The 71,485-nt window shown below is 41.8% G+C and overlaps 3 protein-coding genes across 9 annotated transcripts in view; 1 reads left to right on the top strand and 2 right to left on the bottom strand.

Annotated features, from left to right (window-relative positions):
- Positions 1-1,424, top strand: part of LETMD1 (LETM1 domain containing 1) — an 8,336-nt gene extending 6,912 nt beyond the window's left edge. The window contains exon 9 of the mRNA XM_029953575.1: positions 411-1,424. Coding sequence (XP_029809435.1) covers positions 411-481 — 71 coding nt within the window. The 3' untranslated portion in view covers positions 482-1,424. The remainder of the gene's footprint in view (positions 1-410) is intronic.
- Positions 1,425-1,771: 347 nt separating this feature from the next.
- CSRNP2 (cysteine and serine rich nuclear protein 2) lies at positions 1,772-18,362 on the bottom strand. 4 transcript variants are annotated; one of them, XM_029953573.1, is made up of 5 exons: positions 18,119-18,362; positions 13,004-13,240; positions 11,024-11,283; positions 7,340-7,636; positions 1,772-5,341 (listed from the first exon to the last, which is right to left on the bottom strand). In XM_029953573.1, exons 2-5 carry the CDS (start codon positions 13,152-13,154, stop codon positions 4,418-4,420), a joined length of 1,632 nt encoding a protein of 543 aa, XP_029809433.1. In that variant the 5' UTR covers positions 13,155-13,240; positions 18,119-18,362; the 3' UTR covers positions 1,772-4,417. The 4 variants fall into 4 exon arrangements, with proteins under 4 accessions (XP_029809433.1, XP_029809432.1, XP_029809431.1 ...); XM_029953572.1 differs by lacking the exon at positions 18,119-18,362 and adding an exon at positions 18,010-18,112; XM_029953571.1 differs by lacking the exon at positions 18,119-18,362 and adding an exon at positions 17,307-17,951.
- A 6,372-nt stretch (positions 18,363-24,734) lies between these two features.
- Positions 24,735-67,327, bottom strand: TFCP2 (transcription factor CP2). Of its 4 annotated transcripts, none has more exons than XM_029954697.1 (15): positions 66,516-67,327; positions 43,176-43,327; positions 42,531-42,607; positions 40,795-40,900; positions 37,217-37,323; positions 35,861-36,013; positions 34,645-34,755; positions 34,221-34,309; positions 32,079-32,145; positions 31,392-31,485; positions 30,442-30,532; positions 28,795-28,919; positions 28,219-28,361; positions 26,669-26,720; positions 24,735-26,233 (listed from the first exon to the last, which is right to left on the bottom strand). In XM_029954697.1, exons 1-15 carry the CDS (start codon positions 66,635-66,637, stop codon positions 26,196-26,198), a joined length of 1,527 nt encoding a protein of 508 aa, XP_029810557.1. In that variant the 5' UTR covers positions 66,638-67,327; the 3' UTR covers positions 24,735-26,195. The 4 variants fall into 4 exon arrangements, with proteins under 4 accessions (XP_029810557.1, XP_029810558.1, XP_029810559.1 ...); XM_029954698.1 differs by having other exon boundaries at positions 24,735-26,230; XM_029954699.1 differs by having other exon boundaries at positions 32,097-32,145.
- Positions 67,328-71,485: the final 4,158 nt, after the last annotated feature.

The following is a 71,485-nucleotide window of genomic DNA, read 5'->3' as shown; positions in this document are numbered from 1 at the left end:
TAGGCCTGGGGCTGGAACCTTTGGCTGGGCTTTGATGTTTTCTAAGCCTGTGAATATGAGGGTAGGCCTACTAATCTCCTTGGAGCCAAGAAGTGTTTCCAGACACCAGCTCTAGCAGAAGAATCCCAAGGGTGACAATAGTGTTCACTGCCATTACCATCTCAGAATTTTCTCCCACCGCCACATGAGAGCCAAGAAATGAGGATGAAGAGAAAGGAATAGCTGGTGGAAGGAAAGGAAAGCTTACCTGCAGGGACTGGGGTGAAGCAGGGGACCTTGGACAACAGTAGTCTCTCTTGATATCACACCTCCCCTCCTCCATCCCGACTCCAGGATCAAGCCCTGCCCCCAGAGCGGTTAGAAGGCTGACCGTTCCATGGCTAAGCCATTAACATTGATGATGTTTTCAGAAGCTGAGCTGTCCCTCTTGCTGCACAACGTGGTCCTGCTGTCCATCAACTATACCGGCTCAAGGCGCTGAGTGAACGTGGAGTGGATGGGCTCGGCCCGCAGTCACATGGCAGCGTGGTACCGAACAGCACTGGCCGGCAAAGCGTCTGCGTGCCCTGGCAGGGGCATGGGAGGCAGAGGAGCAGGTGCCACGGCTGGGGACCCGTGAGGGAGGGAGCTGGAACTGTAACAGACCCTCTTACTGGAAGTGTCCTCCCACCTTCCTCACAATCAGCCAGAACTCGAAGCAGCCTCTGTACTGGGCTCTAATTGCAATGTTTTAAGTTCAGATCATAGGAAGTGAGCTTTTGCCCCAGGTGGGGCGAGTCCTAGCAGCCTTGGACTTAACCACTGCCACATTCTTTACAGCTGTGTTTTTGTTACAGTTTCCGGCTGGGGAGAGAGGCAGGGCTTACATTTACATCTGTGCATGTACTGTGATGCTGCCCTCAATCTCTTTTGTTATGACCAAAAATAGGCTTTTTATTTTTATTTGTATTTTTGGTCCCCTCACTGGGCTAACCACTCCCTTTCCTTTTCCAATCCTTTAAATGCCTTTTTTTCCCTTTAAAACAAATAGTCATTCATATATGGGAACATTCTAATGGAAAAGGTAAAAGGAAATACAAGTGCTACTTGACCCTTTCCTTGTTTATAGCCTTCACCCCACCTTGTCTTAATTTCCGGGCTGTGGTTCAGCCTCTAAGGATCTTAAACTCTGCTACCTCCCCTGTGCTGCGGCCGGGCCAGCTGGTCGGCCAGCTGTAACCTGCAGCGGCCGCCTTGGGGCCCCGCTGAGCCGCCTGAGGCACTAACGACGGTCTCTTGGGAGACCAGGAGCGGCCCGCATCGAGAGTAAGTGGGGTTTCGCTTCTGCCCTTGTACAGTCCTGACCTGTAGTAACTTATTGTTAATGCATGAGGCGCTGTGTTAAAGCCAAGTAAAGACTGCCTGACACCAGTTGCTGGAAATGACTTCTGCTCACTCTATTTTGCTGCGACTCCTTCGACTGGACTGGCGTAACCTCACCAATGCAGAGGTAGGCGGTTGGGATAGGAACTTTTGATGGGATGGAAGCTTTGAAGGAACGGATCTGACGACCCTCTTAGTTCAATTTTAAGATGATAACAAGGAATAGAGAACTTTATAGATTACATACACACATAATACGTAAAAATTATATATATACGAGATAAAAAAATGGGATTAGCAAATGAGCCCCCAGGGTATGGACTGTAGACAGGGAAAAGCTTCAACAGGGCAGGATCAAGCTCCAGGATAAGGGGCACATAAGGGCGTACGATGCAAGGCAAGGTCTTGATGCTCCAAAGAGGAGGTTCTATTTTTCCATCATAAAACATTTCTCTCATTAACATCTAACTGACCTAATTAGTTTTATATACAACGCTGGAGAAGCACCCTTTCTCTAACAAGTAACTAAATTGTGGCCTGCCAAGATAAAAAATAACACACCATTCTTTTGATATTTCTTTAATATTACATTTAAATATTCTCTTTAAATACAGCATTATCACAATGTAAAGGACCTAGAAGGCAAAAAAAATTTTTTTTGTTGTTTTCAGAGAACCAGACAAGCTTTGGATTCACATTGAAAATACTACCTGTATACAGAATGCGAGAAAGGAAACTGGAAAATCACCAGAGTTGCAGTAATAGACTTTTTATCCAGGCCTAGACTGAGGGGGACCGAAGCTGTCTGGTCCTGTGATTGGAGGCCTAGGCTTAGCTTTTCTAGCAACCAAGAGCTAGAATCGTGTCCAGCTCAGGTAGCACCAGAAACGAGATGAACTGGGTTGTAGAAAAGGCCTTTTGCTTAACAAGACAGTTAATGCTCAGTGTTAATATTCAGCATTTAAAAACTTGGGATCACCAGGAGTCACAAGTGTCGTTACTGGAGGGATGGACTTGGATGAAGAAACTAGTTTTTCAGAAAAATCAAATCTTTTGGGGGCTGGCAAGGAGTTTAAAAGTGAGATTCCAATCCTTGGTTTGATCCCAAAGGCTAAAGTGTCTCTTACTAAGCAGGTAGAATCCACTTCCGAAGGTGGGGCTGGAGCCTCCCTAAGGAGGAAATGTATAGCGCCCACCCTCCCCTTCCAATACAAGCTTTCAGGAAGAAAGTCGAATTTGCAATTAAGCTCCAGCCTTGTATTCGAGGGGATGGCCGATTGTGGGGGAGTGTGGCTTGGCTTGGGATAGTGTCTACACCTCAGGTGCTTAAGACTCTCAACTCTTGTTTTGTGAGGCTAGAGAATGGGGCGAGACACGGTCTTGTACTGAAGAACTCCCCTCCAAATGTAAAACCAAGCAAAACCAGGAATCAACTGGAGAGGCAGACTGGGCTAAAAGATGTACCTGTTTAAGTACCAGGCCACATCGGCTCTGTGTAGACTTTCGGGGGCCATGCTGCTGTGACGTACATAAAGGGTGCTTTAACGTCCCACAAGGAGAGGCTCTGGGAGCAAGGTAAGTAGGAAGAGTTCTCTCCCCACCAAAAGCAAACAGTTTTCCGCTTGTTATTTCTCGGTCAGTAAACCATGCCAGAAGTGCAGCGTGATCTAAAGGATGCCAGAGGAGAGTTGTTTTGCTGCCTACTGACTCCATTTTAAAATGGAGGCAAAGAGAACTAATAAAAGGAATTCAGTAGTGTTCAGCGGAGCACATCCTAGACTATAAGCTGGACCTAAGAGGAACAGGAACTGTGTCCCGCCACGGAGGGAATTCTAACCGAATTAGAGTCCTATTCTATAGATTTCTAAGGTTACAGTCAGAACTTGAACTGTTTGGAACCTGGGAGCTGTATATAGCAATTAATTAGTTTGGCTTCCAATTTTTTATGTTATCAAGATGGAAGGATCCAATAAACATTTGCAGTTGTCGGGGCCGGGGGACTAGAATAGTAGGACTCTCGAACCCTGCAGGGAGCACAAGGGTAGTACAGGGAGAAAAGAACCAAAACTGGTTGGTGACTTTAGATTGCCACATCCTACATTCCTTTAAGCTCAAACCTCCCAGAGTCAGGGCAAAACCCGGGTGAAGTCCTCTTCTTTGCGGCCAGCAGCCTTTTCCTGCTGCCTCTTTCGGACATAGGCAACGCTCCACCATCTATGCCTCCCGTGGGACGTGTGAGCCCCAGCCTGAAGCGGCCTGACGGAGCTGGCATTACATAGACACGAGCCTCACGCTCTTTAGGCCACATCCCCAGCCAATCTAGCTGCTTCTTCAAGGGAAAAAGAAAGAGGGGAGAAAAGACAAATAGACAAGTTTAACTCTAGTACCTAAGAACATGTGAAAGAAAGAAATAATTCAAGTTACAGACCAGGAATCCCCAGTGTGGGGAACAGGTCAGAGAACACCAAAATGTCAAATATTAACTTATTTACCAAATAGGGGGCCAGGGAAGGCTGGTTAAGTTTTTATAAATCCTGGAGGTTTTCTACAGAAGCAGAGACCCTCCTACCCATCCCTCTAGACTTGACCAGATGACACTCCAACTGCGTTACGATACACCAAAGTGGGCTATCGGTGACCGATGAGAAAAATGAGCTTGTTCCCCACCTGGGGCTCAGGAAAGGAGGAGGAGCTTTGCCACGCTGTTTAAATTCTTGTGTTCTGGTCCCTACGTAAAGAATAGCTGCTCGAATTACCCAGCTTCTCCTGTGAGATCCTTGCTCTTTGTTCCAGTAGCCCAGAAAGCTCAGTGTTCAGCACTGGGCAGCCTCCTCTGCCCCAACACTCCCCTTATCAAGCCGGGACTGGTCTCCTTGGTTCTGTTTACCCTTTAAAAAATACTCGTACAAACAATTCTTTCCCACCCATCCCCCAAAGACCCCAATAAAATAACGTGGGAGTAGCAGCTGCTTCTACAGTTTTGTTTTGAAATGGTGTTAGATAAAATAAGGGAATAAATAGAGAACGGGTCAGAGGCAGAATCTCCATCCCCGAGTCACACTGCCAGAGGGAGTTCTAGGGAGGACTCTTCAGGGGGCCTGTCCTCACTCTGCTGTGAGGCTTTCTCCACCGCACAGCCCTCTTCATTGTCCGTGCGGAAGGGGAGGCTCGAGGGGGACCAAGAGGGGCGGAAGTCTTCATTCTCAGGCTCGTCGGGGTTACAATCTTCGGGCACTAGCGCTTCTAGCGTAGACGCTTTCCCCGCTTCTGATTTACACAGGGCAGCTGGGTCTGTGGGGCTACAAGCCACCAGTGAGGTAACTGGGAGAGAGAAGACATTCAGATCCTTCTCCTTGGGGAAAGAAGGCGGGACTTCTTCTGTACTAGGCTCTCCTTTCACCCCCAGGACTGGCCTCTGCTCCACCTGGTAGTAGACCAGGGGCCCACTGTTCAAGTAGGATGGGCTGTTCACTGCCGAGGCGGCTGGGTGGTCTGAGTTCTCGGCAAAACACAGGACCGAGGAGCCCGGGGGCAGCTGAGCCTGGATGAGAATGGGGGCAGCGAGGCCTGGGCACAGCTCTTCGGGGACGGCCAGAGGCTCCTCCAGGATGCACACGCCCAGGCTCTCTATGCTGGAGTCCAGGCTGGCGCTAGACCCGCGGGAGTCTTCCTCTGCCTTGAGCCGCTCCAGCTCCTCCGCGCTCTGCAGGTGCATTACTGCCGTCTCGTTCTCAGCAATGAACTCCTGGAAGTCCTGTGTCTCAGAGCCCTGGGCTCCTGTCAGGCTGCAGCTGGCCATGGGTGAGGGCTCCTCGTCCGGGGCTGGAGGGCGGCTCACCTGCCGCTTGCTCTCCAGCTCCAGCTTCATGATGGTGTGGAGGTAATGAGTCCGGACCCGGATTGGATTAAATTCAATGCGCCCAGCCATGTTCCCACAGCCATCCCGAGAACAACCACATGGAAAGGACATGCGATCCACCTAAGGAGGGGACAAGAGGTTGAGGGAAGATGAGACCAACAGATTTAAAAACAGAGACAGGAAACAATAGCTGGCAAACACAGGCAGCTGGGATTTGAGGTTTTCTTACAAGAGGAACCACGAATTCAAAGTGTAACATGCAACGTGGTGACCTAAGAGGATGACGGGGTCCTTATCAGACCACTTGCATTCTAATTCCAGCTCCGAAAGGTCCTCTATCTCTCCAAGGCTTTGTTTCCTCTTCCAAATAAAATGTAGCCAAAAATCATGTCAAAGGGCCTTTCCAGTTAGAAAGTCCAGAGACAACCTCCCTGAATGCTAACAGTTTTCAGAGTGGAAGAAATTCTTGTGCCTCAGACTTTTCCAGAACTTAACTGGCGTATTGAGCACAACAGACTGGGGCCCGAGCCTAGTGCCTTCTGCAGTGACGGGCACGGGAAAGTTCGTGGAAGATCTAGCTGGTCCAAAGCTATACGTTCTAGGGAAAACTAGCGAAAGTGCCTCAGTTTGCTAAGGTGCTATAATAGTTCAAACCAAATAATGGCCAGCTTTTCACTACCTGCTTCATTTTTCCCTGATGGTTGACCAGTTTAGTTCTGAAGCAGTTACAGACCAGGGCTATCTGGAAAGGGGATCCACTCTACCTCCTTATTTCCCTTTTGGATCCCAAAAAGGAAAAAAGCACCCCCCACACCAAACATAAAATAAAAAACATAAGCAAATATGTATGTATAAATACACAATGTCTTCCTAAGATACCAACTTCTAGAACTCTCCATTCCAGTTCTTAGGAACAGTCCAATTCTTATGACTATTCTCAGGACTATAAAACAGAATATTATGGGACTTCAGTCTGAAAAGCAGTATTTGGCCAGATTGGCTACAACTATACCTACCTAAAAATAAGAAAGAAAAGGTTGGCATTCAACAAGGACTCAGCACCCACAGACTACAAGTTCCAGATAGACTTCATCCTTTGGGATGGTACTGCTCTTTTTTTTTTTTTAATGTTTTTTATTTATTTTTGAGACACAGAGAGAGACAGCGTGAGCAGGGGAGAGTCAGAGAGAGAGGGAGACACAGAATCCGAAGCAGGCTCCAGGCTCTGAGCTAGCTCTCAGCACAGAGCCCGACGCGGGGCTCGAACCCACGAACCATGAGATCATGACCTGAGCCAAAGCCGGACGCTTAACCGGCTGAGCCACCCAGGTGCCCCGGTACTGCTCTTTTCATTTGAGCTATGCCTTCTAAACTGTCCCTTGTTGGAAGGCCAGCTACGGGATGAGGTCTTCCATCTTTTAAGATCCTGGACTTAAGGGGCACCTGGGTTGGCTAAGCATCTGACTTCATGATCTCACAGTTCTTGAGTTCAAGCCCCATGTTGGGCTCTTAGCTGTCAGCAGAGCCTGCTTTGGATCTTGTCCTCCTATCTCTCTGCCCCTATCTCATATGTTCTCTCTCTCACACTCTCTCTCTCAAAATAAATTCTTAAAATTTAAAAACTAAAAAAAAAAAAAAAAAAATCTGAACTTAAGATCCTGGACTTAAGCTCTGCCAGGCCAAGTTTGATCCTAAATGATAGGATTCGAGAATTCCTTTGAGTTTTACAAAATTGGAGCAGAGGTCCTGTGAGCCTTTGAGGATAAAATCTAAAGGCCCAACTCCTCTCTCTGCTTCCTTTTATCTCACAAAATCAACATTTACAGAAAGGCTAGTAATGTTAAACTTACTAATCCCCGTCCCCCCACTTACTGACAACTGCTCCTTATCACGTCTGAGGCAAGACACACAGAAAAGATACTTGCTATCTCCACAGCCTAGGAATCCTGCCATGCCTGATTTTCTCCTTGGTGGAGGAGGGTCATGGAACTACAGACAGCTGACAGTCATGCAGAGTCCACCCATGGACAACAGGCAGCCTCCCAGGCTCACCGGGACCCACATCACGTCCCTCAGACTCTAGAGTAGATACACTGTCTCAGGCCAACTTGGACTCACCTGGCATTTTATCCCAGCCTGACTACAGGCACATGCTTCTGGGTCACAGTACAGGCGACAGTCACAGCCACATTCTTCCCGTGACAGGCGGATAGCTCTAAGCTCTTGCTTCTCTTCAGCGTCAATGCGGTGGACCCCCGAAGCCCTCAGCAGAGCCCGGCGTCGCTTGGTGGGCAGGGGCTGCAGGAAGAAGTAATCATCCACTTCCACGTTTTCCACATCAATATCTTCATCTGAGACGTCATCCAGGGTCAGGCCATCGGCCTCCACTGACTCCACCGTCCCATTCTTGGTCAGCTGCCAGGAGACGGGAAGGAAAGGTTAGCCTCGAGTGCTACCCGCAGCCACCTCTTCCCAGGGGGTGTGCAGAGCAGCAGCACCGTCCAATGGAACCTTGTGCCATGACAGAAATATCCTTGCTGCCTGCAGCACGGGTGGCTGCTGAGCACTGGAAACGTGGCCAGTGCAAATGAGAAGCGGAACGTTTTCATTTTATTTAAGTTTCATTAAGGATACAGCCACATGGTGCGCCTGGGTGGTGCAGTCTGTTAAGCGGCCAACTCTTGGTTTCGGCTTAGGTCATGATCTCACAGTTCATGAGTTCAAGCCCTGCACTGGGCTCTGCACTGATGGTGGGGAGATTGCTTGGGATTTTGCCCCACCCTGACTTGTGCTCCTTATCTCTCTCTCAAAAATAAACTTAAAAACAAAATAGCCACATGTGTCTAGTGGCTACCATATTGGATAATTTAAGAGAATAAATCTAGAGCAGGAAGGCAGGAAACCTTGGGCAGCTCTGTAGTTCTAATACCTTCCTGTTGACACAGGCGATATCACTTTGTAGATCAAAGTTCCTCAAAACCTGTGTCTCAGCCTCCCTCCTAGAAGATAATATGCACTCTCCATTCCCAGATGTGTGTCCCATTACTTCAGCTAACTTGCCTTCCACCACAGGGAGGAGAAGATCTATCAATGGCTGGATGTTCCTTGGATGGAGAGATAATGTTGTAAACGCCCTTCAGTGTGCGCCCCCAAAGCCACATTCTGGGGAGTACACCAACGTGTAGTACGAGGCCACCGGTCCTTGTCAATGGGCCTAAGTCTTCACAGCGTCAACAACAGTCTGCGTACACAGAGGAGCTTCACTTCATTGGGAGGAGGGAGAACATGAGCAAGTTGTTGACGGCTACCAAAGAAAGCTCTCACTTCCAACCCACGGCCTAGAACATATTCTTTCTCCTAATCCTCTTTTGAGTTCAGAGAAAAGCTGTCTGTGAGGTCGGGTGGCTTATATAGCACTAAGGTACTATCTACAGGCAGAAATCTGGGTTTTCTGGGCTAAGAAGGAGAGAGAACCAGGAAAGGGAGTCTCCATGGAAGGAGTTTGAAGACAATCTGGCTGAATGAGGTTTGAAAACTCACTGGAGAATTCAAGTGAAGAAAATGAGACCTCCTAATTCCCAGAGCTCTGGAAGCTACTAGCAGGATGAGAGCCAAGCTACTGGGGGGTTGGCTTATTTCATCAGACAGCTACAGACCGGGGCTGTTACTAGCACAACTGGAACAACTCCTGGGAGATGTGACGCAACAGGCCTGGCTAATAAGCTCCACACCTGTTGTGTGTTTGTGGGAAGGTGGGAGAGGAGACAAATACAGTGGTGCTTCTGGGGGTTTCCTGGCCTGTTGTTTCTGTACCAGGCAGACCAACGACGAGGGGCCTTTCTGCAGACCTTGGGACTGCTCCCATTTCCCTGGGGATGCCTTCCCTCTAATCACTCTCCCTGCCGCTGCCCTCTCAAGGGAAAGAGGCCAGAGATGCAACAGAAAGAAACCCGCACAAATATCAGAATATAACACGATACAGATGGCATTTCAAATCCAGTGAGAAGAGTCCTCTGGCATTAGATGATATTGGGACTGGATATTCTTTTGGGAAAAAAACAAAAATTCCCAATTCATACTACCCATAGTAAGGATTCTGTATGAATAAAAGGCCAAAATTAAAAAGAAAAATAATTGGGGCACCTGGGTGGCTCAGTCGGTTGAGCATCCAACTTTGGCTCAAGTCATGATCTGATGGTTTGGTGGTTCCAGCCCAACGTCAGGCTCTGTGCACCGACTGCACGGAAGCCTGCTTGGGCCCCTCCACCCCTCCCCTGCTCGTACACATGCTCTCTTTCAAAATAAATAAATCATAAAAAAATGGTTTTTAAATGAAAGTATTAGAAAAATAATAGGTAATTAAAGCTATAAGATGCCAGCCATTTTTTGCTTTGTTTTGGTTTGGTTTGGTTTGTTTGGTTCGGTCGGCAGCCTAAAAGGACAATAAATATTAGATGGCACATGGACCATGCAAAAGATGTACTGAGACCAGCGGTCTCCCCGGTAGAGTGCTAAAGACAGGAAAACTTTCTACGAAAGAGTAAACTGGACCCGGGGAGGGCAGAGGAAGGGTTTCTCTCCACACAGAAAGACGTATCGGCTGCCACTAGTGCCGCTGTGCACGAAGTCTGCTACTCAGCAGGAGTCCTGTGCCTGCAGTCTGCCCAGCTTTGTCCCTAGACCTCCCACGAAGGGAGGCCACAGAACAGGACCGAATCCCACTGTGACAGGTTATTCCTCTACCAGATGTAGGAGACAGGTTTTTTCTACGGAAAGGGAAGAAAGCCCTCACTGCAAATGATGAGAACAGTGTTTATTTCCCCCACTGTTGGCATAGCAGCAGGAAGGTGACAGGGTCAGGGGCAGAATTCCTCAGACCAAGAAGGGGACGCCGCCATGTCATTCCAGTTAGAAAAACAGGTGTAAGGCTGTGGGAGGCTGACGGAAGAAGACACAGCTGTCACAGGGAGAAAGGGACGAGATATTGCTACCCGCACCCTGGGCCGTCAGTCTTGCAACCACATCACATCCTGCTGTGGCTCCTTAGGGGGGTCAGCCACCACCCTGGAAATAACACAGCCACCTGTTTCAATATGGGTCAACAGGCTTTGGGCCCACCAGAAACTCGGCCAGGACTAAAGCGGTGTTCTCCAAATCTGGAACCAGGAACTCTGGGGGCAACTGTGGCTGCGGAGCCAGGCAGTGCTGAGAGCAAATGGGTAGCTGTGAAGAGCCAGCCTGTGAGAGAGGGGCATCGCATGGCAGGCCCAGGACCCTACACAGTGAAATAACTATTTGCTAACACTGTCAGTTACACATACAAGACTAGCACCTAGAGGTGATGGGGTTATGGAAACAGCAGGGTCCTATCAGAGAACATAAAGGATCCAAAACCTGTTCTGTGCATTGGGACAACAGACGATCAGTTGACAAGAAATTGAAACACTGTGCTCCCTCAGATTCCAAGGGTGGCAGCCTTGCATGTTTGTAGATATTCACATCTTAAACTTTTTAAAAAAATCTGCTGAGGGTAAGGAACTCTAGGGAAGCCATTTTGCTATTCTGTGTAGACTCCCTGCCAGAGACCAAAACAGTGGTGTCTCAGACTGAGATCTGATTCAAAATCTGAGACTTCTTGTTAGAAATATCTGCAATCTCTATATGCCAAAGGCAACACATTCAAAATAAATAAATAAATAAATAAATAAATAAAAAATAAATAAATAAAATCTGGAGACCTAGATGGTTTTCCATTTTATCTTGGTATGTGGTTAAATACCAGACCCCAGGCCCCTTAGGCACCTTCATCTTCTTGGCATGGAGCTTCTCCTCCTTCAGGTGTTCGCGAAGAATCTCCCGATGGTTCACCTCCTGCTCCTGGGCAAACTCACAAAGCGTGTAGCTGCGCACGGAGTTATGGCGCTGGGCCATGCCCAGAGAGCTCCCGCCCTGGCTGGGCACACTGGTGAAGCCTTGGCGCCGTGCAAAGTAGTAAACGGTCACCTGGTCAAAGCGCACATTCTTCCTCCGCAGCTGCTTCTGCCGCTTGAGGATGGATGTGGCTGCGAAGGGAGCACAGAGCAGTGTCACTAACCAGCAACGGCCTGCCTGGGGACCTCGTTCTTTCTCACTCATCTGGACGCTCAACTGTTGTCCAAAGTGCTCTCTGTACCTTGGGAAACTTCTAATTGTCACATGATAAATGCACAGCTGGGAAGGACCTTGAACATCAGCTGGTCCGAACCACTGCCTCCAGACGGGCTTCACCCAAACAGATGACCACAACATCTAATTTTGGACATCAGCTGGGGAGAGGATCTCTAGGCAATCTTTTCAGGATGTAACAATCTATACAGCTTCACTGTCTGATACAGCAACTACCAACCACATGTGGTGGTTAAATTTAAGTTAACTCAGAATAAAATTTAAAATTCAGCTCTTTGGTTACACTAATCACATTTCAAGTGCTCAGAGCTACATATGATTAATGACTATTATATTGGACAGTGCAGATACATAATCTTTTTTTTTTTTTTTTTAAGAAAGAGAGAGTATAAGTGGGGGAGAGGGGCAGAGGGAGAGAGACAGAATCCCATGCAGGCTCCATGCTCAACATGGAGCCCAACATGGGGCTCAATCCCACAATGCTGAGATCATGACCTGAGCCGAAATCAAGAGTCAGACACTCAACTGATTGAGATACCTAGGAGCCCCTAGACCATTTGTATCATAACAGAAATTTCTACTGGACAGTGTGTATAATCTATAGCAGGGGATGCTGTAACAATTTAGGCTTTGCAACTATGTTGCAACTACTCAACTCTGCCACTGTAGCATGAAATCAATTACAATGTGTGTAGCTGTGTTCCAATAAAACTTTATTTACAAAAACAGGCAGTGGGCCAGATTTGGTAAATAGGCAACCTCTTATCTATAGAATCAGAAGTTCTGGGGCACCTGAGTGGCCCAGTCAGTTAAGTGTTGGACTCTTGATTTCTGCTCAGGTTGTGAGACAGAGGCCAGCGTGGGGCTCTACACTAAGCATGGGGCCTGCTTAAGATTCTCTCTCTCTCTTCCTCTGTCTCTCCCATGCTCTCATGTGTGCTTGGGGGCCATCTCTCAAAAAAAAAAAAAAAAGAAAGAAAAAAATCAGAAGTTCTTTCCAAGAAATTAATTGAGCTATAAGAATTAAGAAATGTGGGGACACCTGGGTGGCTCAGTTGGTTAAGCAGCTGACTTCGGCTCAGGTCACATCACAGTTTGTTGGGTTCAAGTCCCACGTTGGGCTCTGTGCTGAGAGCTCAGAGCGTGGAGCCTGCTTTGGATTCTGTGTCTCCCTCTCTCTCTGCCCATCCCCTGCTCACACTCTGTCTTTCTGTCTCTCTGTCTCTCTCTCAAAAATAAATAAGCATTAAAAAAAAAAATTAAGAAATCTGAAGTTGCCTCAGTTGTCCAGGCAGTAAGCATTTGTGTCCTACTAGCGCTACAACTGTGTGGGACTCCGGTGGGTAAGGGATAGAATCCTGACCTCCTTCAATTTAAGTCAGCCCGTTCTGGGAACCTATAAAACATGGCATAAGAACAATCAGCGAGAGTAAGTCAGACCTAAGTCTGTGATATCAGAGCGATGAAATCCTCCAAAGAGCAAGGCTGGGCCAAGAGTAGGAAAGATTATGATTAGGGAAAATCCCCACGTGGGATAGAAGTTGTCGCAAGGACTGCAGTGGGGCTCTGATGCTTGGGGGCTGTGGGTGCAGGTGGGGGGTGGAGGCGCTCACTCACGTGTGAAGCTGGCAGTTGTAGGAGCATTGAGACTGTCACAGCTGTCAGCACTGTCACTGCTGGAGATCTCATCATCTGAGTTGGAAACTGACGAGCCCACATCCACATCATCAAACTTCCTCTTGAGACTCGAGCCCGTGAATGCATCCATTGGTTTCCAAGGGGTTTCCTCGGGGAGCCCACCACGTTGGCCCCAAAGCCCCTGCTCACCACCAGTTAGCCAGGCGCATTAGGATTCTGCCCAGGGGAAAAGAGCAATCAGCATTCCTTGCTGAGACAGACCCCTCCCAAGTTCATACACACAGCTCTCCAAATGAAAACAGGAAAGTCCCTGAGCTCACATTGACGTCTGGTCTCTCGCCACTAGGTCATTTCTCTACTGATACTGGCCAACATACTCCTACTTCTGTTCCCCTTCAGTCCCAGTCACTCTTAGAATAATGAGAGGAGTTAACAGCCACACCTATCCCAGCACAGCGAAGGCCTCTGGTTCCAAGCCAGTGGGGCTCTGGGTTTCACCAGCCTGGGGATAACGGCAGCCGCCCTTGTGCTCACACAGGAGAGCTCTCCAAGGGGCCAGGAGGAGGGAATGGGGATCAAAGGCAGAATTAGGCTGTGCCTAAACCTAGACTAGATCCAATTATTTTTCCTGGTGAAAATTTAGCCTGATGTTTCCCAAAGTGTATTATTAAATAAACTAGTTCCGTGGATATTAATAGCCTTATGTGGAAATCGGACTGCTGTGTCCAAATAGTTTAGAAATGTCCTGTGAGAGGATAGCTTGAAGGCCGTGAAGATGCTAACGAGCGCGATGAAGGGTGAGAGCACACGGCGAGCGCAGGGCTCCACACACACACCTGATTATGGAAGACTCTCAGGGGGCAAATGAGCCTTGGAACGCACGCTGGGAAACGCTGCTCTAGGCCCTAAATTTCAGGGTGTATCAGAAGCCGGGGAAACACTTTACCCAGATCTTCACAAGGGTGAAGATCCTCATGAGGCTCTTACAAAGATCAAATTTGGTTCTAAAGAACGAACTGCAGATTAGAATCTGCACTGCCTTTGAAACCCAGAAGCTTTTCCGATCTCCTCTCGCTCCATAAAATAGGGCTCAGCGAGTTTATCATCATCCCCTGTGTGAGGAAAACTTAGCTTCACAATCTTAGCCCTCTGTAAAGAAACCAGCAAGGGGAAAACACACAGCAAAAGAAGGGACAATGGACTCTGGTTAAGTCAACATGGCAGACAGTGTTTTCAATGTGTACACAAGGGATAGGCCACTGCCCAGGTACAGATCTGTCTCCTCCACCATCTTGGACTTAAGTGCCCAAGAATATGAATCTGCTCGAAACAGAAACGCTGTCAGAGCCGGAGCCACATGTGATATGAAGCCTCCCTGCTTTGCCTCAGTAATGCCAGAATCTCCCCAGACTATGATCTCACTAGTTGCTAATTATGCAGCAGGAATAACAACACTGCCCAGAAAGACAGGGCTGCATTACTGCAGAGCAGCTCCCCAGAATATACTGTGGTGTCAAGAGCCCCCTGCTACAGAGCTGTTTTTCTGGACTGAGTCTCTCGGAAGCAATCTGCCTGCTCCTGGATCAGCTCTACTTAGTCAACCAGACCTAATGAGTACTTTAGTGACGAGATTTCCTAATCTATCTATCCAGAGCTCATCAAAATTCTGCATTCAAGTCACAAGAAGTATCTAGGAAACCTCATAGGTCTAGACAAGCACATTCCTGAAATAAACTTGGCCAGGGGGAGAAGGAAAAAAAAAAACCAACCCAAGTACTTGATAAGAATTGTAATGAAATTTAAAAAGGAAACCAAAGTGTCAATTCTGTTCTTCGGGTTACTGATCTTACCATCAGAGGTCATGTTCCTCAGACACATTAAGAATGGAGAGAGCCAAGGATGTTTTAATGGGGTAAGATTTCAGCTAGGCTTAAAGATACCTATTAACTAACAAATTTCTTCCTTCACTTCTATTATGGGGGGAGGTCATCTTTCCAATTGAGAACTTATATGGGTGGGATTAAGGGGGGGAAAAAAGAGAATACTGTTGACCGCTGAACCGAATTTTTCTTCCCCACTTAAAATTCTAAGCAACCAGAGAAAAACTCAGACTGAGCTGAAAATTTGCTTTCTTAGAAAGGGTCTCAGTCCAGCTTCAGTTTTAACTGAGATCTTTAGTGTTGCTGCTGGGAAGGCGGCCCTTTCCGCAGCCTGGAAGCACGCAGGGTCTCCAACTGAAAGCACACCATGCGCTCCTGGTCTCTCCTGCAGCGTCCCTTTGCTTCCAGGTTGTGGGCTCCCTCTGAATACCTCTCTCTGTGCCCTGCATGAGGTTGGGCTTGGTCCCAAATCATCTTTATTATTAAATTCTCGCTGTCTTAACCCAGCTGCCCTTAGGGGTATCACTTCCTCTGGTGCAGCAAGGACTGCTGGCTGCTCGCTCCATTCTCCTTCGCCCCTTTTTCTAGGTCTTCCTCACTTCCCCTTCTGGAATAGTGGCTTCTGGGCAGTGATAAGAGGTAGGTAAGAAAGAGGGGAATAAAAGAAAGAAAAGATACGAAACCTAGGAGAAAGATATTTTCCTTATGCTGGAGAATAATCTGAACCTGAGGCTCTATGTGCAAATACTGTGCATACTGATTTAGCTCTCCTAACCCTATCCGGAAACTGTTTGCATCACTTTTTCACTCCATTTTATACATGTTTATATACACGCACACACATATGTTATATACACACACATATATGTATGTATATGTAATATATATGCACATATATACACATATATTATATATATAGTATGTATATGTGTACATATAATATGTATACGTGTGTGTGTGTGTGTGTGTGTGTGTGTGTGTAAAATCCACCAATTCTGTCCTGACAATCAATATAAGTTTAAATTTCAACCCAGCCTTCCTTATCCAATTCTGGTGTGGACTTGACTTGTCAGACAGATACTCACTGGGCATCAAGAACACACCTCCCATCCACTTCCCACAGTGGCCTGAAGAGACCTTTCTTTGCAACAGAAACAACTAGAATAGGTTCCACACTTTCCAGTTCATCAAATCAACCTCTCTTCAAACCACAATTAGAAATCAGTCATTCCCACCTTCCCACCTCTCTCAACCCTTCATTGGCAAAGGGTCAATGCCTGTGTTCAAGAGAAACACTTGTAAGTTATACTCCAAGCACTTAAACCCAGACAGAAATAATGAAGGTGAGACTGGAAATGCAGGTCATAACTGACAGTTAACTGTCAAAATGACCAACTCAAATAACAAATGCTTCTGGAGAAAACAATGCAAACCTCTATAAAAGCTTTTTAATGACAGTTAAATGAAAGGTCTGCTGATACTTTCTTGGCTACATGCCTTAAGGACTTTTATCAAGTGTTTCTAGCTGAATATTTCCCAAAGGTATAGAAAATAATTCATATTCACAGTATATAGAAGATATTAGGCTAGCACCAAATAAAAATCTATGGCATATGTGCATTTTTGTACTAGATCTAAACCTTTCCAGGTCTGTAGGATTCCTATAACAATTCCCCAAAAAACAAAACAGCTTATGTGAGACTAGCAAAAGAGGGACTGTCCAGAAATAATTTTGTGGGTTCAGAATGTATTTGTAAATTTCAGGTAACAAAGGCCTCTCTCTTACATGAGTATAAAATGACAAGACAAGGTGTAGCTCATGGGAAAAAGCCTCTCCACTCCACTGGAATCCAACCTTCTGCTAAAGGTCAAGAGACCAAAATCTCTGGTGAGATCATCAGGGTCATCTTCCATAGCTGGGTTAGAGGAAGGAAGGCTTGCTGCTAATTGTTAGGAGAAACCTGAATAAGACGACCGGCCCTGTTTCTCCTTTTAGAAGATATTGCAGCTGATTCCCAAATACTATCAATTGCTTGGATCCATGTGTCCTTGTGATTACCAGGATTACGAACATATAAAGTGCTTAAGTGCAAATATACTGTTTAAACTAGGTATTTTAAGGAAGCCCCCCTCCAACGCTACCCCCCCTTTTTTTTGTTTTTTTTTTCCCCATTCACTGACCCAAGGTTAGAATTTGGCTTTCCATGTCTAAACTACCATCATATGGAGGACACAAGATCTTTGTGGGAGATGAGGAACATGATGCTGCAGGAACCATTAACTCTCAAGGATACCCAGTCATTTATAACTCTGGCACATACCAACATCCTCCTGGCTCTGGAAATTAGCAAGATGTGAAGTCAGTAAAGAAAAATGAAAATGTGAATCAACTATGGATTTACCTTAAACTGAAAACTGCAGGACAAGAGGACACTGTGTCTCATGGGGATAACTTCTAACATTTCATATTGAAGAACGGTTTGTGTGTCACACTGCCACTCTAACCCTTTTAAAAAAATAAATTAAGACCATGGCACTAAAAGGGATGGATGGCAGTCAGCTGCGTGTTTGGGCCTGTGAAAAGCGATCAAGCTAGCAACCAGGGCAAGCGATGCTTTCGTTTTTCCCCACAACGCCAGAAAAATGGGAGACATGAGGAACCTGAGCTGAAAGGACATGTCAAGGCATCAGTTCCCTTTAATGGACACCCCCTGCTGAACCCTTCAGCTCCCAACCCATTTCTCTGATTCTTAACCTTCCCGCCCATTCCGATCGTCTGCAGCCCCTGCCCAGCCTTCCTCATCCCTTCCAGCCTGCTACTCACAAATTCCCAACCACTCCTCCCACATTTTCCTCTATTCGCCCTCCCCTTCCTTCACTTCCCTCCATCCTACATCACCTCCACTCCATTCCGAACTCAACCCTCATCCGCAATCCTGTCAGCTTCCAAGCAGCCTATCGGTCTCCCCTGAGCTACCCCCGCAGTCCGGGCCAGCGTCCTCCGTGCCCCTAGCTCCCACGCCTCTCCCGACTCTTTGCCTTCCCAGCGGCGCCCTGGCTCCCCGCCCCCCGACCGCTCCCGTCCGAGCCTCCCTCGTTTCTGACCCCTCCATCCGCGCAGCTCTGGGTTGACCACTCCTCCACAGCCGCCCGAAGGCCGATCCCGAGAAAGGACGAGGCGGCACCCTCCGCCCCGCACCCCCAGGCCCATTACCGGCCCCGCCGCAGCTGCCTCCTCCCGTGATGGTCTCTGCCGCCCCCGCTGCCGCCGCCGCCGCCCTAGCCCGGGTGGGAAGGAGGGAGGAGAGAGCGAGTCCCGGGCCCGCGGCGACGGTCGGGGAGTTCCCAGGGCGGCAGGGCCGGGAGAGAGGGCGGGTGGGCAGGTCGGCCGGCAGGCGGCGGAGGGCGGGCGGCTCCAGCAAACTCGAGCGCCCCCGGTAGCAGACGCCCAGAACCGCCCCGGCTCCGGCTAACAATAGGCTCCGGCCGCAGCGCTCTGGCTCTTATAGGCGCCGGCACGTCCAGACCGAGCCCCGGGGCATGCTGGGAAATGGAGTCTACGTGTCGGCCCCACGCCCGCGGCATGCTGGGAGTTGAAGGTGGTGACAGGCACCGAGCCGAAAGTCGCCGGCAAACAGGCTTTGGAGGCGGTGTCTCTACTGCAGTGGACCCTGGGAAAGCGAGTTGGACGCCGCTGCAGCCTTTAGAACAGGAAGAGGGACTGCCTCAGTTACAGATCTTCAATGACTAAACGAATTTGCATCGAAAGCTCCCCTTTATCTTTCGCCAGGAACACACTCCTCTGCCTAAAGAACATAATCCCCCTTATGCTCGCTCACGGAAGCTTAAACAGCATGGCATGCTGCAGCCTGCCTAAGGTATAGAGAAGAAAATACAATGTACTGAGTTCCGGCAATACACGTTGACTGGCTGATTTAAGTGTTTTCTGTCAAAAATATTCTTACATGATCTCTGATCTTCACAACTTCGCAACTCTTTTTTAAGATGGGGAAAACGAAAACCCAGAAGTCGAATTATATGTCATTTGCCAAGGACACCCCTGCGTTGGTTTCCCTCTCACTCAGAATAGACGTGTGTGTCTCTTTCCCTGACTTATAAGGCCGTACAAGATACAGATACATCCTCTCTCCCTAGCAGCCTCCGCTCACCCGCCGCCTCCTGTCTGTCATCTTGTTTTCTACTTTTCCCCTCCTGTACTCTGCTCTTAACTACACTGGACCACTGGCCTCCTAGCAGTTCCTTCAACAATCATGTTCTCACTTAAGGACTTTTTTCTTAAAACACATTTGTTCCCTAGCAAGCCACATACAGATTCCTCCACTTAATATTTGTGCAAATGTCTCCATATTAGACTCTCTTTCACTATTAAAAATAAATGGTGCTTAGTCTCTTTCCCCTTGGCTTATATTTCTTCTTAGCACCTGATGTATATTTTTCAGTCTTCTCTCACTTGACTAAACTCCATGAGAGCAAGGAATTGCTTTGTTTACTGTATCGTGAGCACTCAGTACAAAGCCTGGTATTTGACATTTAGGAACTCAGTAAATATTTAGTGCATATTTATTGGATGGCAGGATTTAAACTCATGTTAGACTGGTTCCATAGCCTAGTGCACCCTTCACTGCAACCAAGAACTATGGAGCCTGATGGTGACCAAGCCATCTCAGTTTTAGATCTGAGAAGTTGGCTGGTTTGGACAAAATGCCAAAAATTCCAGTCCTCTCACTCTAGTGACATCAGAGGCTCCATGAAGTAAAGAAACAGTGCAAGATGAAAGGGCAGATCACAAAAAAGCAGTCCTTAGTGTACCATGCACCAATCATTTCCCTATCTGAAATTTAGGTATAACATGTGACCTAGAGCCAGGCTGTCTAGATACAAACCCAACTTCTCCACTCAGCAGTGGTATGACCCTTGGCAAAGTATGGTAGCTTCTCTTGCCTTAGCTTCCTATTTGCAAGATGGGGAGAACAGTATGTATCTTAATAGTTAATATAGTATAAATGTTTACAATGTAGTCAGTGATATGTAAATGTTCATGGTTCTCCCCCCCCCTGCCCCCCCCACCCCAACACACAGGTAACAAAATGAGAAAGCTCTAGACCACTCTGTAGTTAGAGTTACAAAATAACAGCCAAAAGGTCATGTTGGATAGGCTAAAAGAGTGTCTCATATGCCTACACATTTACTGTTTGAGTCATGGAAATTCATCAGGAGACCATCAGCTTCAATGCCCATGGTTTGTGGCTTTATGATACCAAATTAGAAGATAGCCAAACCAAAGTTAGCATAGCCTTTGAAAAGATAGCAGAATTCGATTTGGCAATAAGCTCTACATCACTCAGAAGATTATCTGGACCTGTAACAAACATTGCAACTCTATGGTAAGTTATCATAGAGTCACTTATTTACCATATTTCATTGTCTTGATAGAATCACTAGAGAAGTTGCTACAGCGGTGGCAGTTCGCCCAGAATTGGCAATTCTAGCAAATGATGACCAGAAGCTCAAATGCAGAATAGAAACTACCAAGAAAAGTGAAAAGAAATGCTAATAGCATTTCATGTCTAATTCTAAATGTTACTCCTTTGTTTCACCACACTGCAACATAGTATGAAGCAGCTCAGAAGGGACAAATCAGGAGTGGGTGGTTTGTTTTGGGGGCAAAAATATCAAAGAAACACAGGAAGACATACAATCAGGAACAGCAGCTGAAGATGAAAACCAAAGGTCAGATTTCACAGTCTGGGCAGTGTTTAATATCTGTCTTGCAGTTATGTCTACATGTAGAGGTGATCTTGTAATCAGTAGTATCCTAAGTTTACTGAACACTTAAATAAGTGTACTAAATACAAAATAAAACTGTTGTATACTCATTATCCTTTTTAATCTCTCCAACAATCCTATGAATTAAGTATTATATCCTTCTTAAGATGAGAAAGTAGAAGTTTAAGATAATATTTTGTCACACCCAGGAAAAGCAAGATCTGAGATTTAACACAGGCTTATCTGACACCAAAGTATATATTGTATCAACTATTCTTTACCACTAAAACAAGAATAAACTCTCCAGGGGGGTTGAAAATTAATAGGTCTAAGGACACTAAGTGCTAAGCTTCTGAGAAAAAAAGAGTTGACCTGCAGATTTAGCCCTGATGTTGACATTACTTTACTAATTTACATTTAATTATAATCCAGATCGAAACAGGCAGGAACCTATTTGTGACTAACTGCACAGAGATCAGTATATTAAATAAATCAGTAAATACTAAATAATCAGTATAATAACAAAAAAGAGATCAGTATGCACTAATCTAGGGGAAAGTGCCACAGCAATTTAAAACAGCAAAACAACAAAAAAGCTGTATGATTAAGGAAGATTTCAAAATGGACACAGAAAATCATCTATATATGTGCACAACACACATCCTCTTTAAAAAAGCAAACGATTAGGCAGTAGAGTGCAGTAGTGAGTTTAGAGAGGGCAAGCTTAACAAACCTAAAGGAAGTGAATAAAAGTCTGAAGCAAAGTTGTAAAGACGTGCAGGGAAAGATAAATGAAAAATCAGGCATTTGAATTCACGAAGAAAACAGGAATCTGTAATGATTAAGATGAGGAAGGTTTACCTCATCTTATGCAAATATATGAAATACAGGTTCCATGATATATAACTAGTTATTACCCAGGCCCTTAAAGATCCCATACAGTACAACATAGTGCAATTATATGAATAGTATTTTTTTAAATAGCAAGCTTCCTTCTAATTCACATTAATCCAATTGAAAAAATTTATTTCTGTAGAATTTTAAAACCTCTGAATTTGAGAATGCAAATGATAGACTTAGGTGCAAATTGTTCAGTAGACCCCTGTTCATAAGGAACAAGACAGAGGAGATCTAGAAGAGAAAAGGAAAGATGAAGAAAAAGAGGAGGAAGTGGAAATAGATGGACATTTAAAGTCAAAGTAAAATACAAGCTCAAAAGTGAAGCAATAAGTAGAAATAAAATGTTAATGGCACAGAAAAAAACCAATGCTGATGGCATTAACCTTATGTCATACGGCATCTTTTCTCCAGTTGACTCCATTTTGCAGTGGTAGTAAATTCTTCCTCATTTAATTTGGGCTTGTATAATGAAACAAATTTAATCACAAACTAAAAATAAATATTCTAGCTTTAGGAAAAGTGCAATTGAGAAAGATCATTCTTAGGAGAAGTGGAAGAATGATGGAGGATACTGTGTGAATTAGTACATAAAGGACGCAGCTAGGTGGGGCATTTGTGCCATTCCTGTTGAGACTGGACTTCTCCTAACAGACCAGTAGGGGCCACAACAGATCAGATTGCTGTAGAGAAACCATCCATGACCAAGGAAGTCGAAGAGCAATTCAATAAAATGATAAAACAGCTCAACTTCAGCTCTCTGATCATGCTACCTGAAACTGTTAGGTGCTGGCCAGAGGAAAAAAGCTACAGGGAAGAAGGGATAAGCTCAGTCTTGGTTTCAAATATTTGCATTCCAAATTTGTATTACTTTCAAAACTCAATGCTGATCCTTCATTCACTTATAGTAGTTTACGAGACAGCCCAAATCTCTGCAGCAACCCTACACAAAAGACTTGCGGAGAATAAATACTTGGGGATACAAAGGATTTTCAGAACACACCTCCATTTGGCATGAATTCAAAACGACGAGGTGGCTCAGTACGGTTAAGTGTCTGACTCTTGATTTCAACCCAGGTCAAGATCTCACAGTTCATGAGATCAAGGCCCACACCCAATTCTCAGCTGACAGCACAGTGCCTGCCTGGGATTCTCACTCCCTCTCTCTGCCCCTCCCCCGCTCATGTGCAAACTCTCTCAAAATAAACATTTAAAAAGTATATTAAAGCAGGAAAATAAATGACTAGTTCTATTTTGCCGAGCCTTCTTTACTCACCAAGCTTCCGCTCAACCCAGTGAAGAGATCATGCCCTACCCTTCACAACCTACCCAGTGCCTCCCTGTGCCTGATGTCCAGGAATCAGAATGTCTGCCCCCTTGTATGGACCTCACTTTCTCACATCTCTCAGACTCTGGTTGTCTTGTATTGGTTGCAGTGTAATCTCTTGCTAGTACTATGACCATTTCCATTTCCCCTCCCCATTTAGATAGCTTCCTGAATAAGTAATTTACGTAAACATTCCTATTAGACCATAATATTGGGCAATCTTATTTAGTAGATGTATTTATGTAATGACTAGTACTTAATCCCTGGTGAAGCACAATGGCTCCCCCCCCACCCCCGCCTTTTATTTCCCCACAACTCCCTTTTAACTATGGAGCCTTTATACAGCTGATCCTTGTAGACAGAACCTAATATACTTCAAGGGAACAGTTCCCACAATGCTAAATCAAATTGGATGCTACTCCACTTCTCAGGAGGGCCTAAAATCTAAGTGTTCTCCTCAAATACCCTCACTTTAATAAAAGACATTAAACCATCTACTGCAGCTCACATATTAACTGTCACATTGTTCAAAAGATAAAACCCAGTAAATTTTACTTCTGGGAATATTCAGAGGTACATGCAGAAAACTTATGCATGTTCAAATGGACTTACCCTAAACAACATTGATAGGGAATGGCCATTTAAAAAAAAGAATGATGTAGAATCATAAATTCTAATGATAGAAAGATATTCAAGATGTTAAATACAAAAAGCAAATTGCATATCATTAGTGTAACTTGAGCCCATCTGTGTATTTGTGTGGGGAGTGGGGGAGAGAGAATGAGAGGGAGAAAGGGAGGAAGGGATGGGGGGCACTTGTGTAAGGATTACCTCCTTAGAGTGTGACTTAGAAGATAAGTAGAAAAAGTTATATCCTTCTTTATTGTCTGGATTTATCATTTGGTGTATTATTTTCATAATAAAAGCTAATTTAAAATTTTCATTTAATTAAAAGTATCAATAGTAAACAGACGTGAATTCTTAAAAGCGAGTTGAATAATCACAACCTTGTAACACTATACCATGTCTTACCAATTGTATAGCATTGGCACTATAAATACTTTTTGGAGCTAAAGAAAGCCTAAGCAATTTTCTGGTCAATTTAAGGATCTCTGATTGTAAATCTGTATAAATTCATTTCTAAAAAAATATTCATTTCTATAATAAATATGAAGACTACTCTAAAAAACTCTAACCCTAAGTAAATCAATAACTGTAATTTGTAGTAAATACATTAAAAGAATCCTATCTATCTTTTGCAGTAAAGAAGATTCACAGATTCAGAAGGAACCTTAAAAGTCATCTAGTTCAACTCTCCCAGCCTATTCAGACAGAATAAAATAAACAAAACTGGGGCGCCTGGCTGGCTCAGACAGTTGAGCGTCTGAGTCTTCATTTCTTTCAGCCCAGGTCATGATCTCTGGGTTCATGGGTTCAAGCCCTGTGTTGGGCTGTGCTGACAGTGTGGCTCCTGCTTGGGATTCTCTCTCCCTCTCGCTGCCCCTCCACCCACGTGCGAGCAAGTGCATGCACGCATGCGCACGTGCTCGCTCGCTCGCTCTCTCTCTCTCGGAAAAACAATGAAAAAACAAAACAAAATACTAGCAGCCTGCTGAGGAGAGAACAGACTCGTCTGAAACAGAGAACAGTCCCAGGAACATAACACAACCAGAAATGTACCCCCCCAAACAGGGACATCTGGTAATTCCGCTAAAAAAATATTTTGGTCCAATGTCAAGTTGCACAGGCCAGTTTTAAAAAGTCATTTGACTTCATTTTCCAGTTTCAAAGCTTTCAATTTGTTACAAACCAAAAGAAATCAGACCATATTGTGGGTTGATTTTAATGAACAAAATTCTCTGTATAAAAACATTTAAACTTTATCAAATGCTTTAAAAACACACACACGCACAGATCCAAATCTATTACAGAATCTTTGAACATTATCTTTTTCACCTCAACATAATGTGTAAAGGGATAAAACTCTACATGTGAAAAAATTAAGACCCACAGTCTTACACATGTAACCACATACACGCACAGCACACACACGCACACACTTTAAGAACAAAAATATATAGGATGGGATCGGAATGAATTTCTTAAAAAGCTTATATAAAAGAACACTACAGGAGTGAAAGAACTTCCTATACCAAGAAAAGATGCAGAGAGGGGAAAACAGAAAGCAGGAGTTAGCTAAGCTCATTAATAAATAGTTTGAGGCGCTCATTCAAGAACAGTGAATTTGGGGAGTTACAGATGACCCCTACTTTTCACCAGTTCACAGTCTGTGAATCTGATAAGTGATGATGCTTTAAAAGCATCTATGTTGCTGATTTTTGTAGGTCTTGATTTGTTCAGCATTATTTAGGTGTGGTTTGTCCCCTTCAGTGGCTGATTCCTCAATCTCAATTGTTGTTACGTCCTATCCAGCAGAAGAGCCACTGTCAGAAACGGTGGCAAACGCAGGGGACAGCAAAGGGCGGCAGGAATGGCTGGCAGTTAAAAAGTGCCAGGCTGCCTGGGCTTGGGTTGCGGCGACAGTACTTTCAGCCGCCCGTCACTCAGCAAGCTCTTTAGCCACTCTACTGTCTCTACTTCCTCGCCTTCAATTAGGGATCATCATTATCTACTTCAGGTAGGACTATTAAAGAGGATTTAAACAAGGCAATCCACTTAAAGATTTTATCACACTACCAGCCACAAGCAAATGCTCAGTAAAGGTTAGCTAAAATTACTATTAGTCTTGCCAGTACAGAGCAACCAGAAGAAAATTCTATTCTACCTCTGCATTTCTCCTCTTTGGTGGGGTTTCCAGGGGCCAAATGTGCCAAAAGCCAGTATGTATGATGCAAAGAGACTGAGGATCTAGTCTTAGGAATATAGATGTTCGCTTTTATATTAGAAAAAAATTACATGGCTCCATATCACAAAATTTAACATCTTTCCATTAAGCATCACACAATTCTCATCATCATTTTGCCCTACAGACACCCTAAACGGTGTGGAGTTTCTAATAATATTCAACAACAACAGGGTCCATAAATTTAAACTAAGAGACAGCTGCAGAAGTGGGTGTTGGGCAAGAATCTGTGTGTGCCCAAGAGCTTGGGCTGACAGATGGCTGGATGCTGCCTCCACGGCCTGGACTCCCCCACACACAGTCAGACGGGTCAGGCTCCTGCGGACCTTCATATCTCCATTAGCAAGCACTTCCCTGCATGGGGGAAGCTTCCAAGAGGTGAAGGAAGCAGCAGCCAGAGGATGGGACGCCCCGCACCTACTTCAGTATGATGTGATAACTATCATTCGTTTCTGCTGTAAAAAAAAAAAAAAAAAGAGAGAGACAGAGAGAGAGAAAAGAAGGAGAGAAACCATCTTTAGTCACCTTTAAAACACAGTAGGAGAAAAAAAGATACACTAAGGTTCTTTTGAGAAGGGGGAAAAGCCCCAGCAGGACAAAGGGCAGCATACTCATTATCACAAATTATTTACAATAAATGCACATTATGAAAACAGCATGCCTCCATCTCCCCATTTGTCCCTGGAAGGCGGGAGAGAATGGCAGAGTCGTCAGTTACACCTTGTCTACTCTGACAGCGGCAAGAGGCCAATGCATACAAAAGGGACAATCTCTAAGGATGTCACTTTCTCTACCTCACATACATACTTTCCCTCTCTCCTCCGAGGAGTAAACTATGAAAAAAGCTCTTAAACTCCTGAGACAGAAGCATCTGTTTACTATTCTATTACCTTTCATTGTGTCCAGAATAAAACAGGCTTCTTCCTGAAAGTTCTGTATCATCTGAGGAAAGCAAGAAAGTTTGTTAATTATTAAAAACTTGGGTTTGCTGCATTTATTTAGACTAGGTGGCTTTTTATTAGATTAGATTTAAGGGGAAATAATCTTTTGCTTTGCTTTCTCCCACGGAGTTCCTACATTTTAAAAGCTAAGCAGTCTGAAACAATGATCTTAAAATGACAGTATGCATTTTCCTGGGTTAACTCAATGTTCCACGGGGCACATGGCCACAGACAGGCCTATATGGGAGAACGGACTTCCTGGTGTGCAGCTTCCAAATGCACCCTTCCCCAAAACCGCCTGAGCACCTTTTCAGCGTTCTCTACCCACTTTCCCTTCGCAAACTGCCTTCTCCCATTTTTTTAAAATAAAGGCATAACTTTCACCCTCCTGGAATCCCAAGATATATTATTGCCCCAGGGTATAAAAGCCTTCAGTATGTCAGTGTGACTGTTAATGTGAATTTTAATGATGGAATAACAGACTCCTAATTCTTTCCTTTCACCAGAAGACTGACCTAGTCACAAACTGTCAAATGATAGGTGATTCAAAATAATTCTTTGTAACATGACTATATAATTTTTGGCACCTAACTCAGAAGTTAAAAAAAAAAAACAAAAAACCCAGTGATGCTGTTATAAAAAAAACTCCATCCATTCCTGTCTGACAATTTGTGTTGAATCGGATACCACAGCACTTATATCTACAGAATAAAACAGGGCGGAAGTGATGTTGAACTCTACTTCATTCTAGAAATCAGTAGAGTGTTCGTTGATACATAAGTTACTGTGGGCAGGAGTGGGGGTGGGGACCAGACAATCCCATCTCTCACTGATCCACTTCTCCTACATTGTTTTTGTTGTTTCAAGTTTTTGTCTAATACATATTTCTTAGTGTTTAATTTCTTATCAAAACACATGTTAATTGTATAATTATCGTGATAATTAAATTTAGAAGAAATAATTTTTAAATTTTTATTGAAACATTCTTTTGTTGAAACAGATTTGTTTCAAAGAAATATGGTAGGATAATTAGTAAAAGATGTTTGAGCATAAAAATGGGTTATGGTAAGATTCTATGGGGAAGTGAATGGAAATAGGAATTCAAGAAAATAAAGAAATGATGTAAAACTCTGTCAAAGAAAAGCATATTCATGTATTTTTTTAAGATGATGGTGCTGGTATTAAATCACTCTTCTATTTAGGTCACACGGAATATAGTTAGAATAGTGATGCAACCATTTCATTTTTAAAGTTTATATAATAAGCCCAGGAATGACATATTCTACAACTATTTAAACTTAAAACAAAAAGTTTTAAGTCAACCTAAAAATGTGCAAGGGATACACAGTATTCAAAAATTATTTCAGAAAGTAAACAAGCAAAAGGTTTTGCAAAGCCCTGGTCTAGAACACAGCACTGTGCCCCGGTAGAATGGCTCTTGCTCCTGTCACATGCCCTGACAACTGTCATCTGGGGACTCAGCTCTACTGAAACTCCACCTCATCGCTAATGAGCACATGGATTCCTGTTGGCCCCTGCTTGTAGATCTGGCTGATCTGGCGAGGGGAAATGCTGAAAAGCTGAGCAATTTTTTCTGTCAGTTCAACAGCGGTCAGCTCTTCTAGATAGATGGCGTGGTACACTGCAAAAGGGAGAGAGCAACGGCAGTCAGTACAAGTGTTTCTGCTGTTAAAGGTAGTCTGATCACTCGGAATGCCCACTTTTCTGAAGGACTCAGAGTTAGACTGCCTGAGTTCAATTCTTGGCTCAGCCATTCGCTGGCTGTGGGACTAGAGTGAGTTACTTGATGTCCCTAAGCCTCATTTTCCTCATCTAAATGTTAGCAGTAACAGTGAATCTATTGCAAAGAGGAGATAAATACTAGCTGTAAAAATTAAGGCATGTAAAGGGGTGGAGAATAGGGCCTGGTGTGCATTAGGAACTCAATACACGTTAGCAGTTACCACTACTTCTAGTAAATGCTGACTCTGCTATTTGAGGAACTGCCATCACACATGCTCATAAGGCATCTCTCCCCACTTCTTATGCGGCCAGGCCTGTCCAGAACCACTTACCAAAGAAAGTCCCATTTGAGTCTCCGTCCTCACGCTTCTGCTGCTGCTGCTGCTGCTGCTGCTGTTGTTCCCTCAACTGCAGGGATTCCTGACAAACATAAATGGTTAGCCTTGGGCGCACCATCCTAAGGAGGAAAACAAGGCTGTTAGTCTTACAGTTTTCACGGGAAGCACATTTTAAGGGAGAGCTGGTGAATCTATGTTAACACTATTGAGAGGGGTTGAGAACTGGCAGCCCGTCGGCCGCGAGAGCTCACTTGCTGTTTTATTAGCTCCCTACTGAGACGTGCGCGTGTGCATGCGCGCGAGCGCGCATTTTAAATGAATTCGTTCCAGCATCATATGAACCTCTGACACTTTGGCTTTTCTTGAAAAACCAGATCTGGCAATCTTGAGACCCTGACACTTACAAGAAAACAATCAGCTGTTCTCCTTGCGTGATGCATGCATTCTTCAGTACACCCCAGATCTGACTGTCACTCAGTTTACATCTGGCCTCTGTTGTCTTTTGAGTTTATGACCTTTGAGGTAATGTTTAGAAATATGCAAAATGTGCGAGCCGCCATTTCATGGGTCCAGTTCAACATATACCTTCTCCTTAGAGGCACCACACGAATGACTGGAGAATCTTATTCTCCTCAGTACCTTCTCCTAAGCCTCCTTTCTGTTCTTACTTCTTAGACAACGGCATTCAATTACCCCTTGATCCGATCATCTCATTCCTTCCTATTTTTAAATGCTCTTTAAATAATATATTAAAAAATAAAAGATCTATTCTTTTTTCCTCCAAGTCCTCAAATCCTGAATTTTTCTTTAAAAATTTCCAAGATTAAAGTCCACCTGATTCAACAGTTCTTGTGATGTACCCAAACAAAATGCTTCACGATCTGTTTCATTATGTAACCACTGATTTGGTCCTGTGGCATTAATCTGTATGTTTTTTCCATTCATACTACTACCTATTTGAAATCTGTAAATCCCAAGTAGGGACTACAAATTACTCTGTGTTACAATTTGTAAGCAGACACTAAAGTAGTTCCTATCCAAGAATGCCCTCCTCTTCAGTTAAAACAGACTCAGAGCCTCTGCACTGCTGTTCCTCCCGTCCAGAGTGTTCTTCCCTCATTTGACCCCACAGCTTCCATCTTCTCATAATTCAGTTTAAATGCCCCCACCTCAGAGAGGTCTTTTCTGACCAGATTCTAGGTACTCTATAGGTGATAACCTTGTTTTTGTTTATTTGTTTGGTTTTCACTTGAAGCACTTATCACTATCCAAAATACTTGTTTATATTTTTATCTCTCTCCCCATTGGAAAGTAAACTCATGATAATGGGTACCTTTGTGTGTTTTGTGGACCAACATATCCCTAGAGCCTACAATAGTACATGGCTCACAACAGGGGCAATGAATATTTATGAAATGAAAAGACTACCTGGAAATGAAAAATGAGATATCATGAGGAGTTCCTTGAATCAACTGCAGGAAAGGATATTTTCATCTTTTGCTTATCTGGCACAGAGCGGCATTTGCAAAGAATGCTTTGACAAGATGCAGTTAACTGTGTACAAAGAGTACTGTGAAGAGTCCCTGAATCCAAAGCCATTTGAAATCCAACTTCACTGATAGTTTAATGCTGATTACATACCGGCCTTTTAATGCATTAAAAAGTCTGATTCCATCTGCAGGGCCACAGATTTGGATCACATCATCTCTAGTTAGTTTCAATAAATCTGCCCCTGGAATAAATATAAGAAAATGGGTGATAAAGGCAAAGACTGTCTTTGTTAATGACCATTAAAATGGTCTGTTATGTTATAGTCCATAATCTTCTGCATGGCATAAGCCTCTCCATGAGCTGGCCTGTTTCCTCTCCCACCTCAACTGCCACCCAGAGAGCAGGTGCACGTAACCCTGTGCTTTCATCAGACTGGTGAAGTCTAATGAGCATATCTTACCTGAAATATCTTTCCACGGTCTCACCAACAGAGTCCTCAACCTCCCCCAAGATTTACCTCACACGTTACACGTTCCCCAACTCCAGAAACAAATCCCGCCCCCTGCTTTGTACCGCTCATCTACTGCATCACAACTCTTTTTGTTTTCAGGGTTTTATTTTGATTTGGGATTTTTTTGATACGAGATGATGAACGATCAGAAAGTATGTCTTATCCATTTGTGTATCCCTACCACACCTGGTATACGGATGGTGCTAAATAAGTGGAATAAGCACATAAAATACAATATAGTGATATCAAGGGTGATAAAATAGTGTATGGAATATACCTTTTTAAAAGAACTGTATAGAATAAAATTTTTTTAAACTGAAGTGAATTTTAACTAAGCAATCTTTCTTTTGTAAGTATTTCACAGCACAGATGCAGCTGGTGAGAAAGTCTGAGGGTTCTATGAAATTCACTTCAGCAAAAAAATGCACGAAGACCCTTCACTTTCTCACACACACACGTGCACGCACGCGCGCGAACACACACACACACACACACACACACACACACACACACACACACTCTTGCATGGATCCCTAGAATGTAAAGGGATATCTAGTGCTGGGGAAACAAAAGGACACATAAATTTAACCTGAGAAGTTTGTAAAAAGCCTTGTGAACGTAGAAAATCGATTTCGATGCAACCACTGCTGAGCTTCCTGAGGTGTGGTTGTTGGCAAGAGGTTCTGAAAGAAAAACAAAGTTTTTTGTTTTTTTTTTTTTGTAACTATACAGATTTATCTCTTACATCATTAGGTAACACAGAGCCAAACACACCCACACTCAGACAGGCGCCTAGTTCCCTTGGAAGTTGTTTATCCCTCATGAATCTCTAACCACGCAAGATGCCCATGGAATTCCATGCCTACTTTCCTTACTAGACTGTAAGCTCTTCACATTTTTTTTTAACATTTATTTATTTTTGAGAGACTGAGAAAGATAGAGCGTGAGCAGGGGAGGAGCAGAGAGAGAGGGAGACACAGAATCTGAAGCAGGCTCCAGGCCGAGCTGTCAGCACAGATGTGGGGCTTGATCTCACACTGAAGTCGGACGCTTAACCGACTGAGCCACCCAGCTGCCCCTAGACTGTAAGCTCTTTAAATGCAAGGGTCCTGCATTAACTTGTTCACATCTCAGTTCCCTAGCATATCCAAAATTCATAGTCAAAATTCAATGAATGTCTATTTAATGAACGAATAAATAGTACTCTTTAAAAGGTGGGCATTTCTACAGAACTGCACAGTCATCAAAGTATTAGTAGACATAGCAAATAACTTACATTTAACTTTAGACTTACATCTGTGACTGGAGGGGGAGGCTCTGGCTGGTGGTTTGGTGAACCATTTCTGAAGAAACATGTAAAGTGAAAAGGCTGAGTCTATGACACATACTAGGGTTCAGCATCTCCTGGTAAGTCTCAAACTAGACATATTTTTCCTTTTAAGATTCTATTTTTAAGTAATCTCCACACTCAACTTGTGCCCAAACACACAACCCCCAAGATTAAGAGCTGAGTGCTCCACGGACTGAGTCAGCCAGGGACCCCTGAAGCTGGATATTTAAAGCAATCTGTGCTCTCTCATAAGGCAGTTTTAGTCTATAGTCCATCCTTCTATTATCTGTTATTTTAACATTAAGGTTACAGGGAGAGGATGAGAAACTGCCATTTGCAACATTTTTTATTACTGGACAAATTGAAAAAAGGTCACAATTTCAGTAAATTAGGATTCACTAGATAAATTACAGCATAAAGAAGAGTTGACATAAGCAATTTATAAGAACAGAAGCTAACAATATAAGAACAGCAACAATAGATTATTTTAATAAATATATAAAATACACACAAACATATATCTAGAAAAAAAATACCAGAAGAAACTTTATGCAATAAATGTGATCCCATATGTTTTTGTTTTTTAAGAGAGGGAGAGTACGAGCGAGCATATGTGTGAGCAAGGCTGAGCAAGAAAGGGGCAGAGACAGAGTGAGAGATAATCCCAAGCAGGCTCTGTGCGGTCAGTGCAAAGTCTGACATGGGGCTCAAACTCACAAACCGCGACACCATGACCTGAGCTGCAATCAAGAGTCAGATGCCTGACTGAGCCGTCCAGGTGCCCCACATACTTTTATAATGAAAACCAATTTTAAAAATGAGTGCTGCCTAATTTGCAATCCACAGGCTATCTCCATACTCACAGTTTTTCCCTACGCCTCCTTTTACTCTAAGGACTGTCCCTATTCCCCAACACTTTTTTTATCAGAGACAGATTTGAGCCTGATACCAAAGTATGACAAAGAAAAGAGAAAAAGTTTTAAAACACAACTCTTTAATCCTACATATTTATAATAGCCTACAGGTGCGTGGCTGGCTCAGTCGGAAGAGTGTATGATTCTTGACCTTGGGACTGTAAGTTCAAGCCCCACATTGGGTGTGGGGATTACTAAAAAAAACAAAGCTTAAAAAACATAAAAAATAAAATAAAATTGCCTATAAGTAGCTTGCATAATCCATATGGATGGTAAGAGATTTGTCTTTCAAAACAGGCTTTCTTCTTATTCTTTTTTTACCTTAGCTGCAAAATTCAAATTCAGCATTCCAACTTAGTAATTAAATTATCACCAGGCCTTAATTATCTATTCGCTCTACAACTTCTACCTATTTTTATTCTTAATTGTTATATTTTGAATACTGCAGCTACTTTAATTACTTGTAGATGCAGACAGAACACAAAGCCTACATAAATTCACAAACCAACATCACAACCAAAACCATCACACACTGAGTAGCCTATTTCAAATTTCAACATGGCCTATGTGGAGTTTGTGGTAAATGCTAAGATTAATAAGACAACTTATTTCAGCTGGCATAGGCTTCTGTACCAACTTTTAATGATCTCTGATGAAAGAAGACAATAAAAAGACATTAAATGCATCCCACAGATCATTCTAAAACTTTATTTTAGCTTTTGTCTTCAACCTTCTGCCCCAAGTATCAAAGATTCATAATAATGAGGTATTGGGATCATTCTTAATAAGTAACAAAACAGATTTCAGTGTTTGTACAACTGTGTTCAATTCCTAACGACCCCTCCGATGAAAGTATGAGCAGGAAATGAAATAACCACAACGTAAGCAGTGACAGGAGAAGTGAAAAGCCCAGAAAATCAGTCTCTGAAACTCTAAAAACTGACCATAATGCTGTTTTCCTTTTTTTAATGTTTTTTAATAGGAGGAAAAAAGAGGAGGAAAAAGGACTTTTCGTCACTTTTGGAGATAACCCAAACCTCAGTTAATCCATGAATCCATCAGAGATTGAGCAAATAGAAGCACTTACTGATTTATAAAAAGCTTGTATATGGGAAGATAATGAAAGAAGACATATTTAGGACAAACACAACCTCATTACATTTTCCAGACTTACCCTTCCCCAAGAGAAAAACTGCTGTGGGAACTGTTGAAGCCAGGTGATGGGGAGTTATTGACATATGTGATCTCAGGCCATGGAGAACACTGAAAACAAAGAACAGCTGGAATACTAAAAAAGTACATTTGACCCTAGTGTCCCACTAAAATATTATTACTTGAATAGCATATCTTGATTAAAAATCTTAACTATAATAGAAAAAAATATACCCAGGACAACTAAATCTTCACCAGGCAAGAAGCTGTGGGGGGTTGTTTTGTATTGTTTTTTAAAAACTCAGATACAATTGACATAGAATACTGTATTAGTTCGAGGTGTACAACATAATGATTTGATACATGTATATACTGAGAAATGGTGGGATTTTCTTTTAAGAATAAGAAGTATTGATTGAAATTGTGACCAAAAGAAATCTTTTTACCTCTGTGAGTATCGTTGTCTCATAGGAAGGCTGATATTTCTCCTTTTCATGAGGTGTTCGTTTCTCCATTTTTTCCCTATCTGTTTTTTGCTTTCTGTCTGCACCTTTGGGCTAAAATGAGAAATGTTTTGTTTGACTCATAGACTGAATTTTGAGCCAACAATATTATTTCTAAAAGCTTAAAGAGTCACATGTGAAACAAGGATGTATGCACAATAATGTAAACACAAGATGCAACCTTGTATCTAAGTCTGAGAATAAAAAACATAACTAACTGTTTGATACAGTTAAAAAAGAATAAGCAGGGGGGCCTGGGTGGCTCAGTCGGTTGAGGGTCCAACTTCGACTCAGGTCATGATCTCACAGATCGTGGGTTCGAACCCCGTGTTGGGCTCTGTGCTGACAGCTCAGAGCCTGGAGCCTGTTTCAGGTTCTGTGTGTCCTTCTCTCTCTGCCCCTCCCCTGCTCATGCTCTGTCTCTCTCTGTCTCTCAAAAATAAATAAATGTTAAAAAAATTTTTTAAAGAGTAAAAAAAAAAAGAATAAGCAATCTATAGTTATGGACATGGAAAGATCTCTAAAGCACAGAGGTAACTGAAGAAAGCAAGGCTCAAAACAATTCATATAGTGCAATCCTGTTTATGCTTCAAAGGAAAGAAAATGTGTGTATACCTATGTACATTTGTATATAAAAGCACAGAAGGGACTAAAAGGATGCATGCTAAATTAGGGCAGTGGCGACCTCTGAGAAAGGTTGGGGAGTAGGGGTAAAAGGGGGCTTTTAAAAAAGAGGGATTTCAGTCTGAATACTTCTGTATTAGTGAATCTTTTGCAATGAGAACATATCTATCCATGTGATAAAAATAAAGATCAAAAAAACAAAAGAAAGTCAAATACCAGTGTAACCAAAACTATGAAATTTTCCTAATTTTGTGAGCTTTTACAAGAGCTTATAATCTCAACAAACTTTAAGCGCTTTCAGTGAAAATCCATTGTGTTTGCCTCTAGCTCCGTTCCCAAGTTCCCCTTCTCCCATGCCCAGCCCCATATAAATCCATGACCAGGCATCTCAGTAATTACCTCAAGGACTCCAGCTTAGACTGAGTTTTCGCAGTTGTTGAAAAACAGACAAGTGGACTTTCTGACTTGGTAACGAATGTTAAAATTGCAAGATGAGGGGAAACGAAACAAGGGACAGCAAGTTGCCCAGGAATACCTTGAAGACTTTGATCTGGCAGCTGGCTGAGTGTAAGTGCTCAGTATATTCCCCGTTTTCATTTTCCTTGAAGGTATCAATCTGTACGCGGAACGGCACTCCCTTTTCTCCACCATGCTTCCTCATAGTGAACTCTGTGCTAATGCAGTGCACCTACAAAGAACAGAGCATCCCAGTTTCAGTACTGCTAGCCGGTGAAACCGGTCAGCAATATTTTTTGAGCTAATACTAAGAGCAAAACCTTTAAAAAACACTATAGACACCTATTAAAAAACTTTTACTCTGGGGACCCCTGGCTGGCACCATCAGTGGAACATGCAACTCTTGATCTCAGGGTCATAAGTTTGAGTTCCATGTTGGGCATAGAGTTTACTTAAAAGCATACATAAAAAATCTTAAAAAAACCCAAAACAAAGAAACAAAAAAAACCCCTTTACTCTCTTTTTGATCTTGAAGAATGTATATTCTAATGGGTGAAATAAAAATAAACTTATTTACAAATGAAACAAAGTAAATGTACAGATCCAATGCTAACAAGCTACCTGGAGGAATTAAACTCATTAACTGCTTCAGAGAATACAGAGTTAATATGAAAGAGAAGTGATTTCTATTAGTAAAAGTTTCCTAGACTTTAAGGTAGAGTTTAGAAAGCAGAGGCACCATGCATGCTAGGAAAAGAGCAACTACAAAAGCTCACAGGCAATAGCGGGGGAAGGTTTGCAAGGCTAGCTTGGCTACGGCATCGAGTGAAGACCTTGGTGAATCTTAACCTTGAAACCCTGACTGACCACTTATTAGCTTAGATAAAGTGTTAATTTCTCTATGCTTCAAAGACTATTCCTAGTCTGCAGGATTATTGCTAAAGTGTTAAATAAGATCACATATACAAACTGTTTACTTAACATAGTGACAAATGAGAAATACTCAATAAACCCTAGCTTTCTTTATCACAAATAAGAATTTTAAAGGATCTACTCAACAGAGATAATCAAATATGTAAATCAAATTTTAAGCATAAAGATGTTCAAAATAACTTTATGGAAAATAGGGCAAATTTAGAACAACCTGAAATGCTAAATAAGGAAGTTATAGTACAGCCAAAGAATGGAACATTATGCAGCCATTAGCAAGCATGTTTTTGTTTGTTTTTGTTTTGTCATACAAATAAATACATGGGGGAAATTAAAGGGCAATTCAGACACTCCTCATTGCTCTCAGGCAAGTGTTGAGGAGTCTGGACTTGACAGTCAGCTGGAATCCTGTAAAAATCTAAAATGCAACATGTTTTATCCTTTAAGAAGCAGATTGGTAGTAAGAACGCTCTTCATAACTGGAAGCCCATCTGCAAGGCCCTACCTGAATAAACACAGATGTCCTCTTTGCCGGGTCCCACAGGAACTCCACTGTGTTCAGTTGGGTTGGATTAGCCCTAGGATCGATTATACCCACAGACATTGGGATATCTGAGAAACAAAATGGTAATCATTGAACAATTCTGAGGGCTACTGGGTTTAAATAAGAAAGCACCAATTGTTTTAATTGGTCCTTGTTATCAAGATTTTTATGTATCACACCCTAAACCTCTTTTTGCCAAGGAAAAGAGTTTGGTTAGAGCTAAAATTGACCTAAGTACTTTCCTCCTGAGTATCTTTTTTCCACTTTAAAAGGTGTTTTAAGTGAGACAATTTAAATGCAGTTTCCTTTTAATTTGCCAAAATTCTACTTAAAAGATAGATTTAGTCTACACACTAGCTCTAAAACTGGAATACAATCTGATTCACTTATCGTTTTAAGGTTAGTGTTACTGACAGAAGAACACTAACAAGATTGCTATAGAAAGAAAAAGCAGAGTGTCTGAAAAAAGGCAGAAGCATTGTATTACAGAAAGAAGTGGGAAAACTTTACACGGCGATTGATGCCGGCCTTGAAGTCATCAAACACCCCTGTAAGAGAGCAACAAGTCTGATATTCAAGAGGGAAACAAAAATGAATGAGCCTTTGTAGAACTGCTTTCCATTCCACGTAGTATATACTCACTCAAATATCATCTCTTGACTTCTATTAATAGTCAAACTGGGGAGAGAAAGCCAGGCTGATATTATCAGCTACAGTACTAACTATCCATTTTACTGTGATTCAAACAACAAAGCATTAAATGGATCCCACAATGTTAGTTGTGTTGGATTCATCCTAAGGTCAGTTTATCAAATGGGTATCAGGATGTATGAGATCAGTGTTTTCTTAGATAAAGCTAGTAGGTACTTAGATTTGTTTAACAATTACATTTACTAGTAGGAGATTATGACCAGGAGGAGGTCAAAGACATAGATCCCAGGATTAAATGTACATTCATGAAGAGAGACTGCATGTATGTTTGTAAAACAGCTTCCCTTAAACCCTATTCTAGGGGGCCTGAGTGGCTCCATTGGTTAAACGTCCAACTTCAGCTCAGGTCATGATCTTGAGGCTTGAGAGTTCAAGCCCCGCATCAGGCTCTAGGCTGACAGCTCAGAGCTTGGAGCCTGCTTCCGATTCTGTGTCCCCCTCTCTCTCTGCCCTTCCCCCTCCCTCCCTCTCTCTCAAAAATAAATAAACAGTAAAAAGTTAAAAAAAAAAAAACAAGAAAAAGAAATTCTACTCTGTATAGCAAAGTAGGAGGGGGAAAAATATAAACTGCAAATCAAGAGACATAGATTCTAATCCCAGATCTCTTAATAGGTAAAACAAACCCCATCTGTCTCTCAGGTATTAGTAAAATAAAAGAATTTGCAGCATTTGGGGGGAAAACCTCGCCCCTTTTATACATACTGAAAACATCAGACCCTGAATAACCAAAACAATCCAGATTTCAAAACTTACTACGAAGTTGCAGTTATCAAAGTTAGGTCAGTGTGGTGCTGGCATAAAGATGGAGACATAGACAAATGGAATACAAGAGAGAGCCCGGAAATGAATTCTCACATATGTGGTCAAATGATGTTTGACAAAGGTGCCAAGACCAATCAGTTGGAAAAGAATAGTTGTTTCAACAAATAGCTTCAGAAAAACTGAATATCCACATCCAAAGAATTAAGGTGAACTCTTACTTTATACCATACACAAAAATGAACTGAAAAATGTATCAAACACCTAAATGTAAGAGCTAAAACTATAAAATATATCAGGAAAAGCTTCACTGGGTTTTGTAACAATTTCTTAAATGTGACACCAAAAGCACAGGCAAGGCAATAAAATTAAATACATTAACTGGACTACATCAAAATTTAAAACTTCTATACATCAAAGGATATTATCAACACAGTGAAAAGACAACCCACACAGAATGGAAGAAAACATTGTAAAGCACATATCTGATAGGGGGTTAATATCCAGAATATATAAAGCACTCCTACAACTCAACAACCAACAGCAACAAAACAACCAGATTCAAAAACAAAGAAAGGACTTGAATATATATGTCTTCAGGGAAGATACATACATGGCCAACAAGCACATGAAAAGACACCCAACAGAACTCATCATTAGAGAAATGTAAAATTAAAACCATAATGAGATACCAATTCACATCATTAGGATGGCTACTATTTTAAAAAAAGGAAAATAGGGGCACCTGGGTGGCTCAGTCAGTTGAGCCTCTGACTTTGGCTCAGGTCATGATCTTGCAGTTCGGGAGTCTGAGTCCTGCATCAGGCTCTATGCAGACAGTTCAGAGCCTGGAGCCTCTTTTGGCTTCTGTCTCCCTCTCTGTGTCTCTCAAAAATAAATAAAACATTGGGGAATCCGGGTGGCTCAGTCAGTTAAGCGGCCAACTTTGGCTCAGGTCATGATCTCATGGTTCATGGGTTTGAGTCCCGCGACGGGCTCTGTGCTGACAGCTCGGACCCCGGAGCCTGCTTCAGATTCTGTGTCTCCCTCTCTGCCTCTCCCCTACTTGCTCTCTCTTTCTCTCAAAAATAAATAAACATTAAAAAATTATAAAAAATAAATAAAACATTTTAAAATTTAAAAAAATAAAATAAAAAGGAAAATAACACATGTTGGCGAGGAGGTAGAGTCATTAGAACCCTGGTTCACTCCTGATGGGAATGTAAAATGTGCAGCTGCTACGAAAACAGTATGGTGGTTCCTCAAGAAATTAAGAATAGAATTATCACATATGATCTAGCAATTCCATTTCTGGGTTTATACCCAGAAGAACTGAAAGCAGAGACTGAAATAAATAACTATATTTCCATGGTCATAAGCTGCATTACTCACAATCACCAAAAGGTAGAATCAGCCCCAGTGTCTATTAAAGGACGAATGGATAAACAAAATGTGGTATTTATACACAACGGAACGGATTTCAGACTTAAAAAGGAGGAAAATTCTGATGTATATATACCACTAGATGAATGAAGCTTGAGGATTATGTTCAGTGAAACAAGCCAATCACAAAGAGACAAACACTGGATGATTTCACTTAAGAGTAAATTTATTCAGACAAAAAGTGGAAACGGTAGTTGCCAGGGGCTGGGGATGGGGAGTTATTGTTTCATGGTTTTAGAGTTTCAGTTTTGCAAGATGAAAAAAGTTCTGGAGACGGATAGTAGTGACAGCTGCACAATGTGAATGTGCACAAATTATTTACTTTAAAATGTTTTAAAATACTAAATTTTATGTTCTATATATTTTACCACAACTAAATTTAAAAAATAAATAATAAAATCACCCTAAATTAATGGATGTAATTGCTATGGAACTCAAGTGTTCCAACTTCAATTTTGGTGTTATCATCCCAATAATTTTTTATGCTTATAGTCAATAACCCCTTCGGGGTTTATACTAATTGAGCGCCTGAAGCATCTTGAATCAAGGTAAACATCAAGCAAAGAAAACAGACTCTCAGACCATACTTATAAGCACTTCCTGGGCAAGAGAGTCCCTGAACTCACCAATGTCAAGAATTCTATCTCCAGGTCGGTTCCACCTCCAGCCCTCCAGCTGCTGATGTTCAGTGTATTGTAGTCGGCGGTCATGGAACACTACCCGGAATATGCTCTGAAAGGAAGCGACACAATCAAATGATAATAGGGTCCTTTAATAATTAGTCTGACCTGTCAAGAACAATGAGATCTTGTCATGTGCAACAACGCGGTGGAGCTAGAGTGTATTATACTAAGCGAATCAAGTCAGTCAGAGAAAGACAAATACCACATAATTATACTCTTATGTGGAATTTAAGAAACAAAACAGATGAACATATAGGAAAGGGGGTAAAAAAAAAGAGAGGGAAGCAAATCATAAGAGGCTCTTAAAGATAGAGAAAAAACAGGGCTGACGGAGGGATGGGGCTAGGGGATGGGCTAAATGAGTGACACGGATTAAGGCAGGTACTTGGGATGAGTACTGGGTATCTGTAAGTGATGAATCACTAAATTCTACTCCTGAAACCAATATTATGCTATATGTTAACTAGAATTTAAATAAAAATTTGAAAAAATAAAATAAATAAAAATAAAAATCAGTGCTAACCCAAGAAAACCAGCACAAGTTACCTCCAGTTGGTTTTCTAGATATAATCTAAAATTATTTTTCCTAAGACCTGTTTCACCCTAAGGGCGCCTGGGTGGCTCAGTCAGCTAAGCAATTGGGTCTTGGTTTTGGCTCAGGTCATGATCTCACAGCCTGTGGGTTCGAATCCCACACTGGGCTCTGGGCTGGTGGTGTGGAGCTTGCTTGGGATTCTCTGTTTCCGTCTCTCTATCTGCTCCTCCCCTGCGCTCTCACTCTCTCTCTCAAAAACAAATAGTAATATTGCAGAGGGACACTTGTGGGGAAGAACACTGGGTGTTATATGGAAACCAACTTGGTAATAAACTATTTAAATAAATAAATAATAATAAACTTAAAAAAAAAAAAAGACCTGTTTTACCCTAAAATCCATCATATCATACCAAATTCTACTTCAGGGGAAAATTTATAAGTGCTCAGACATAATCTTTATAGTTACTGGCACCATATTTAAAGGTTGGCTTAAACATCAGTCCTCATGGACTGGCCATAAAGGATTCCTGTTAGAAGCATTTCTATAAGTTTCTACTCTTACCATGTAATATCCAGCTCAGCTCTTCAGATGTATATGAAAAACTCACCAAGTTCCCTGCTTGCTATCCCACTGCCCAACACTGAGGGTAAGCAGGCGCTGTATCTACCAGCTTTCCTTTTGTTACTCTTGCTTTGTGGAGGTGCTTATGTATACCCCCCCACCAACTTTTACAGCTGCTGACCAAACTCCTCAGTCCCAAATGTGCTGTGAACGCACTGCTCTAAGTCTAGACTAAAATAACTGCGCTCGTCAAGAGTAGTGTCTGTTTTCCTTGTTACTAGACCAAGTATCCAAAGGGACACTGGAGCTTTTCTAAAAATTTCAAGGCGGTTACTCTATTCCCCCCGAAACAACTTTACTGAGCCAGGAGACTACTCTGACATGGAGTGGTAAGCCTTCTGTTTCTGCCGCTGTGAAAAATCTATGTGAATAAGGGGCTCCCTCTCACTCCAAAGGAATTACAGCTTACCACTCTGCAAGCAAATTATAGTAGGTAAGAGATACCACCAAGCCCTTAGTGGAAGCAAAAGAATATTACCCAAAAGTATCGTGCAGAGAAATGATTTATTCATTTTCTTTTACCTTCACCAACTTGCCATTAATTTCTGGAAGTTCTCCAAGTTTCCTATTGTCTAGCATACGAATTTCATAGGACTGTCCTAGAAGAAAAAGTAACTACATATTATATTAATCATAAATTAACTTTGCAAGATGCACAAAGAATACAATTTGGCTGACTACACAAAAGTATAATATTATTAGTATTATTAACAAAACTATAATCCTTTACTATGCACTAGGCACAGTGCTAAGTGTTTTCATACATTCTATACTTAACTGATAAAATTCTCAAAAGTAGTATCAATCCCATTTTTACAGGTAAAGGAACTGAAACGTAAAGGATTTAAGTAACTTGTCCAAGGCCACACAACTGGTAAACAGAGCTGGGTAAGGTAATATGAATACTTCACTGTCTGTAACCAATGAATAGGGATGTCCAGGGACCAGGGATTAGAAAGAAAGAGGGAGACAGGAACTAAAAATGGGCAAGTACACAAAAGAAGCCAGTAATATACATTAAATATGCCATGAAGTGAAAATCTCTGAAGGCTTCAATTCTGACAGGTCACACTAGAAAGATGTACTTTTCACATAGAAGTATACTGAATAAAATATCATCAATCCGGCACACCTTCAATAATACTAACAAATAGGGAAGCATCTAACCTTGATTGAGATATGTCAGGGTCTCATCATGGAGCTTCACTGCTGGAGAGGTGGCAGCACAAAGCACATATTGAAAAGGTAGGATTTTATTCTCATTATCAGGGGGCAAACTTGATTCTTCTTGCTTAAAAATGGGCAATGCAAGGACATCACTGAAATAAAACAAATAACTTACATTAACATCTGACAGTGCTGTAAGAGTGGATTTATGCTGAAACAACTCAACTGCAATTTGCTTGGAAAACTATAAACATTACTCACTTCCATGAAGTTTCTTCCCAACCATTCAGTTCAGATTACCTGCTGTGATATCCCCCTTACCACAAACAACAATGTGGGCAAAGACAGATATTCACTGCTTAACCCTAGACCTAGACAGGGGTTTCTAAAAAAGCCCTGAAAAATTATATGCAGAGTTCCAAAACGTCAATTCAGGACACGTGGTGATGTGTCTGTTCTTAGAAAGGCACCAACTGTAGTTATCTTTACAACCACATCAGCTGATCTACTCTAAGGACTAAAACAAGACTCAGAATTCCTAGAAGCTGCTTGAAAAGGATAAATCAATGACCGGTGTATATTTCAAGGTCAGCTTACATTCTGTGGAAGACAGCTAACTAAAAGTGCTATGTTTCCATTCCTAAAAGCTTAAGCAAATCTTCGACAAGCTGTCTAGTCTTCGTTCCTTCATCTATAAAAGGGGAACCACGTCTGCTATCTAGAGTTAATATGTGAGAAAATATTTTGAAATCCATAAGGGACTAAAATTGATGTAAAGGACTAACAGTAATTTTCCTTCATAAACTCTAGCCATGGATTAGTGGGAAAGAACACCCTGGACCCTATCCTGGAGACCGACTGTTATGATCAACATTCGCCCCAGACCAGAATCTTAAGAGATGTACCAAATTAAAAGAGTATTTCCAATGATCCCAAGACATGCCACAAAATTCTCAAAATAAAATGTATTTTATTTTAAAGAATTTATACATGTGTTCACCAGAACAGCTAAAATTAAAAAAGGATGACAACCCAAATGTTGGCAAGGATAGGGAGCAACCAGAACCCATATTCTTTGCCAGCAGGAGTATAACATAACACAACCACTTTAGCAAAAGGCCTGGCCATTTCTTATGAAAGTAAACAGCTATCTGCCCTTTGATCCAGCAATTTTATTCAGAGATATTTATCCAAGAGAAATGAAAATATACGTCCACTTAAGGCTTGAACATAAAAGCTCATAGCATAAAAACAAAAATTGGAAATACAAACGTTTATAATTAAGAGAACTGGATGCACAAACTGTGGCACGTCCCCCCACGGAACACTGCTCAGCCAAACAGAGGAGTGCGACAACATGATGAGTCTCACAGACATAGAACTGAACAAAAGAAGCTTGACAAAAAGAATATATGACATCTGATTCCATTTATATGGTGTTCTAAAACAGGCAAAACCAAGGAGAACAGCAGTTTCCTGGCAGGGCAGAGACTGACTTGGAAGACACACAAGAGAACTTTCTGGGGAGATAAAAATGTTCTATACCAGGCTAAGTGTGTGGGTTCCACGGCAATTCTTAAATGCACCCTCAGCAGCGTACAAACATCCCCCCAAACATTACATCCAGGCAAAACCAACAGGAAAATGGCTGAACTCGTGTAAATCTTAGAGACAACATTATAAATTCTTATCGGAAAGCAAAACAAGAGAAAATGCTCTGATTTTTGTCCTAATAATCTACATAAGAGTAATAAAAATGTAATGGTATAAATGCTAAAAAACAAAAAAAGCAGAGGGGAGGGAAGAGAAAAGAAAGAAATTTCTCTTTTCTGCTGATGTCTAAATAGCAAGGTTATGTGTTACTAGTTGAATCCAGGCACTCGTGATGCAAACCAGCTTTTATGGAACACAAGTTTCTTGGTGCTAAAAAGTATCTCAAGGGTTAGAAAATCAAAAGGTGCTTCGTCCCCTTCGGTCTGGAGGTGTGTGTACTGTGCTCAAATGATGGGATGGAGTGGAGAAGGCAAGGAATCCCTCTTTCTGTCCGTATTAATTTGTCGGGTGAAACGTACTACCGATCCCTTGAGACTACATAAAACTGTACAAGTATGGGTTTTCTAGAAAGGTACTCCATTCCATTCCCTCCACCTCTAAAGTCAGGAGGCTAGCTACCAATGCTCCCACAACAAATAGTACAGAACACAAAGCAAAACAATACAAGACTGCAGAAATATGACCTTAGGCTCTGGGAGACTTATTGCCATGCCATTCTCAATACATATCATTCTCAAAAACATCACATCTGATGATTCCTTGAAAGATTAGTGAAGATTACCAGGAATCAAAGCAAATCGGATTTGCAACATAGCAACAGCTCAACCTTTAGGAATGTTGGGTATTTTTCTTCCTCCTCAATGTTACTGCCTAGCAAGGTTAATATATAGCAACAGTCCCTGGTCATGTCAATATAATGTGGCTTCACACCTAATCCCTTATGATTAAGCAAAGGACTGTCATTTGATGCCTAAATTTTAAAACAGATTCTAAGAGTCACCCTTAAAATTAAACAAAACAGCCAAACAAAATACACAAAGCTATATTTTCTCATCAGAGATTTTAAGATCCAAAAACCTCAAACATATTTGAACTATTCACGTTCCTGCATTTCTTTTACTCTGCTATGGGGTCGAGAATACCATTCAACTTCATTCCCAGAGGTGGGGGCTAAAGGTCATTGGTGAAGACAGTTCTAGGCCCCTGTTTATAGCAAAACAGTAACAGATTAAGTAAGAAATAGTAACAGATTTGGAAATACAGACGTCTACCCCTCCTTCTCAGGGGTAAATGGAGCATGGATTAGGGAAACCCACTCTGGTAGAGTCGAAGTAGTTGATACCAAAGTATAATTTAGCATTTTATTATGTTTTCTCACTGCCTCTTATACTTAAGATTTTATTTATCTTTTAAGATTCTTTTTTGGTTAAGTAATCTCTACACTCAGTGTGGGGCTTGCACTCACAAACCAGAAGTCAAGAGTCCCATGTTCCATCGACTGAGCCAGCCAGGTGCTGCTGCTTCATGTATTTGATTAATTCCGATGACACACGGCTATCTGAAGGAGTAATTCTGTTTCCTGTGCTTAGTAAATATTTGATGTGATTTACATTTTTGTTTGCATTCTCTAGAATATTCAGCTAGTACATTGTGATCATTTTGGGTTTTTAAAATTTTTTAAATGTTGATTATTTTTGAGAGAGAGTGAGACAGAGACAGAGAGCAAGCAGTGGTGGGCCAGAGAGAGGGGGAGACACAGAATCAGAAGAAGGCTCCAGGCTCTGAGCTGTCAGCATAGAGCCTGACGCGGGGCTGGAACTCTCAGACCATTAGATCATGAATTGACCTGAAGTCAGCCGCTTAACTGACTGAGCCACCCATGTGCCCCTCATTGTGATCACTGTAGAGGCTGAAATCTCACTCTACATGTGATCAAATGTAAGGATACAGAAATTTTCTTCCTTTCCTTTCAAAAGGTAAGTTGAGCATAGGTTAAACATGTACGTCACTAAGCAGAAACTCACACCTGAGAGTGAAAACATAGCAGAAAGCATCTCTGTGGAAGCAAATAGGAACAGAAGCAGGATTAGCAGTGATCTTCGCTGTATACAGCCAGGATTCCATGAAGACCTGCTTCACAGTCTTCTGAGGCATAAACTGCTCTTTCGAGATCAGGAGCCTCTGCCTGGTCTGTATGAATTCACAGCTATCGTTTAATTAACCTTCTCCCTCAGGCCTACTAGCTGCTGAATGCCCTCTTCTGGAGAGAGCCTCGGGAAGAGAGAGGGAAAGGTGTGATGAGCCCTCCTTGAGTAAGAGAGGCAAGTAGACAGGTTGTCCAGAGCATCAAGGAAAGTCATAAAAAAAGGATGCGACCTTCCCATTTGTGACAACATGGACAGACTGCAGGGCAATATGCAAGGTGAAATATGTCATACCGAGAAAGGCAAATACCATATGATTTCACTTCTGTCTGGAACCTACAAAATGAATAAACAAACAAAAAGCAGACCTAGAGAGAACTGATGGTTGCCAGAGGGAAGGGGGTGAGGCAAAAGACAAAACAGGTAAAAGGGAGGAGACACAAGCTTCCAGTTATGGAATGAGTAAGTCAGAGGAATAAAAGACACAGCACGGGGAACACGGCTGATGATACTGCACGCACTGTCTGGTGACAGACGGCACCTACACTTGTGGTGAGCACAGCATAACACATAGAGAAGCTGAATTAGGGGCACCTGTGGGGCTCAGACGGCTAAGCCTCTGACTTCGGCTCAGGGCATGATCTCACATTTGTGGGTTCAAGCCCTGCGTCCAGCTCTGTGCTGATAAGCTCCAATTCTGTCTCCCCCTCTCTCTGCCCGTCCCCCTCTCATGCTCTGTGTCGAAAATAAATAAAAAACATTAAAAAAACCTGACTTTATAGAAAAAAATAGAGAAGTTGAATTATTGTGTTGTATACCTGAAACTAATATAATAGTGTATGTCAACTATACTCGAATTTTAAAAATCTAAATAAATAAATAAATAAAATATATTAATGCTATAAAAACTATACTGCCAATGAAACACTTATCTTCACTCTTCTGGTAAAGAAACGGTAGTAAAGACTTTAAACAATATGGTCAGATCCAAAGAATAAGCAAGTGGGTAAAAAAAAAAAAAAGAAAAGAAAAGAAAAGAAAGTGTGAGAGATAGAGGGAAAAAACGAGAAGAGTCTGGCCCTATTAAGAGAAAAACAGACACTCAGATGGAACAGAATAGAGAACCAGAAATGGACTCACAAACATATGGCTAACCAATCTTTGACAGAGCAGGAAAGAATAGCCAATGGAATAAAGACAGTCTCTTCAGCAAGTGGTGATCGGAAAACTGGACAGCGACATGCAGAAAAATGAACCTGGACTACTTTCTTACACCATACACAAAAATAAACTCAAAATGGATGAAAGACCTAAATGTAAGACAGGAAGCCATCGAAATCCTTGAGGGGAAAGCAGGCAAAAACCTCTTTGACCTTGGCTGCAGCAACTTCTTACTCAACATGTCTCTGGAAGCAAGAGAAACAAAAGCAAAAATGAACTATGGGGCCTCATCGAGATAAAAAGCCTCTGCACAGGAAAGGAAACAATCAGCAAAACTAAAAGGCAACCAACAGAATGGGAGAAGATATCTGCAAATGACCAATCAGATAAAGGGTTAGTATCCAAAATCTATAAAGAACTTATCAAACTCAACACCCAAAAACCAAATAATCCAGTAAAGAAATGGGCACGAGACATGAAATCTTAAGACACTCAGATAGCCAACTGACTCATGAAAAAATGCTCAACATCACTCACCATCAGGGAACTACAAATCAAAACCACAATGAGATACTACCTCACACCTGTCAGAATGGCTAACATGAACAACTCAGGAAACAAGAGATGTTGGAAAGGATGCAAAGAGGATCTCTTTTGCACTGCTGGTGGGAGTGCAAACTGGTGCAGCCACTCTGGAAAACAGTATGGAGGTTCCTCAAAAAATTAAAAATAGAACTACCCTATGACCTAGCAATTGCAATACTAGGTATTTATCCAAGGGATACAGATATGTTGTCTAAAAAGAGGCACATGCACCCCAATGTTTATAACAGCCCTATCAACAATAGCCAAAGTATGGAAAGAGCCCAAATGTCCATCGACAGGTGAATGGATAAAGAAGATGTGGTATATATGTACATTGGAGTATTACTCAGCAATCAAAAAGAATGAAATCTTGGCATTTGGAGCAACATGGATAGAACTGGCGGGTATTATGCTAAGCGAAAGGAGTCAGAGAAAGACAAATATCATATGACTTCACTCATATGAGGACTTTAACATACAAAACAGATGAGCATAAGGGAAAAGAAGCAAAAATAATATAAAAAAAGGAAGGGGGACAAAAACATAAGAGACTCTTAAATATGTAGAATAGAGGGTTACTGGAGGGGTTGTGGGAGGGGGATGAGCTAAATGGGTAAGGGGTATTAAGGAATCTACTCCTGAAATCACTGTTGCACTATATGCTAACTTAGATGCAAATTCAAAAAGTTAAAAATAAGAAAAAAAGAAATGATCATAGTGATAATATTTTTAAACAGAGAGAATGATAGGACGACCACCTCTTTTCCTCCATCTTTTCACATGCTCTTGTCCTATGGCCTTCACATTTTTCTGAATACCATTTACATTAAGTAATTTTTGGAAAAAATTTTTAAAGTTTATTTATTTCGAGAGAGAGAGAGTGCATAAGCAATGTTTGAGAAACAAAGAGAGAAAGAGAGAGAATATTCCAGGCAGGTTCCATACTGTCAGTGCAGAGCCTAATGCAGGGCTCGATCCCACACGCCATGAGATTATGACCCAATCCAAATCAAGAGTCAGGTGCTTAAATGACTGAGTCACCCAGGCGCCCAAGTAAGTCATTTTTATATTAAGACCCACTGGATATGTTTCCAGAACTGAAACAAGTTTCACAAAACAATACTTAGTTTTGGTATTTTTTATTTGACTTCATTTTTGAAAACATTAACCACAACCTGCAGTTTGAAGAACACTGCTCCTCTTTCCCTTAGAACTTTGTACTAAATTAAATCAAGTTTATTTATAATCCGTTTATTAGTATTCAAAAAACAACACAGTACAAGACAAGTCTTCCACATCAGACTGTCATTCAGCTACTTAAGAAGAGGGAATGTTTTCTACTTTAATAGACAATTAAAGAAATACAGAGACTCACACAGACAGTACTCAATAGAAAAGTGACTTCCGCAACTCATTCTTATTTAGCTCCCTTTTGGCTCTCTCATTCTTAAACTCAGACAGCACATAACTCTCCGTCGCAAGGGAACAAAGAGTGCTGCAAAATATAACAGCCTGCATATTCACACTGAAGACTATCTTAAAAACTGCAATCCAAATCCTGCTTTTTAAGTCAGAAACTATTTGGAAGTAAAAGTTTTCAAGTCATCTTCTGCTGTAACTTGTAGACTCTTCTTCCTTTTTTTTTTCTTTCTCATTTATTGAGCAAATAGTCTTAGCATCTACTATTTTCTGATTTTCTGGGCCCTGTTTTATGTGGTAAGGATGGAACAGTAATCAAATTACAGATAGGGTCCCTTTAAAAGTATAGCATCGGGGCACCTGGGGGGCTCAGTCGGTTAAGCAGCCGGCTTCGGCTCAGGTCATGATCTCACAGTTCGTGGGTTCAAGCCCCGCGTCGGGCTCTGTGCTGACAGCTGGCTCAGAGCCTGGAAGCTGCTTCAGATTCTGTGTCTTCCTCTCTCTCTGACCCTCCCCTGCTCGTGCTGTCTCTGTCTCTCAAAAATAAATAAAAGACATTAAAAAAGTTTAAAAAAATAAATAAAAGTATAGCATCATTATATAAATTCCTATCTGTGAACAGGAACAAATCATACTACATTATTCTAGAAATACCTATGTGTTTTCCTACTTCTAATTCACTGTCCTTACAGTATTACAGATATTCAGATAAGCATAAATGAATTATGTTAAAATACAGAGCAATAATGATGCAACTCAAAAAGGCTCCGTAAGGGGCGCCTGGGTGGCTCAGTCGGTTAAGCCTCCGACTTCAGCTCAGGTCAGATCTCACGTTCGTGGGTTCAAGCCCCGTGTCAGGCTCTGTGCTGACAACTAGCTCAGAGCCTGGAGCCTGCTTCTGGTTCTGTGTCTCCTTCTCTCTCTGCCCCTCCCCCTCTCATGCTCTGTCTCTGTATCAAAAATAAATAAATAAAACATTAAAAAAAATAAAAAAAAAAAGGGGCTCCATATACCTCTAGCAGGTGTTTTATAGAACTCTGACCTGAGTACCTTAACCCCACCGCTCCCTTCCAACTGCAAACCTGAAATGCAGACTGTCTGATGAGTAGTGAGCAAATACTGAAAACACCATCTCTGGATTTTATAATGATGCTGCCCCTGATAGAGATACTGGTCATCTGACAAGTCTTTCTTGTCAGAAAACATTTCTGGAACTTTTTTCCCAGATCTCAATACCGGGTTTAATGCTCTTCAAGCACTTTAAGAAGTACTTCTAGGGGGACCTGGGTGGCTCAGTTGGTTGAGTGTCCAACTTCATTCAGCTCAGGTCATGATCTCACAGTTTGTGGGTTCAAGCCCCACATCCGGCTCTGTGCTGACAGCTCAGAGCCTGGAGCCTGCTTCCGATTCTGTGTCTCCCTCTCTCTCTGCCCCTCCCCTGCTTGTGCTCTGTCTCAAAAATATATAAAAATTTTTTAAAAAGAAATAAGTACTTCTAGATATAAGCCATTCTATTTCTTAAGCACAGTTATGAAAGACCAGCAGTTTGAATAGTTGTCATTCATTATGTACATCTCAAAGTTTACCCAAAAATGAAGCTAATTCCTCTCCCCCACCCCCATTTCTGAATCTTCCTCATTTCTACTCTGTTGAATTGTCAATTACTACTTATTTACTGCTATAAGCAATGCACTTTTTATTTATTTTCCTTTAGCTTAGAAAGCCACTAAAAACTTCTCACTTCAAACCTGTCTGCAAGCCTTATTTATTTTGGAAACTGAAAAGTATCTGACCAATTTCAGATACAAATGTACTTCCATAAACTTGTGTAAGTTATTAAAAGTCTAATCAAAGAAATCTGAATCGGCAAAGCCCTGTCTCAGGAGATTTGCCAGATATAGGCCTGCTTTCTCAGTTTTTTTCCTAGATTACAGGATTAACTCTGACCAGCCTATAAATCTCATTAAAACACTGCTAACTGAAAATATCACCTGTGGCATCATTAGTACCAGACTCTTTATTGAATTTGAAATTATTCTCTCTTCCCATTTAGGTGGTAAATGGCAAACTGCAACAATATTTGTGTTATATATTTCAGGAATCCAACAATTTTGATAAAGGAAGTAGAACTCCCATTTCAGTATTCAAAATCTACCATCATACTATGACCTAAATGGAAAAACAAGATTCTTGTTTTTGTTTTCCTGTGACTGAGGGAAGCCACACTTAGGCCCTTCCTTATACGATGCCAAGCCTCAAATCTTTTCAGGTCCAAAATATCTACCTTTCCTTTTCTTTTCCTTTATTTTCTTTTCTTATTTTATGCAGTTTAACTTCCTTCCCTCTTCTTGGACAAGCATCACTCACCATCTATCCATTGGGGTTCTTCTGCTTTGCTCATTCCATCCCTACTACCAAGCCTCTCCTCAAAGCCCCAAAATCTCCCTGGTCCCCCATTCCTCCCCACAGTGAAAAACAAGCATAGATTTTTTTTTTTTTTCAAAGCGTTAACTGCTAATGACTTTTGGGAAAATCCTGAAAGTATCAGAACATTAGTCATATGAAATGGTAAACAGGTCTTAGCAATCTCTCTCCCTTTTGGGCTCACAGCCTTATGAAAATTGCTCCTCCTTTAGACCACACCTTCGATGAAAGCCTAGTCTTCTAAAATGGCCAACACACTCCCTGGAGAGATCTCAAATTAGGCCTGATGATGTTATCAGAGCAGGACTGTAGGTAGACTGATGGAAGTAATTTGCATCTTTACGGATATGCAGAGCAGAAGATACCTAGTTCACTAAACTTTAATCCTTCTCAGGAATGATACCATCTTTTTATCATTATCCCACAATCTGCAGCCAAAGTAACCTTTAAAAATGTAAATGTGGTGCCCCTGGGTGGCTCAGTCAGTTAAGACTCACGGTTCTTGGGTTCAGCCCCAGTTCACGGGTTCAAGCCTTGTTGGGCTCTGCTAAGAGTCCAGAGCCTGGAACTGCTTCAGATTCTGTCTCTCCCTCTATATTTTTTTAAAGAAAAAAAAACTTTTTTTAATGTAAATTTAAGAAGCACCTAGATGGCTCAGTTGATGAAGCGTCTGAATCTTGATTTCAGCATACATCATGATCTCCTGGTTTCTTGGGTTCGAGCCCTGCATCAGGCTCTGTGCACTGACTGTGAAGAGTCTGCTTGGGCTTTTCCCTCTCTCTCTGTCCCTCCCTACACACACTCTGTCTCTTTAAAAATAAATAAACTTAAAAAAAAATAAATAAGTAAATTATAAAATAAAATTCCTTTAATATGAAAAACACCCTCTCCCCACAAAAATACCTGAATACTTACTTCTCAGGGGAAAACATGAATGGCTAGTAAACATACTGAACAGGTGCTTAGACTCGTAAAAAATCAGGAAAATGCTAATAAAACCACAATGAAATCCACACCTACTAAATGACAAAAATTTTAAGACAGTGACTAAATAAAGTATTGGTTCGATGTAGGACAAACCAAAACATTTAAATTCCTAAGTCTACTGGGAAAAACAAATTAGCATTATTTTGAAAAAGATGTATAAACTTCGAGCTGCCTTGGTGGCTCAGTGTGTTAAGTGTTGGACTTCAGCTCAGGTCATGATCTTGCGGTTCATGGGTTTGAGCCCTGTGTTGGGCTCTGTGCTGACAGCTCGGAGCCTGGAGCCTGCTTCAGATTCTGCGTCTCCCTATCTCTCTTCCCCTCTCTGCTCTGTGTGTGTGTGTGTCTCTCTCTCACTCTCAAAAATAAACATTTAGAAGAGGAAAAAAAAAAGGTACACAAACTTCACAATCCAGCAATCACATTAATCCTACAATCAATCCCTCTGCCTGGAATATCTTCTTTCTCCATCTTTGCATGTCCAAATCTTACTCTTCTTTCAGATACCCCTTCACGAGGTAGAATTTAGTATTTCTATGCTCTAAACTCCTAGCACTTTATCTCTAAGTGCTTTGACATATCAGTTTCTAGCCTGTATCATACCTATTTAAATACATGTCTTATCTTCTCTAGCAAATTGTAAGCAAGTGGAGGCAAAAAGTTGTTTGATTCGTCTTTTAATCACTATGGCACTAGACACAGCACTGCATACAGAAGCATATGGTAAAGACTCAAAGCAACACAATCAAGCTGGAACACAAAACCTAGCATTTAGGAGGCACTCAAGTTTCGTTGAATGATAAAAACCTGCTGAGTGACTGAATCAACCAGAACTCAATGTGCACACAAAGCATGAACTAGCAGGGAAAGAAAATCATAATGTCAATTTGTGATTCCAAAGCCCTCTACTTTTCTCTCAGATTCTGGTTTGAACTGGCATCATGAGAGCCAACTATCAGCTACAAATGGAAACTACTACCAACCAGGCAGACAAAGAATGAGGACAGGGCAGGAGGAGGTGGAAAAAAGAGAAGGTAACAAAGTAAGAGAAGGAAGGAATGGCAATGATGGAGGTCATCTTCCCTAAGTCCTCTAAGAGAGCAAGAAACCAGAAGGAAGCAAAGAAAAAGTTATAGACCTTTGGCAAAAAAGACAAGGAACGATAGGACAACTTAAAAAGAAGGCGACTAGCCAGCAATCAATTATGTGCTAGACCCTTTTTTACTTATATTATGCAGTATTTCAGACTTTATAAGAAGGTAAAAGAAAAAAACCATAACAGGTACCTGTGTATGCTCCACCCAGCTTAAGAAACAGTACTAACAGGGGCACTGGGTGGCTCAGTCCGCTAAGAGTCTGACTTCAGTTCAGGTCATCATCTCACGGTTCAGGAGATCAAGCCCAGTTCATGAGATCAAGCCCAAAGTGGGACTCTGTGCTGACAGCTCGGAGCCTGGGGCCTACTTCAGGTTCTATCTCTCTCTCTCTCTGCGCCTCTCCCCCACTCACTCACTGTCTTTCTTTTAAATATAAACAAACATTAAAAAAAAAAAAAAAGAAACAGCACTAACAGTTGAAGCCCTTTGTATCTTTTCTCCATTATGTCCCCCTTTACTTCCAGAGGCAACAGTAACATGAATTTGGAGTTAATCGTTCTTACTCATTTCTTTTTATTTTTATAGTGGTGCCATCTTTTTAAAAAGTAGTGGTAAATTTTGCAGCAAAGGAAGGAATCTCACCTAAATACACAGTCCATCACAAGAGACTCAGAACAAAAGGGAAAGTAGGGGCGTCTGGGTGGCTCAGTCCGTTAAGCCTCCGACTTTGGCTCAGGTCAGATCTCACGTTGTGGGTTTGGGTCCCTCATCGGGCTCTGTGCTGACAGCTAGCTCGGAGCCTGGAGCCTGCTTCCGGTTCTGTGTCTCCTTCTCTCTCTGCCCCTCCCTCTCTCCGTATCAAAAATAAATAAAACATTAAAAAAATTTTTTTAAAAAAGAAATGTTAAAAAAAAAAAGGGAAAGTAAAGGGCACCTGGGTGGCTCAGTTGGTTAAGCATCTGGCTTCGGCTCAGGTCATGATCTCACGGTTGGTGAGTTCAAGCCCCACGTTGGGCTCTGTGCTGACAGCTAGCTCAGAGCCTGGAGCCTGCTTCAGATTCTGTATCTTCCTCTCTCTCTGACCCTCCCCTGCTCACGCTGTCTCTCTCTGTCTCTCAAAAATAAATTTAAAAACATTAAAAAAAAAAAAAGAGAAAGTAAAGGAACAGTTAGTAAAAAGTGACCAATTCTAAGACAAAAAAAAGGAAGATTTAGAAGATGGATAGGTAATAGTTAAAGGGGGAAAAGGAAGGCAAACAGTAGTGAAAAAGAAGCACAGCAAAAAAGAAGAAAATTCAGGTTTTTAAAATAATTTTTTAATGTTTATTTATTTTTCAGAGAGAGAGACAGAGAGAGACAGAGCATGAGCAGAAGAGGGGCAGACAGAGTCGGAGACACAGAATCTGAAGCAGGCTCCAGGCTCTGAACTGTCAACACAGAGCCTGATGGGAGGACTCGAACTCATGAACTGTGAGATCATGACCTGAGCCAAACTCGGACACTTAACAGACCAAGCTATCAGAAATTTCCAGCACCCTGAAAATTCAGTTTTGATGAAGAGAAATAGTTGCCTCAGAAACTGCTACACTAGTTGCTTTGAAACAAAAGAGTGAATTTAGTTCACATACCCAACAAATCAGCACAAACTATCTGTTAGACATCCTTCTAAGGCACTGCCTTCCTGGAGCATTTATCCTAATTTGGGATATAGGCAAATGAATGAAGACAGCCGATGTTTAGAAAAAGACAAAGCAGAGTAGAGTAGGCAGAGTTCGGGTGAGAAGGAGCTGCTCGTATCTTATGTGAAGGTGGTTGCAGAACCTCTCTCTAATAAAGTGACTTCTGAGCAGAAACCTAAAGGAAGTGGGGTATGCAGAAGACTGTTTCAGGAAGAGGGGCACCTGGGCGGCTTAGTCCGTTAAGTGTCTGACTTTTTTTAATGTTTATTTCTGAGAGGGAGACACATAGAGCACAAGCAGGGGAGGGGCAGAGGGAGACAGAACTGAAGCAGGCTCCAGGCTGTGAGCACACAGCCCGACACAGGGCTCAAACCCACGAACCACAAGATCATGACCTGAGCCAAAGTCAGATGCTCAACCCACTGAGCCACCCAGGCACTCCAAGCATCCCCACTCTTAATTTTGGCTCAGGTCCTGATTTCACAAACTATGGGCTAACAGCACAGAGCCTACTTAGGATTCCCTCTCTCTCTCTCTCTCTCTCTCTCTCTCTCTCTCTCTCTCTCTCTCTCTTTCTGCTCCCCACCCACCCACCCCACGGGAGTGCATGTGCATATGTGCTCTCTCAAAATAAATTTAAAGTTTTTTTTTTAATAAAAAAAGACTGTTTCAGTAAGAATAACAGCAAATGCAAAGGCCCTGAGGCAGAAAGGTGCATAGGATTTGTGGAACTATAAGACTACAGATGTGGCTGGGGCAGAGCATCCCATGAGAAGAGTCTAGACAGGATGATCAGAAAAACACCCCATGTACATCAATGCCAGACTGAGGCTTTAATTCAAAGGGAGATGCAAAATGATTGGAGAGTTTTCAGATGAAAACTAAAATGATCTCCTTTACATTTTAAATAAAGTGATCATATAATTTATCATTTAAACAGGGACACTTTGTGAGGGGACAAGGGTGCTATTAGTAGTCATCTCAGGACAACAGACATTAACAAGACCTTAATTTTAAAAGGCTTCCGTACAGGTGTGTCTGACTTTAGCTTGGGTCATGATCTCATAGTGAGTTTGAGCCCCATGCTGGGCTCTGTACCGCCAGCTCAGAGCCTGGAGCCTGCTTCTGATTCTGTGTCCCCCCCTTTTCTCTTTGTCCCTCCCCTGCTTGTGTACATGCGTTCTCTACCAAAAATAAACAAACATTTAACAATAAATAAATAAAAGGCTTCTGTGCAGAGCTAGTTTGAAGGGGTTCTTCTGGACAAATCTGGAACAATTTAACCAAAATATATAATGGTAGTAAAAGAATATAACATATTGAATAAAGTACATATTGAATAAAGTAAAAATCTCTGAGGCTACATTGTTAAACATAAATCAGTAAGAAGGGAAAGTTCCTTCTTACAGTAGACAGCCAACTAATAAATGTAGAAAGAAAGTCATCATTTGGGGCACCTGGGCGGCTTAGTCGGTTAAGCAACCCAGTCTCGGTTTCAGCTCAGGTCACGATCTTAGGGTTTCATAAGTTCAAACCCCGCACCCGGCTCTGTGCTGACAGGGCGGAGACTACTTGAAATTCTCTCCCTCTCTCTCTGCCCCTCCCCTGTCACAAGGTCTCTGTCCTTATATATATACATATACACACACACACACATGAAAATCGTCATTTAGCAATCATCATAAAGAAAATTGATTAGGACAAGAATCATCAATAAATGCTAAAATTGGCTGGTGAAAGTTTGAAATAGGATATTCATATAGTGTCAAAATATCTCCCCTACAAGACACTAATTACAAAAGGCAAAGTAACAAATTTATAATGTTGAAAGTTGGCATACACCACCTTATCTAAGTGGTCAAAATCAACATTGCCAGCAATGGGACCAATCAATAGCATGTGCATCCTAATATGATAGGCAGAGAACTCAGCATCCCTTCTTAGGTAGTGCCGCCCAAAGCACATAACCGGAATCTACCATGAGCAAGTAACAGACAATCCCAAAAGGAGGGACAGTCTATAAAATAACTGACGTGTACCCATCAAATTGTTAATATCATAAAAATACAGACACTCAAAAACTGTTCTAGATTAAAGGACATAAAAGACATGACAACTGAATCAATACATGATCTTGGATATTTTTCTGCTATAAAAAATATTACAGGGACAACTGGCAAAATCTGAATAAAGTCCACAAATTAGATCATACACGATATTGAGTGCTGAGTTCCTAATTTTGATCACTATACCACAGTATGTAAGAGAATTTCATGGGGTTTTTACTCCTGTCCCCCACACTGAGAATTCCATGTTTTTAAAAAAAAACACACACTGGGGCACCTGGGTGGCTCAGTTCACTGAGCGTCTAACTTTGGCTCAGGTCATGATCTCACGGTTCATGGGTTTGAGCCCTGCATCAGGCTCTGTGCTGATCGCGTAGAGCCTGGAGCCTGCTTCAGATTGTGTCGCTTTCTCTCTCTGCACCTCCCCTGCTCACGCTCTCTTTCTCAAAAAAAATGTAAAAAAAAATTTTTTTTTAAATACACTGAAGTATTTAGGTGTTAAGGGACACTGCAGCTGCAACTTAAATAGTTCAGATAAAAAAATAATTCTAGGGGTTGGAGAGGAGGGAGGAAGAGAAAAACAACGCAAAATGTTAACATTTGAGTAATCTTGGTGAAAGATATTTACAAATTCTTTGCACTGTTTTTACAAATCTGCTGTCTGGAATTATTATTATTTTTTATGAACAGAATACACATAGACCTCTAAGGTTTTGGTGTAGAGAACAGGCTATGGGGGTGATGAGCGCAGAGCTGGAAGCAGGGCTGGACCAATTAAAAGGCTATTACAGATAAAGGACAGAGGTCACGAAAGACTGCACAATTGGAAGCTCCAGAAATTGGTCCCTCCACCGAAATAACTATTGAGTGGAAATAACTATTGAGAAGGCACAAAATGCTTGAAGCAACTATTTTGGAACTCTGGAATCTAGTCAAACACTTGCAGCAAACAAGAGAATGCTTGATGAAGAAAGAAGCTGATTAATTTTAGTGATTTCAGCATTTGGCATGCCATCTATCTTCCCCTAGCTCCCAGTCTCATGGCAGGCAGCTGTGGGGACAGTAGCCCGGGATACTGTCGCAGGCTGCTGGTGTCAGGGTAGGCAATAGGGACCTTGTCCTCCAAAAACTGGTATCAAGTGTTCTGATTACTGCTTTTGGTTGCTGAAGAGCTAGCACACAGGCTGGCCGTTGTTTCCTTTTTTTTTTTAAGTCTTTATTTTTATTTTGAGAGACAGAGACAGAAAGTGAGCAAGTGAGGGACAGAGAGAGACGGAGACACAGAATCCGAAGCAGGCTCCAGGCTCTGAGCTGTCAGCACAGAGCCCAACACGTGGCTCAAACCCATGCACTATGAGATCATGACCTGGGCTGAAGTCAGATGCTTAACAGACTGAGCCACCCAGGCACCCCAGAAATACAAGGGTATTATACCTTTGTAATCAATATAATATACCACATGATCATCTCAATAGACACAGAAAAGGCAATGGACACAATTTAGCAACCTATCAAAATGAAAACACTCAGCAAAACCTTGAAGACATTTTGCTAAGTAAAAGAAGGCAGTCACATTAGGACAAATTTGTATGATTCAACTTACATGAAATTCCTAGAGTGGTCAAATTCATAGAGACAGAAAGTAAAATGGTGGTTGCCAGGAACTAGACAAGTTAGTGATTAATGGGTACATACTTTCTGTCTGGGAAAATAAAAATATTCTAGACAGGGATGGTGGCAGTATTTGCACAACCATGTGAATGTACTTAATGCCACTGAACTGTACAGCTAAAATGTTGGGGCGCCTGGGTGACTCAGTTGGTTAAGCATCCAACTTCAGCTCAGGTCATGATCTCATGATTCGTGGATCTGAGCCCCGCATCAGGCTCTGTGCTGACAGCTCAGGGCCTGGAGCCTGCTTCAGATTCTGTGTCTCCCTCTCTCTGTCCCTCCCCCTCTCATGCTCTGTCTCTCAAAAATAAATAAATGTTAAAATATTTTTTATAAATAGCTAAAATGATAAATTTTATGTGTATTTTATGACAATAATACACATAGACACACATGGACATACACAGGCAGCAAAAGGGATAGAAAGAAATTTCCTCAACATTAAAAAGGGATTTATGAAAAATTCAAAGCCTAATGGTGAAAAACTGAAAGCTTTCCCTCTAAAATCAGGAATAAGATCAGAATGCCCACTTTCACTACTACTCAACATTGTACTAGAAGTCCTTGCAAGAACAATTAAGCAAGAAAAAGAGATAAAAGGCATACAAATAGGAAAAGAAAAAGTGAAGCTATGTCTATTTATAGATGACATGATTCTACATATAGAAAATCCCATAGGATCCAGAAAAATACTGCCAAAGATAAAAAATGAGTTCAGCAAAGTTGCAGGATATGAGATCAACATAAAAAATCAGTTGTTTATATATACCATCAATAAACAATCCAAAGAGGAAATTAAGAAAACAATTCCATGTATAATAGTATCCAAAAGAACAAAATACATAGGAATAAATTTAACCAATGATATGAGAGACTTGTACAGTTCTTCCTTGACTTAAAATGGGGTTACATTGCAATAAACCCACCAAAAGTTGAAAATAGTCAAAATATATTTCATACGTCCATCCTACCAAACGTCATAGCTTAGCCTAGGCTACTAACTTAAATGTATATAGAGCACTTACATTAACCGACAGTTGGGTAAGATCATGTAACACAAAGTGTATAATATAGTATTGAATATCATGTAGTGTATCAAACGGTGTACTGAAAGTAAAAAATGGAGTGGTTGTATGGATACTGTATAGTTGTAAGCACATCATTTGCAACCCTGATGATCACCTGGCTGACTGGGAGAGGTCACTCACTGCCACCGCCCAACATCATGAAAAAGTATTGGATTTCATGTCACCAGCCAAGTTCAAAATTCAAAATTAGAAGTACAATTTCTACTGAACGTGGATCACTTTTGCACCATTGTAAAATCAAAAAATTATGAGTTGAACCGTCATAAGGTGGGGACTGTACATCTGGTGATGGGGCGCCTGGCTGGCTCAAGTGGCGGAGCATGTAACTCTTGATCTTGGGGTTGTAAGTGTGAGCCCCAAGTTGGGTGTAGAGATTATTTAAAAATAAAATCTTTTAAAAAAAGAAGATTTGAATAGACACTTCCCCAAAGAAGACCTACAAATGGCCAGCAAGTATATGAAAAGATGTTCAACTTCATGGTCATTAAGGAATAGCGGAACATGATCACAATGACATACTACTTCACACTTGTTAGGACGGGTTTAATTAAAATAATAAAAACGGGCTCAGTCAGTTGAGCATCTGACTTCGGCTGAGGTCATGATCTCACAGCTCATGAGTTCAAGCCCCACATCGGGCTCTCCACTGACAGCTCAGAGCCTGGAGCTTGCTTTGAATTCCGTAGCTCCCTCTCTCTCTGTCCCTTCCCCACTCATTCTGTCTCTGTCTGTCTCTCCTTCTTTCTTAAAAATAAATAAAAACACTTAAAAAAATAACAAAAAGAAAACAGAAAGTGAGAAGTACTAATTAGAGTGTAGAGAAACAGGAACCCTCATACACTGCTGCTGGAACATAATGTGGTTCAGCTGTCGTGTAAAATAGTTTAGTTCATACTATATACCTACCAGAATGGCCAAAATCTGGAACACTGACAACACCAAATACTGACAAGGATGTGGAGCAAAGGGAACTCTCACTAATTTCTAGTGAGAATGCAAAATGGTACAGCCACTTTGGAAGACAGTTTGGCAGTTTCTTAACAAAACTCAATATATTGTTACCATATAATCCCAAATTGCATTACTTGTATTTACCCAAAGGAGTTGAAAACTATCTCTACACCAAAACCCACACATGGATGCTTACAACAGCTTTACTCATAACTGCCCACACTTGGAAGGAACCAGATGTCCTCCAGTAGGTGAATGAATAAACGGTGGTATACCCAGACAATAACTATTATTGAACACTAAAACGAAATGAGCTATCAAGCTATGAAGACACGGAGGAATATTAAATGCATATTTCCAAGTGAAAGAAGCCTAATCTGAAAAGGCAACATATTGTATGATTCCAATTTTACAACATTCTAGAAACAGTTTAAAAAAAAATCGGTGGTTGTCAGGGTCGTGGTGGAGGAAGGAATAACACGAAGTTTCAGAGCAGCGAAAATCGTCTATATGATACTCCATGATGGATATGTGTCATTCTATATTGGCCCCAAACCACAGAAAGTGTACCACCAAGAGTGGCCTCTAAGGTAAACCATGGGTTTTGGGTGATTATGACGTGTCAATGTGGGGTCACCAATGTAGGTACAGAGTGTGCTCGGCTCCGGTAAACGGTGCTGATAAAAGGGGCGGCTATGCATGTGTGGAGGCAAGGAGATATACGGGAGATTTCTGTGCCTTCCTCTCGGTATTTCTGTGAGTCTAAACTGCACCGAAAAGTCTTTAGATTAAAAAAAAAAAAAAGGTTAAACATAGAATTACCATATGAGCCAGCAATTCCAGGCCTAGATATATATGCCCAAGAGAAATGGAAACATAGATGTAGTACACCACGGTGACTATAGTTAATAATACTGTAATGCTGATTTGGAAACTGCTAAGAGAACAGCTCTTAAAACTTCTCTAAGAAAAAGAAAATGTTTTGTAACTGTATGGTGAACGATGTTAACTAGACATCGTAGTGACCATTTTGCAGTAAATATCTAATCATTATGCTGTACACCTTAAACGAATAAAATGTCATATATCAATTATACCTCAATTAAAAGAAATCTACATAGAAAAAATAGAAATCTACACAGAAACTGGTATACAAATGTTTATAAACATTTCAGGTCGGGGCGCCTGGGTGGCTCAGTCAGTTAAGTGTCTGACTTGGCTCATCAGTTCAAGTGGTGTGGGCCTCTGTGCCGACAGCTCAGAGCCTAGAGCCTGGAGCCTGCTTCGGATTCTGTGTCTCCCTCTCTCTGTCCTTCCCCTGCTTGCTTGCTCTGTGTCTCTCTCTGTCAAAAATAAATAAACATTTAAAAAAAATTCATAGTCATCTCCTTAACAAACATAATGATGCATTAGGGTTATTTATACAGTCCAAGGTGGAAACAACCCCTATGGCCTACCAGTTGATGAATGGATAAACAAGCTGTGTTAAACACATAGAAAGGGTTATTCAGGAATGACATACTGAAGTACTGATACATGCTACAATGTGAATGGATCCTGAAAACATGATGCTAAGTGAAAGAAACCCGACACAAAAGGCCACATTATACAATTCCATTCATGCGAAATATCCAGAATAGGTAGATTCATAGAGACAGACTGCAGAGAGGGAGGGGGAAGTGGGGGGCAACTCCGTAAGAGGAACAGGGCTTTCTTTTGGACTGATACAGCGGTGGTCGCACAACATCGTGAATATACTAAATAACACTTAACTGTCCACTTTAAAATGGTTAATTTTATATGATGTGAATTCCACCTCAACTTAAAAAAAAAAGACCTAACATTCTTTTTAAGCTACAAATTTAATCCTCTTTACTTTTTTTTTTATAACAGGACCATTTTGATACAATCCCTATACCATACAATTCACCCATCTAAAGTATACCGTTCAGTGGTCTTTAGTGTAGTCACCGAATTGGGCAACTATCGCAATTTATTTGTATGTATTTATGTATTTATGTATTTAAAGTACTCTCCACACTCAACATGGGGTTTGAGCCCCAAGATCAAGTTACATGCTCTACTTACTGAGCCCCTGACCACAACTCTAGAGCACTTTTATCAACCACCCCAAAACACGCACCACCATTAGCAGTGACGCCCCCATGCCCCTTTTCCCCAAGCTCGAGCCAACCACTATTCTACTTTCTGTCTCTACAGATTTGCCTATTCTGGACATTTCATAGATGTGGAATCATACATTGTGTGATCATCTGTGACGAGGTTGTTTCCCTTAGCATTTTTTCAGGGAATTTCCTTTATACTAACAATAAAGTTTATGCCAAGTATTAAAGTAACTTTCTAAAGTATAAAAGTAAGAAAAATCGCATCTAGAAAAAGAACATTACTGAATACAATGGCAGATCAACTCCAAAACAGAAATCCAGTTAAGATGAATCTTTATAAAATAAATCAGTAGACTTGAAGTGAAACCATTATAAAATGCAGCAGAAAATAAGCAAATTAGGGTAAAATAAGTACATTAGAAAACATATTTTACGAAACAAATAGCTTGTCAAAGAGAACACTCTCCCTAATAAAGGCGTAGGAAAATTGATTAGAAGGTTTAGTTACAGGGAGAAACACAAAGAGCAAAGAATCATGGTCTTTGTATATAAAAATTCCTCCAGTCAGTGTTTCTCAAAATATGGTCGCTGGACTACCTGCACCAAAATCATCTAAGAACTTGTTTAAAAAATCAGATTTCTGGCCTCTGCCCCAGAAAATCACTGAAGATGAGGTCCTGAGAACCATTTTTAAATAAGTATTCTAGAGGACTCTCATGAACACTAAGGTTTGAGAACGAATATTTAATTAACACAAATTAATGCAAATGATTAAATGTGTATCAGAGTCTGGAGAAGAGTGACAAGAGCAAAATGCAAGAAAAAGAGGAAGGTGAAAAAAAAAACAACAAAGAAAAAATACTTGAAATTTTGGTACATTGTGCTCCAGGGAAAACAGAAAGTGATGTGTGAAAACTCTTGTAGATTTGATGTAAGAAAAAAATTCTAAATGTGTGAATTTGCAAACCATTCTACTAATACCACTGTAGACCACTGAGGGTGCGACAGAGGAAAGCAGTTCTAAAGGTAAGGTGACCGTGGTACAGAAAGCAAGTAACATGCACGGAATGTTTGCTGATGATGTTAACTATTCTTACTACAAGTATAGTTATATTTAATTATCTCCATCTTCTGACCCTCTAGACAAAACAAAACTTTTTGCAGTGGTAGTGTTTACATGAACAACAGCATGAATTGTCAAATATGATGTCTGATACTGCGTGTAAGCTCAGGGTTGGGGCATTTACTTCCAGACCAAGTTAATCTCTATTTTTAAGGTCAGACTTAAGTAAACAAGGACAGACAAAACTAGAGTTAAATTTCTTCACACTAACAGCATTGCAAGATAGCACTTAAATTTCCCTAAAAATCACTAAAGCGTATATAGAGGATAACCTTTATTATTCTAACTGTAAGCAAAGATTCCCAAAGTACTAAGTTCTAACTCATTATTTTACTTCATTGAGAAAAATCCATTTTGGGTTAGCAGAGATAAAGACAAGTTTACATTACATAATTCAGAAAGGATATCATGATCAGAACACAAAACTTGTCCACTTTCCCCATAAAAAACATCTTTCTCCTATAAGCTCAAACTGTTAAGTTCTTAAGTCTCTTCCAACTCCCTCATTTAGAATGAGATTTATAATGCATCTGGAAACCCAATTATAGTCTATCTAACTCTAAAGTACAGAGGTTTCAACATTTCCAGACCCAATTCATGTATATCTCACAAAGAAACAAACAATACTGGGGGAATGAAGTAACTAATGCATGCAAATAAATTACATGGGAGGTTATGCTTTCATAGAAGAATTTTACTTATCAATATTTGACTTGATACACTAAGATCTAGAAGTATCAAAAGTTCTCTGATATTTTTCCTTTTCATGGCTTACGATTCAAAAGGCAGACATCCTAGAATTAATCCTTAAAGCAAGCTAAGGTACAGATGTGTGGGCCCCTTCACCAAGGTCTCACATTTACTTCCAAGAAGCGGTCAACCAATATTCATTGATAAGCCCCAGCTCCCAATTCCCCAGATGTGGCCCCTTCACACCTCCAGCCCAACCTAACCACATACACACATACACACTATAGGTCTCCAACCTCACACGGGCACAACAACCTCTCAACATTCATCTGGTTCCTAGCCAAGGGCCATTCTTGCTTCTTCCACTGATCCTGCAGGCTCGACACTGTCTACAATCTCTTCTTCCATTTCTTCCACAGTAGTCACGACTCAAAACAACAAAGCAAAAAGTCAATTTTCCCTAACCACAGACAGCTTTTTTAACTCTAAATACCTGCCCCCCTCCCCCCTCCAACGTTATTCCCTTCCCTGCTTTTGTTTATTCAGAAGGTGCAGGGTCTGGGAAAAATCTCACTCACCTCATGCTATAGGCACCAGCACCCAGTTCCTGGCCGATCCCGGACAGACTAGCATCAAAGTCCTGCACCAGCCCAGATTCAATCACTTCATCGGCCAGAGGCAGCTTCAGAGCCCAGGCCATGCTGGCTCCTTTCTTGCCCCGGGAGACACCGTTTCTTGTACAAAGGCAAGTAGTGGGATTCTACCCAGTGGGGGCAAGACTGTGGAAAACTCCAAACCAGGTTCTCCCACGCCGTCCCCACCGGCCACCCGCAAGCCTGAACCACACTGCCCGCACAACTAAACCACCTTACCCTCGGTTCCCAGGTCCTGCCTCGACTTCCAAAATCTCTCCCACCCAGCTCTTTGGAGACGTGCGAGGGCCCCTGGGCTTAGCTATTCCAGATTCCCCAGAGGCAGCCCTAGACTCCCGCACTCCCACTGCTTGGGCTCTCCCCTTGAGTTCGTGGTGGTCACTCGCTGCCTCCCAAACAGATCAGCAGCAGCGACCCCACTGCCTACCCGGCGCTCCCACGGCGCTTTCGCACCTTTCTCCCCGTCCCCTCCTCCTGGAAGCCCCCCTCCCTCCCGGGACCCGCTCTCCCTTTCCCCTCCAGGCCTCGCTTCCGGTCAGTCCTAAAATCACTTCCGGTCACCCCTTCTCAACCCCGCGGCTCTTAGAACCAAATCCAGGTCTCCGCCGAGCTGACTCCCCACCCTCTGCAGTCCCCCACAGCCTTGGAACATGGAAAGGGAAAGTCCAGCACCGGCTGGAAACCTAGACTTGCCAAGGACCCCCACCGCCCGCCGCCCCAGCGCCAACCAATCATGGCGCCCTCTTCCTTTGCAGGTCCGCCAAAGGTGACGTCACCCTGTCGGTCGCCAATGAGGAAGAGAGTTCGCGAGCTTCGGCAGTGGTGATAGGCTAGCTGCGCGGTGGCGCCCCGCCCCCGGAGGTGGGCTGGGCGTTCTGGGCGAGGAACCCCCCCCCCCCCCCCCCCCCGCTTGCGTCAGGTGTATGCTGTTTAAATGGCTCTTCATGAGGCTACCTGAATCGTTCCTAGTGCGGTGTACCGAGTCGACACTTTGAGGCTTGAGCGGAGGCTTCCTTCTAGTTTTACTGAACTCACCCCTACCCCTGGAGGACCCTGGACCGTTTCCCCAGAGCTCCCTGTAAGGGCCCCTTTGCTCCTGGACGCTCTCTCTCAAACTCACCTCTCCGAAGGTCAAGATTCTGCTTATACTCATCTTTCGCATTCTCCCTGTGTGTTTGAGCAGGAAAGCATGAAATAGGTTAAAGATGTAGTTTTTAAAAGGTCGTGGTCTGAAAATCACGATTTGGGTTGGCGGCTTCACTTACTAGTTTGGTGACTTTTCCAATAATCACTTATCTCGCTAAGATTTAGTTTCCTCGTTTGAAAAGCAAGGATAACCATTCCTGCTCCACCTTCCTCCTATTAGGATCAAATAATAATGTCCATTGTTTATCAAGCACCACCTATATACCAGGAACCTTATTACATTATTAGTAATCCTCAAGATAATCTTACAATTAGAAGTATAATTCTAAAGGTAATTATTTATGACCCTCATTTTACTAGTAAGGAAAGAAGGCTACAGGTCTAAATTGCCCACACAGCTAAATTACCATGCCAACTAAAGAGCTGATTACAAAGTCTGATGATATATTTCACTAAAAATATTGCCTATATGTGAAATATTGGTTCATTGTTGGATTCCATTATTCAACTTTTTACAGTTTATCCCAAATTGCGTATATTTGGCTTTTCACTAGACTGTGGTTTCCTAAATAATAGAAAGTTTTCTCAGACTTGTGTTCTACATATCTCCTAGTATAGTTTCTGCATTAAGCAGGACTTTTTAAAAATGCTTATTGAGGGGTCCCTAGAAGGCTCAGTCATGATCTCATGCTTCGTGAGTTTGAGTCCTGCATGCGGCTAACACTGACAGTGCAGAGCCTGCTTGGGATTCTCTATCTCTCCCTCCCTCTCTCTGCCCTTCCTGCGTTCTCACTCTCTCTCAAAATAAATAAACTTAAAAATAAATAAATAGGGGTGCCTGGGTGGCTCAGTTAAGCATCCAACTTTGGCTCAGGTCATGATCTCATGGTTTGAGCCCTGCATCTGATATGTGCTGACAGCTCAGAGCCTAGAGCCTCCTTTGGATTCTGTGTCCCTCCTCTCTCTCTGCCCCTCCCCTGCTTGTTCTCCCTCCCTCTCTCTCTTTCTTTCTCTCTCTCTCAAAAATAAAGAAACATTTATTTAAAAAATAAATTAAAATTAAAATTAAAAATGCTTGCTGAATTAAGAAAGGAATGAAAGAAAGGAAAGAGGTTGACATGAAGTTGAAAGCATGCCGCCAGTTTCAGCCACAAGATCCTCTCTTTGAGGGCTCTAGGCTTACCCACCTTACTACCTTAATAAGCCCTGGCATCCAAGTCTTGGTTCATCCCTGGGACATTCAATATCTCATCAAGGCATTTCTTCTTCCCTTGAGCTAGTTGTATCTCAAACATGTGCTTATGAGTAAAGCAACTGGTCCTGAGCTCAGAAACCAAAAGAGAGATGCCATAATCAAAATCCTTTATAAACAAACATTACATCCATCATATTTTTACATGCCTTTTTGGTGGAATCATGCCTCCTTGAATAACAACTCCATCGCTACATGCATAATCTGGGCAAGTAAATTTAAATCTCTGATGTAGTAATGAGAGGCTCATATTTACTGAGCCTTTCCTAAATGCCAACCCCTGACTAGGTTTATGTATGCTTTATGTATATATTCTCATTTAATTCTCACATCACTCCTGTAATATGAGATTAGATTCATTTCATAATAAAGAAACTGAGGCTCAGAAAAATTAATTGACTTATCCAGGGTCACTCAGTTTGTGAGTAGTGAAGCCTGACTGATGTCCCAGTCTGGACATGTAATCATCATGCCAATCTGTCCCTGTGGATGATTTTAACCTAAAAAAAAAAAAAAAAAGAGCTGCTTCCTACCTCGTCTTCTTTTCAGAGATGAATTTTGAAACTTCTGGAGGTAAGAATATAAATTTTCAAAAATTGCACACCTGAAGATACCTTGGATGAAGCATTTGTTAAAAGTCAAGTTATTTATCTTGAGAGAGAGAGAGAGAGAGAGGAGGTGGGGCAGAGAGAGAGAATTCCAAGTAGGCTCTACTCTGCCAGCACAGAGCCTGAGGTGGGACTCAAACTCACAAATCATGAGATCATGACCTGCCTGAGCTGAAATCAAGAGTCAGACACTTAACCAATTAAGCCACCCAGATGCCCTGAAGCATTTTTTTTAATAGGCAAAAAAAAGGAGCACCTGGCTGGCTCATTCAGTAGAGCATGTGACTCTTGATCTCAGGGTTGTGGGTTCAAGGCGCACATTGAATGTGGAGATTATTCAAAAATACCTATGGGTGCCTGAGTGGGTCAGTCAGTTCAGCAGCCAACTCTTGATTTCTGCTCAGGTCACAATCTCACAGTTCATGAGTTTGAGCCCTGTGTCTGGCTCTGTAGTGACCACTCGGAGCCTGCTTGGGATTCTCTGTCTCCCTACCTCTCTGCTCCTTTCCTACTCATACTCTGTCTCTCTCTTCCAAAAATGAATAAAAACATTTTTAAAAATAAAAATCTTAAAAACATGCAGAAAAATAGCACAAAGTTAATAAATTTAAAATAAAACAAGGAACATTCATAGTAGATGTTTGGAAGAGATCATTGTCATATCCAGGAATCTCATAAAGCCCTGTCCTCTGGAATATATTTAGAAAAAGAGAGACATGTCCTTCTCAGAAATGTTTGAGCTTAAGTTTAAATTCTGAACCAAAATAAAGATTTTATAAAGGTCCTCCTTGCCGTTTATTAAGTCTAAAATAAACTGGGTAAGATGAAAAGTAATTCGTAAGCCTTGGCCCCTCCCAATCAGAATGCAAATCAGCTTTGAGATTTATGTCTGTGAGCCCAGATCCCTCTGTGGGGAAAAGATTTTACTGACTGTTTACCCCTGGAATTCTGTGCCTGGGGGAAATGGACTGTTTCATTCCTTTCCCTTTCCCAGTGTCAGGGCTAGAAACGGGATTCCAGGGATAGCCCTGGGAACTCTGCTTCCAAGAAAAGATCACCAGGTGTTCCCCCTAGAAATCCACCACTGCCTATCAATAAACCAATGGTTGTATGCGTAAATTCATCCCACAACACAAATCATGGCTCTTTTTAGAGATAATAAATATGACTAATTAGAAGTACTTGTGGCACAGAGTTCCAAATTCTGGACAGTTTGGGTGGAGTTAAGGCTCATCTGCAAAGGGTTCATTTCCCTAGATTAGGTCCTGAAACAGACACATTAGATGGAACTGAAGAGGTTCAGAATGAGCCTCCCTAAAATGTGCCGCTTTGGTATGTGGATTGCTTTAAGCTGAAGTCAATTCAGGCCCAAAAGACTCAGGAACAGCTTTTATTTTACTTTTAAGTGCCTAGAATAATTTACATAGAGAGCCTAGTCCAGGAAGAGAACTATCATCAGAGATAACTACAGAGAATACGAGCTAGGTATGGTAGCTGTGGAAGCTCAACAGGACCTGTTTGTTCAGACGCCTTTTTGGCTCCATTGTCCCTGCATGCTATGGCAAACCTTAACTTACCAACCACTTGTCTTCCCAACTTCCTGTAAGTTATCTTCCTCCCCTTTGAAGTCTCAGACCTCTACCCCCATCCCCATATCTCAGGAGACCATATAAGCTTCAATTGCCTGACCACCTGTGGGTCTCATATTCTTATGGGCCTTCTGTATGTATGTAATTAGATTTCTTTCTCTCCTGTTAGTGTGTTTTATGTCAATTTAATTAGTGGATCCAGCAAAAGAAACTAAAAGGGTAAAGGAAAAATTCTTTCTCCTCTATAGAACATAGCAGAGCTTACTCTGGATGGTAAAAACATGTGGAAATCCTACTAAA

Source organism: Suricata suricatta, chromosome 10, assembly GCF_006229205.1.
Source record: "Suricata suricatta isolate VVHF042 chromosome 10, meerkat_22Aug2017_6uvM2_HiC, whole genome shotgun sequence".
Taxonomy (NCBI): domain Eukaryota; kingdom Metazoa; phylum Chordata; class Mammalia; order Carnivora; family Herpestidae; genus Suricata; species Suricata suricatta.
This window is presented reverse-complemented; position numbering and strand designations above follow the sequence as displayed.

Excerpts from the sequence above, each read along its gene's own strand:
- TFCP2 (XM_029954697.1), bottom strand. The coding sequence starts at position 66,637 with ATGGCCTGGGCTCTGAAGCTGCCTCTGGCCGATGAAGTGATTGAATCT. Across the intron at positions 43,328-66,515 it reads GCTGGTGCCTATAGCATGAG|TGATGTCCTTGCATTGCCCA; the intron begins GTGAGTGAGATT and ends GTTTTATTTCAG. Across the intron at positions 32,146-34,220 it reads AGTTTTTCTCTTGGGGAAGG|AAATGGTTCACCAAACCACC; the intron begins GTAAGTCTGGAA and ends ATGTTTCTTCAG.
- CSRNP2 (XM_029953573.1), bottom strand. The coding sequence starts at position 13,154 with ATGGATGCATTCACGGGCTCGAGTCTCAAGAGGAAGTTTGATGATGTG. Across the intron at positions 11,284-13,003 it reads TACAACTGCCAGCTTCACAC|CCACATCCATCCTCAAGCGG; the intron begins GTGAGTGAGCGC and ends CTCCCTTCGCAG. Across the intron at positions 5,342-7,339 it reads AGGCTGGGATAAAATGCCAG|GTGGATCGCATGTCCTTTCC; the intron begins GTGAGTCCAAGT and ends TCCCCTCCTTAG.